At 50.1% G+C, this 72,089-nt stretch overlaps 1 protein-coding gene across 1 annotated transcript; it reads left to right on the top strand.

Moving 5' to 3' along the window:
- The first annotated feature begins 12,238 nt into the window (after positions 1-12,238).
- MRPS21 (mitochondrial ribosomal protein S21) lies at positions 12,239-53,707 on the top strand. The gene is made up of 3 exons (XM_063954267.1): positions 12,239-12,346; positions 20,891-20,981; positions 53,347-53,707. Exons 2-3 carry the CDS (start codon positions 20,899-20,901, stop codon positions 53,525-53,527), a joined length of 264 nt encoding a protein of 87 aa, XP_063810337.1. The 5' UTR covers positions 12,239-12,346; positions 20,891-20,898; the 3' UTR covers positions 53,528-53,707.
- The last annotated feature ends 18,382 nt before the right edge of the window (positions 53,708-72,089 follow it).

The raw sequence follows: 72,089 nt of genomic DNA, 5'->3' as shown, positions 1-72,089 counted from the left end.
CATTTTTCACTTTGAAAAGCTTCTCTCAGGAGCAGCCCCCCTGTTGTAGGCACCAACTTCAAAACTGAGCTCCTGTGCACGGAAGCGGGGTTATAGAGGAGGCGGTGCTAGGCATTCTGGGAACAGTCAAAGCTTTTAGTCTGTTGGTGCCTTGGATCAAGATCCTACTCTACACCCCAATGTCATTCCCTGTGGAATACCAGTGTACCCCATTGCAGAGAAAAAAAAATAAGATTTTACTCACCGGTAAACATATTTCTCGTAGTCCGTAGTGGATGCTGGGACTCCGTAAGGACCATGGGGAATAGCGGCTCCGCAGGAGACTGGGCACAAAAGTAAAGCTTTAGGACTACCTGGTGTGCACTGACTCCTCCCCCTATGACCCTCCTCCAAGCCTCAGTTAGGATACTGTGCCCGGACGAGCGTACACAATAAGGAAGGATTTTGAATCCCGGGTAAGACTCATACCAGCCACACCAATCACACCGTACAACTTGTGATACTATATCCAGTTAACAGCATGATAACAGAGGAGCCTCTGAACAGATGGCTCCCAATAATAACCCTTTTAGTTAAACAATAACTATATACAAGTAATGCAGACATTCTGCACTTGGGATGGGCGCCCAGCATCCACTACGGACTACGAGAAATAGATTTACCGGTGAGTAAGATCTTATTTTCTCTAACGTCATAAGTGAATGCTGGGACACCGTAAGGACCATGGGGATTATACCAAAGCTCCCAAACGGGCGGGAGAGTGCGGATGACTCTGCAGCACCGAATGAGCAAACTCTAGGTCCTCCTCAGCCAGGGTGTCAAACTTGTAGAACCGTGCAAAAGTGTTTGACCCCGACCAAGTAGCTGCTCGGCAAAGTTGCAAGGCCGAGACCCCTCGGGCAGCCGCCCAAGAAGAGCCCACCTTCCTCGTGGAATGGGCTTTCACTGATCTAGGAAGCGGCAGTCCAGCCGCAGAATCTGCAAGCTGAATCATGCTACAGATCCAGCGAGCAATAGTCTGCTTAGAAGCAGGAGCACCCAGCTTGTTGGGTGCATACAGGATAAATAGCGAGTCAGTTTTCCTGACTCTAGCCGTCCTGGAAACATAAATTTTCAGGGCCCTGACTACGTCCAGCAACTTGGAATCCTCCAAGTCCCTGGTAGCTGCAGGCACCACAATAGGTTGGTTCACATGAAAAGCTGATACCACCTTAGGCAGGAATTGGGAAAGAGTCCTCAATTCCGCCCTATCCATATGGAAAATCAGATAAGGGCTTTTACATGACAAAGCCGCCAATTCTGACACACGCCTGGCCGAGGCCAAGGCCAACAGCATGACCACCTTCCACGTGAGATATTTTAGCTCCACGGTTTTAAGTGGCTCAAACCAATGCGACTTTAGGAAATCCAACGTTGAGATCCCAAGGTGCCACTGGAGGCACAAAAGGTGGCTGAATATGCAGCATTCCTTTAACAAAAGTCTGAACTTCAGGCAGTGAAGCCAGTTCTTTCTGGAAGAAAATCGACAGAGCCGAAATTTGGACCTTAATGGAACCCAATTTGAGGCCCATAGTCACCCCTGACTGTAGGAAGTGCAGGAATCGACCCAGCTGAAATTCCTCCGTTGGGGCCTTCCTGGCCTCACACCACGCAACATACTTTCGCCATATGCGGTGATAATGTTTTGCGGTCACATCCTTCCTGGCTTTGATCAGCGTAGGAATGACTTCCTCCGGAATGCCCTTTTCCTTTAGGATCCGGTTTTCAACCGCCATGCCGTCAAACGCAGCCGCGGTAAGTCTTGGAACAGACAGGGCCCCTGCTGCAGCAGGTCTTGTCTGAGCGGTAGAGGCCATGGGTTCTCGGAGATCATTTCTTGAAGTTCTGGGTACCAAGCTCTTCTTGGCCAATCCGGAACAATGAGAATAGTTCTTACTCTTCTCCTTCGTATTATCCTCAGTACCTTGGGTATGAGAGGAAGAGGAGGGAACACATAAACCGACTGGTACACCCACGGTGTCACTAGAGCGTCCACCGCTATCGCCTGAGGGTCCCTTGACCTGGCGCAATAGTTTTCTAGCTTTTTGTTGAGGCGGGACGCCGTCATGTCCACCTGTGGCCTTTCCCACCGGTTTGTAATCAGCCGGAAGACTTCTGGATGAAGTCCCCACTCTCCTGGGTGGAGGTCGTGCCTGCTGAGGAAGTCTGCTTCCCAGTTGTCCACTCCCGGAATGAACACTGCTGACAGTGCCAACACGTGATTTTCCCCCCATCGGAGAATCCTTGTGGCTTCTGCCATTGCCACCCTGCTTCTCGTGCCGCCCTGTCGGTTTACATGGGCGACCGCCGTGATGTTGTCTGACTGGATCAGCACCGGCTGGCTTTGAAGCAGGGGTCTTGCCTGACTTAGGGCATTGTAAATGGCCCTTAGTTCCAGAATATTTATGTGTAGTGACATCTCCTGGCTTGAACATAGTCCTTGGAAATGTCTTCCCTGTGTGACTGCCACCCAGCCTCGAAGGCTGGCATCCGTGGTCACCAGGACCCAGTCCTGTATGCCGAATCTGCGGCCCTCCAGAAGATGAGCACTCTGCAGCCACCACAGTAGAGACACCCTGGTCCTTGCAGACAGGGTTATCATCCGATGCATCTGAAGATGCGATCCGGACCACTTGTCCAACAGATCCCACTGAAAGATCCTTGCATCGAACCTTCCGAACGGAATTGCTTCGTAAGAAGCTACCATTTTTCCCAGGACTCGCGTGCAGTGGTGCACCGACACCTGTTTTGGTTTCAGGAGGTCTCTGACTAGCGATGACAACTCCTTGGCCTTCTCCTCCGGGAGAAACACCTTTTTCTGTTCTGTGTCCAGAACCATCCCCAGGAACAATAGACGCGTTGCAGGAACCAGCTGCGACTTTGGGATATTCAGGATCCAGCCGTGCTGTTGTAGCACTTCCCGAGCTTTATAAGGAGATCGTCCAAGTACGGGATAATTATGGCTACCTTCTTGCGAAGGAGTATCATCATTTCGGCCATTACCTTGGTAAATACCCTCGGTGCGGTGGACAGACCAAACGGCAACGTCTGGAATTGGTAATGACATTCCTGTACCACAAATCTGAGGTACTCCTGGTGAGGAGGGTAAATGGGGACATGCAGGTAAGCATCCTTGATGTCCAGTGATACCATGTAATCCCCTTCCTCCAGGCTTGAAATAACCGCCCTGAGCGATTCCATCTTGAACTTGTATCTTTTTATATATGTGTTCAAGGTTTTCAAATTTAAAATGGGTCTCACCGAACCGTCCGGTTTCGGTACCGCAAACATTGTGGAATAGTAACCCCGTCCTTGTTGAAGGAGGGGCACCTTGACTATCACCTGCTGCGAATACAGCTTGTGAATTGCCTCTAGCACTGCCTCCCTGTCCAAGGGAGTCGTTGGCAAGGCAGATTTGAGGAAACGGCGAGGGGGAGACGTCTCGAATTCCAGCTTGTAACCCTGAGACACCACTTGTAGAATCCAGGGATCCACCTGTGAGCAAGCCCACTGATTGCTGAAGTACTTGAGACGGGCCCCCACCGTACCTGGCTCCGCCAGTGGAGCCCCAGCGTCATGCTGTGGACTTTGAGGAAGCGGGGGAGGACTTTTGTTCCTGGGAACTGGCTGTATTTTGCAGCTTTTTCCCTCTACCTCTGCCTCTGGGCAGAAAGGACGAGCCTCTAACCCGCTTGCCCTTCTGGGGCCGAAAGGACTGTACCTGATAATACGGTGCTTTCTTTGGCTGTGAGGGAACATGGGGTAAAAATGCTGATTTCCCAGCTGTCGCTGTGGAAACTAGGTCAGAGAGACCATCCCCGAACAACTCCTCTCCCTTGTAAGGCAAAACCTCCATGTGCCTTTTAGAATCTGCATCCCCTGTCCACTGCCGAGTCCATAAACTCCTCCTGGCAGAAATGGACATTGCATTTATTCTAGATGCCAGCCGGCAAATATCCCTCTGTGCATCTCTCATGTATAAGACCAAGTCTTTTATATGCTCTACGGTTAGCAATATAGAGTCCCTGTCTAAGGTATCAATATTTTCTGACAGAGAATCTGACCACGCAGCTGCAGCACTGCACATCCATGCTGAAGCAACAGCTGGTCTCAGTATAATGCCTGAGTGTGTATAAACAGACTTCAGGATAGCCTCCTGCTTTCTATCAGCAGGTTCCTTGAGGGCGGCCGTGTCCGGAGACGGCAGTGCCACCTTCTTTGATAGACGTGTGAGCGCTTTATCCACCCTAGGGGGCGTCTCCCAGCGTAACCTGTCCTCTGGCGGGAAAGGGTACGCCATTAGTAACTTTTTAGAAATTACCAGTTTCTTATCGGGGGAAGCCCATGCTGCTTCACACACTTCATTTAACTCATCTGATGGGGGAAAAACCACTGGTAGTTTTTTCTCCCCAAACATTATACCCTTTTTTGTGGTACCTGGGGTAACATCAGAAATGTGCAAGACATTTTTCATTGCCGCAATCATATAACAGGTGGCTCTATTGGAATGTACAGTAGTCTCCTAGTCATCGACACTGGAGTCAGTATCCGTGTCGACATCTGTGTCTGCCATCTGAGGTAGCGGCCGTTTTAAGGCCCCTGATGGCTTTTGAGACGCCTGGGCAGGCACGAGCTGAGAAGCCGGCTGTCCCACATCAGTTATGTCGTCAAACCTCTTATGTAAAGAGTCGACACTATCACGTAATTCCTTCCACACTACCATCCATTCAGGTGTCGACCCCGCAGGGGGTGACATCACATTTTTCGGCACCTGCTCCACCTCCACATAAGCCTCTTCATCAAACATGTCAACACAGCCGTACCGACACACCACACACACAGGGAATGCTCTGACTGAGGACAGGACCCCACAAAAACCCTTTGGGGAGACAGAGAGAGAGTATGCCAGCACACACCAGAGCGCTATATAACACAGGGATTAACACTATAACTGAGTGATTTTTCCCAATAGCTGCTTATATATGTAATACTGCGCCTAAATTTAGTGCCCACCCTCTCTTTTTTACCCTGTGTAGTCTGGAAACTGCAGGGGAGAGCCTGGGAGTGATCCTTCCAGCGGATCTGTGAGGGAAAATGGCGCCAGTGTGCTGAGGGAGATAGCCCCGCCCCTTTATCGGTGGACTTCTCCCACTTTTTTATGGATCTCTGGCAGGGGTATTTTGCACATATATAGTCTCTATGACTACATTATGTGATATTTATGCCAGCAAGGTATCTATATTGCTGCCCAGGGCGCCCCCCCATGCACCCATCAGTGACCGGAGTGTGAGGTGTGCATGAGGAGCAATGGCGCACAGCTGCAGTGCTGTGCGCTATCTTAATGAAGACCGGAGTCTTCTGCCACCGATTTCCAGGAACGTCTTCTTGCTTCTGGCTCTGCAAGGGGGTCGGCGGCGCGGCTCCGGGACCAGACGACCGAGGCTGGGCCTGCGGTCGATCCCTCTGGAGCTAATGGTGTCCAGTAGCCTAAGAAGCCCAAGCTAGCTGCAAGCAGGTAGGTTCGCTTCTTCTCCCCTTAGTCCCACGTAGCAGTGAGTCTGTTGCCAGCAGATCTCACTGAAAATAAAAAACCTAAAATATGACTTTCTTTCTAAGAGTTCAGGAGAGCCCCTAGTGTGCATCCAGCTCAGCCAGGCACAAAATTCTAACTGAGGTCTGGAGGAGGGTCATAGTGGGAGGAGCCAGTGCACACCAGGTAGTCCTAAAGCTTTCTTTAGTTGTGCCCAGTCTCCTGCGGAGCCGCTATTCCCCATGGTCCTTACGGAGTCCCAGCATCCACTTAGGACGTTAGAGAAAAAAAGGCTATTATTTGGATTGTATTTCAGTGGGAAGGAATAACATTCCAGGGCTGTCATTGTGTTTGGGGATGGTTATATACTCAAAGAATTGTCAAAGTTTTGCATTTTCATTCTTGTCTACTTTTTTTTTATTAGAGCACTTGAAATGGCTTATATATCCCACCTACCCCCGACCTGTAGAGCAGAGGTCCGTAGCCCTCCCCACCTACCCCCGACCTGTAGAGCAGAGGTCCGTAGCCCTCTCCCACCTACCCCCGACCTGTAGAGCAGAGGTCCGTAGCCCTCTCCCACCTACCCCCGACCAGTAGAGCAGAGGTCCGTAGCCCTCTCCCACCTACCCCCGACCTGTAGAGCAGAGGTCCGTAGCCCTCTCCCACCTACCCCCGACCTGTAGAGCAGTGGTCCGTAGCCCTATCCCACCTACCCCCGACCTGTAGAGCAGAGGTCCGTAGCCCTATCCCACCTACCACCGACCTGTAGAGCAGAGGTCCGTAGCCCTATCCCACCTACCCCAGACCTATTTTGCTACATACCTCTGCTATATCACACCTACACCTGACTTATACAAGAAAGATATGTAGAAATATCACACCTATACAGGAAAGATATGTAGAAATATCACACCTACACCTGACCTATACAGGAAAGATATGTAGAAATATTACACATATACAGGAAAGATGTAGAAATATCACACCTATACAGGAAAGATATGCAGAAATATTACACCTATACCTGACCTATATAGGAAAGATGTAGAAATATCACACCTATACAGGAAAGATATGTAGAAATATCACACCTAAACAGGAAAGATATGTAGAAATATCACACCTATACAGGAAAGATGTAGAAATATCACACCTACACCTGACCTATACAGGAAAGATATGTAGAAATATCACACCTATACAGGAAAGATATGTAGAAATATTACACGTATACAGGAAAGATATGTAGAAATATCACACCTACACCTGACCTATACAGGAAAGATATGTAGAAATATCACACCTATACAGGAAAGATGTAGAAATATCACACCTACACCTGACCTATACAGGAAAGATATGTAGAAATATCACACCTACACCTGACCTATACAGCAAGATATGTAGAAATATTACACCTATACAGGAAAGATATGTAGAAATATCACACCTACACCTGCCCTATACAGGAAAGATATGTAGAAATATCACACCTATACAGGAAAGATATGTAGAAATATCACACCTACACCTGTCCTATACAGGAAAGATATGTAGAAATATCACACCTACACCTGTCCTATACAGGAAAGATATGTAGAAATATAACACCTACACAGGAAAGATATGTAGAAATATCACACCTAAACAGGAAAGATATGTAGAAATATCACACCTAAACAGGAAAGATATGTAGAAATATCACACCTACACAGGAAAGATATGAAGAAATATTACACCTATACCTGACCTATACAGGACAGATATGTAGAAATATCACACCTATACAGGAAAGATATGTAGAAATATCACACCTATACAGGAAAGATATGAAGAAATATTACACCTATACCTGACCTATACAGCACAGATATGTAGAAATATCACACCTATACAGGACAGATATGTAGAAATATCACACCTATACAGGAAAGATATGTAGAAATATCACACCTATACAGAACAGATATGTATAAATATTACACCTACACCTGACCTATACAGGAAAGATATGTAGAAATATCACACCTACACCTGTCCTATACAGAACAGATATGTATAAATATCACACCTACACCTGTCCTATACAGGAAAGATATGTAGAAATATCACACCTACACCTGTCCTATACAGGAAAGATATGTAGAAATATCACACCTACACCTGTCCTACACAGGAAAGATATGTAGAAATATCACACCTACACAGGAAAGATATGTAGAAATATCACACCTGTACAGGAAAGATATGTAGAAATATTACACCTATACAGGAAAGATATGTAGAAATATTACACCTACACCTGTCCTATACAGGAAAGATATGTAGAAATATCACACCTACACCTGACCTATACAGGAAAGATATATAGAAATATCACACCTACACAGGAAAGATATGTAGAAATATCACACCTATACCTGACCTATACAGGAAAGATATGTAGAAATATCACACCTACACAGTAAAGATATGTAGAAATATCACACCTACACAGGAAAGATATGTAGAAATATCACACCTGTACAGGAAAGATATGTAGAAATATTACACCTGTACAGGAAAGATATGTAGAAATATTACACCTACACCTGACCTATACAGGAAAGATATGTAGAAATATCACACCTGTACAGGAAAGATATGTAGAAATATCACACCTGTACAGGAAAGATATGTAGAAATATCACACCTGTACAGGAAAGATATGTAGAAATATCACACCTGTACAGGAAAGATATGTAGAAATATCACACCTGTACAGGAAAGATATGTAGAAATATCACACCTGTACAGGAAAGATATGTAGAAATATCACACCTGTACAGGAAAGATATGTAGAAATATCACACCTGTACAGGAAAGATATGTAGAAATATCACACCTGTACAGGAAAGATATGTAGAAATATCACACCTACACAGGAAAGATATGTAGAAATATCACACCTACACAGGAAAGATATGTAGAAATATCACACCTACACAGGAAAGATATGTAGAAATATCACACCTGTACAGGAAAGATATGTAGAAATATCACACCTGTACAGGAAAGATATGTAGAAATATCACACCTGTACAGGAAAGATATGTAGAAATATCACACCTACACCTGACCTATACAGGAAAGATATATAGAAATATCACACCTATACAGGAACGATATGTAGAAATATTACACCTATACCTGACCTATACAGGAAAGATATGTAGAAATATCACACCTGTACAGGAAAGATATGTAGAAATATTACACCTGTACAGGAAAGATATGTAGAAATATTACACCTGTACAGGAAAGATATGTAGAAATATTACACCTACACCTGACCTATACAGGAAAGATATGTAGAAATATCACACCTGTACAGGAAAGATATGTAGAAATATCACACCTGTACAGGAAAGATATGTAGAAATATCACACCTGTACAGGAAAGATATGTAGAAATATCACACCTGTACAGGAAAGATATGTAGAAATATCACACCTGTACAGGAAAGATATGTAGAAATATCACACCTGTACAGGAAAGATATGTAGAAATATCACACCTGTACAGGAAAGATATGTAGAAATATCACACCTGTACAGGAAAGATATGTAGAAATATCACACCTGTACAGGAAAGATATGTAGAAATATCACACCTACACAGGAAAGATATGTAGAAATATCACACCTACACAGGAAAGATATGTAGAAATATCACACCTACACAGGAAAGATATGTAGAAATATCACACCTGTACAGGAAAGATATGTAGAAATATCACACCTGTACAGGAAAGATATGTAGAAATATCACACCTGTACAGGAAAGATATGTAGAAATATCACACCTACACCTGACCTATACAGGAAAGATATATAGAAATATCACACCTATACAGGAACGATATGTAGAAATATTACACCTATACCTGACCTATACAGGAAAGATATGTAGAAATATCACACCTGTACAGGAAAGATATGTAGAAATATTACACCTATACCTGACCTATACAGGAAAGATATGTAGAAATATCACACCTGTACAGGAAAGATATGTAGAAATATCACACCTACACAGGAAAGATATGTAGAGATATCACACCTACACAGGAAAGATATATAGAGATATCACACCTACACAGGAAAGATATATAGAGATATCACACCTACACAGGAAAGATATGTAGAGATATCACACCTACACAGGAAAGATATGTAGAAATATCACACCTACACAGGAAAGATATGTAGAAATATCACACCTACACAGGAAAGATATGTAGAAATATCACACCTACACAGGAAAGATATGAAGAAATATTACACCTATACAGGACAGATATGTAGAAATATCACACCTATACAGGACAGATATGTAGAAATATCACACCTATACAGGAAAGATATGAAGAAATATTACACCTATACCTGACCTATACAGGACAGATATGTAGAAATATCACACCTATACAGGACAGATATGTAGAAATATCACACCTATACAGGACAGATATGTAGAAATATCACACCTATACAGGAAAGATATGTAGAAATATCACACCTATACAGGACAGATATGTAGAAATATCACACCTATACAGGACAGATACGTAGAAATATCACACCTATACAGGAAAGATATGTAGAAATATCACACCTATACCTGACCTATACAGGAAAGATATGTAGAAATATTACACCTATACTTGAGCTGCTCCATCGGGTACCCACTAAAAAGTGTCAGCGTCCGGGGTCTTACCGGAACGCTGGGGCCGCGGGCGGGCTTCACGGGCGGCCAGGCAGCGGCGGCGGAGGGCTGTGGCGCTGTGTTCAAGGGTACAGGCAGCGGTAATGGCGTTGAGGGGGTCCGCTCGTGGCGGCGGGACGCCGCTGCAGCAGCTCGCTCTCGCCAAGTCGTTGCCTAGGAGACCAGGGGCAGTGAGCAGCATGTTGTCAGAAAAGGTCTGCATTACTGGGCGCCGCCATGTTGGAGACCAAGTTTCTGACAATTCCTGTTCCTAGTTTTCCAGCCAATCCAGGGAGACTTCTTCCTATAAAAGGGGGCTGGTTTAGGACAGGGATGCCAGTGCTTCAAGTTACAACCCTGTTGTAGGTGCTTTAACCTGTGCTCCCAGGATTCCTGCTATATTCTGGTACCTCTAACCCTGCTTTGCCAGTTCTCAGTTGCTGCTGCAGTTTTCCCGTTCCTAGCCTGCTGCTGCCCGTGGAGACGGTTCAGTAAGACCCTTTGGGCACGGACGACCCCGTGTCTCTTGCCTCGTCCTCCAAGCCACAGTCCGCAGATTCTTGCTTCAAGCCAAGTCCTCGAACCACCATTCACAGTCCTCAGCTCGTCATCTCCAGCTTCATCTTTCAATCCACAGTCTACAGTTCTCAGTCTCCAGTCACGACCCAAACTACCGTCCACAGTTCTCAGCTCCTCTACCGCAGTTTCATCTCATAAGTCACAGTCCACGGTTCTTTGTCTACGACCACGTTCTCAAGTCACCGTTCATCAACCTCAGTTTTCTACCTCTGCTCTGTACATAATAAATACTTTCCATTGACTCTCAAACTCCGCCTACATCCTTCATTGCTCCATATCCCATGCAAAGGAACTATATCCAACCCCCTCATTTTGTTCTTCCCCAGCCTGCTACCTCCTTGGGCAAGTCTCAGCTGTCGGATCCCCAAACTTTGCTAGATGTGACAAGAAGCGCCACATAGAAAACAATTCACCCCATATTGTTTGTTTAGCAACATTCATTTACTGGGAAGTGCGTAACGCTCAGTAATGACTGTACTGGACGGGCGTATAGCAGAATGACTGTAGCTGCAGTTATCACCACCGAGCCTATATACACAGCGGCTGTGATACATGTAACAGCCGCAGGAGGGGTCTTGTGTTAGGTCTCCCAATGCCACCTTCTATGCGGTACACAGGGAGGCGTATACATAGCATACTATAGGCAGTATAATATATATATATATATATATATATATATATATATATAATGTCACACAATGGATGGACAGACAGATCGAGCAACATAGTAGATATAGATATATACACAGTCGGTAGATAGGTAGGTGGATGGACAGGTAGATAGGTAAGTAGATATGAGATACACAGTGAGGTAGGTAGATAGATAGATATACAGGCAGGTATATATATATATATATATATATATATATATATAGGTAGGTGGATACACAGTGAGGTAGATAAGTAGGTGGTAGGTAGGTGGATGGACAGGTAGGTAGACACACACACAGTGAGGTAGGTAGGTAGATATACAGGCAGGTAGGTAGGCGGAGGGGACCGGTCACCAGCACACACCAGCGTCTCTCCCCTCTCTTCTGTCACACGCCAGTCACTAGGACGCCGCCATGTTGCTGCTGCTGACCTTGAAGCGGTGCAGGACGGGAGAGTGTAGTAAGCGCCGGGTAACTGGCCAATCAGGACGCTCTAAGTTGTCACGTGGTTGTGTTTCTCCGGACATATTGCTGGTTACCACGCCCCCGCACTCTCATTGGTTGTACGAATAACCAGTATCTGCTCCTGATTCTACAAGCACCGTCGCCGCATACCCTCCAATAACATGGCGGCCTCCTGTCACAGCGACACATAGTGGTGCCCTTTCCCAGTGACGTCAGAGTATGCAGCTCTGTGATTGGACCATTTACCCTGTGACCTATTCCCGTCGTGCACCGCTTAAGGTGAAGGCAGCGGCAGCTGGAGTAGCATGTTGTGTCCCTAGTGACACCTGAGAGGAGGTAAGTGATGGCTGTACTGCACTGTATACCCCCAGCCAGGACTGTACTGCGCTGTATACCCCCAGCCAGGGCTGTACTGCGCTGTATACCCCCAGCCAGGGCTGTACTGCGCTGTATACCCCCAGCCAGGGCTGTACTGCGCTGTATACCCCCAGCCAGGGCTGTACTGCTCTGTATACCCCCAGCCAGGGCTGTACTGCGCTGTATACCCCCAGCCAGGGCTGTACTGCGCTGTATACCCCCAGCCAGGGCTGTACTGCGCTGTATACCCCCAGCCAGGGCTGTACTGCGCTGTATACCCCCAGCCAGGGCTGTACTGCGCTGTATACCCCCAGCCAGGGCTGTACTGCGCTGTATACCCCCAGCCAGGGCTGTACTGCGCTGTATACCCCCAGCCAGGGCTGTACTGCGCTGTATACCCCCAGCCAGGGCTGTACTGCGCTGTATACCCCCAGCCAGGGCTGTACTGCGCTGTATACCCCCAGCCAGGGCTGTACTGCGCTGTATACCCCCAGCCAGGGCTGTACTGCGCTGTATACCCCCAGCCAGGGCTGTACTGCGCTGTATACCCCCAGCCAGGGCTGTACTGCGCTGTATACCCCCAGCCAGGGCTGTACTGCGCTGTATACCCCCAGCCAGGGCTGTACTGCGCTGTATACCCCCAGCCAGGGCTGTACTGCGCTGTATACCCCCAGCCAGGGCTGTACTGCGCTGTATACCCCCAGCCAGGGCTGTACTGCGCTGTATACCCCCAGCCAGGGCTGTACTGCGCTGTATACCCCCAGCCAGGGCTGTACTGCGCTGTATACCCCCAGCCAGGGCTGTACTGCGCTGTATACCCCCAGCCAGGGCTGTACTGCGCTGTATACCCCCAGCCAGGGCTGTACTGCGCTGTATACCCCCAGCCAGGGCTGTACTGCGCTGTATACCCCCAGCCAGGGCTGTACTGCGCTGTATACCCCCAGCCAGGGCTGTACTGCGCTGTATACCCCCAGCCAGGGCTGTACTGCGCTGTATACCCCCAGCCAGGGCTGTACTGCGCTGTATACCCCCAGCCAGGGCTGTACTGCGCTGTATACCCCCAGCCAGGGCTGTACTGCGCTGTATACCCCCAGCCAGGGCTGTACTGCGCTGTATACCCCCAGCCAGGGCTGTACTGCGCTGTATACCCCCAGCCAGGGCTGTACTGCGCTGTATACCCCCAGCCAGGGCTGTACTGCGCTGTATACCCCCAGCCAGGGCTGTACTGCGCTGTATACCCCCAGCCAGGGCTGTACTGCGCTGTATACCCCCAGCCAGGGCTGTACTGCGCTGTATACCCCCAGCCAGGGCTGTACTGCGCTGTATACCCCCAGCCAGGGCTGTACTGCGCTGTATACCCCCAGCCAGGGCTGTACTGCGCTGTATACCCCCAGCCAGGGCTGTACTGCGCTGTATACCCCCAGCCAGGGCTGTACTGCGCTGTATACCCCCAGCCAGGGCTGTACTGCGCTGTATACCCCCAGCCAGGGCTGTACTGCGCTGTATACCCCCAGCCAGGGCTGTACTGCGCTGTATACCCCCAGCCAGGGCTGTACTGCGCTGTATACCCCCAGCCAGGGCTGTACTGCGCTGTATACCCCCAGCCAGGGCTGTACTGCGCTGTATACCCCCAGCCAGGGCTGTACTGCGCTGTATACCCCCAGCCAGGGCTGTACTGCGCTGTATACCCCCAGCCAGGGCTGTACTGCGCTGTATACCCCCAGCCAGGGCTGTACTGCGCTGTATACCCCCAGCCAGGGCTGTACTGCGCTGTATACCCCCAGCCAGGGCTGTACTGCGCTGTATACCCCCAGCCAGGGCTGTACTGCGCTGTATACCCCCAGCCAGGGCTGTACTGCGCTGTATACCCCCAGCCAGGGCTGTACTGCGCTGTATACCCCCAGCCAGGGCTGTACTGCGCTGTATACCCCCAGCCAGGGCTGTATTGCGCTGTATACCCCCAGCCAGGGCTGTACTGCGCTGTATACCCCCAGCCAGGGCTGTACTGCGCTGTATACCCCCAGCCAGGGCTGTACTGCGCTGTATACCCCCAGCCAGGGCTGTATTGCGCTGTATACCCCCAGCCAGGGCTGTATTGCGCTGTATACCCCCAGCCAGGGCTGTATTGCGCTGTATACCCCCAGCCAGGGCTGTATTGCGCTGTATACCCCCAGCCAGGGCTGTATTGCGCTGTATACCCCCAGCCAGGGCTGTATTGCGCTGTATACCCCCAGCCAGGGCTGTATTGCGCTGTATACCCCCAGCCAGGGCTGTATTGCGCTGTATACCCCCAGCCAGGGCTGTATTGCGCTGTATACCCCCAGCCAGGGCTGTATTGCGCTGTATACCCCCAGCCAGGGCTGTATTGCGCTGTATACCCCCAGCCAGGGCTGTATTGCGCTGTATACCCCCAGCCAGGGCTGTATTGCGCTGTATACCCCCAGCCAGGGCTGTATTGCGCTGTATACCCCCAGCCAGGGCTGTATTGCGCTGTATACCCCCAGCCAGGGCTGTATTGCGCTGTATACCCCCAGCCAGGGCTGTATTGCGCTGTATACCCCCAGCCAGGGCTGTATTGCGCTGTATACCCCCAGCCAGGGCTGTATTGCGCTGTATACCCCCAGCCAGGGCTGTATTGCGCTGTATACCCCCAGCCAGGGCTGTATTGCGCTGTATACCCCCAGCCAGGGCTGTATTGCGCTGTATACCCCCAGCCAGGGCTGTATTGCGCTGTATACCCCCAGCCAGGGCTGTATTGCGCTGTATACCCCCAGCCAGGGCTGTATTGCGCTGTATACCCCAGCCAGGGCTGTATTGCGCTGTATACCCCCAGCCAGAGCTGTACTGTAGTGTTCTTCCCCAGCCTGGGCTGTACTGCGCTGTATACCCCCAGCCTGGGCTGTACTGCGCTGTATACCCCCAGCCAGGGCTGTACTGTAGTGTTCTTCCCCAGCCTGGGCTGTACTGCGCTGTATACCCCCAGCCTGGGCTGTACTGCGCTGTATACCCCCAGCCAGGGCTGTACTGCGCTGTATACCCCCAGCCAGAGCTGTACTGTAGTGTTCTTCCCCAGCCTGGGCTGTATTGCGCTGTATACCCCCAGCCAGGGCTGTACTGCGCTGTATACCCCCAGCCAGGGCTGTACTGCGCTGTATACCCCCAGCCAGGGCTGTACTGCGCTGTATACCCCCAGCCAGGGCTGTACTGCGCTGTATACCCCCAGCCAGGGCTGTACTGCGCTGTATACCCCCAGCCAGGGCTGTACTGCGCTGTATACCCCCAGCCAGGGCTGTACTGCGCTGTATACCCCCAGCCAGGGCTGTACTGCGCTGTATACCCCCAGCCAGGGCTGTACTGCGCTGTATACCCCCAGCCAGGGCTGTACTGCGCTGTATACCCCCAGCCAGGGCTGTACTGCGCTGTATACCCCCAGCCAGGGCTGTACTGCGCTGTATACCCCCAGCCAGGGCTGTATTGCGCTGTATACCCCCAGCCAGGGCTGTATTGCGCTGTATACCCCCAGCCAGGGCTGTATTGCGCTGTATACCCCCAGCCAGGGCTGTATTGCGCTGTATACCCCCAGCCAGGGCTGTATTGCGCTGTATACCCCCAGCCAGGGCTGTATTGCGCTGTATACCCCCAGCCAGGGCTGTATTGCGCTGTATACCCCCAGCCAGGGCTGTATTGCGCTGTATACCCCCAGCCAGGGCTGTATTGCGCTGTATACCCCCAGCCAGGGCTGTATTGCGCTGTATACCCCCAGCCAGGGCTGTATTGCGCTGTATACCCCCAGCCAGGGCTGTATTGCGCTGTATACCCCCAGCCAGGGCTGTATTGCGCTGTATACCCCCAGCCAGGGCTGTATTGCGCTGTATACCCCCAGCCAGGGCTGTATTGCGCTGTATACCCCCAGCCAGGGCTGTATTGCGCTGTATACCCCCAGCCAGGGCTGTATTGCGCTGTATACCCCCAGCCAGGGCTGTATTGCGCTGTATACCCCCAGCCAGGGCTGTATTGCGCTGTATACCCCCAGCCAGGGCTGTATTGCGCTGTATACCCCCAGCCAGGGCTGTATTGCGCTGTATACCCCCAGCCAGGGCTGTATTGCGCTGTATACCCCCAGCCAGGGCTGTATTGCGCTGTATACCCCCAGCCAGGGCTGTATTGCGCTGTATACCCCCAGCCAGGGCTGTATTGCGCTGTATACCCCCAGCCAGGGCTGTATTGCGCTGTATACCCCCAGCCAGGGCTGTATTGCGCTGTATACCCCCAGCCAGGGCTGTATTGCGCTGTATACCCCCAGCCAGGGCTGTATTGCGCTGTATACCCCCAGCCAGGGCTGTATTGCGCTGTATACCCCCAGCCAGGGCTGTATTGCGCTGTATACCCCCAGCCAGGGCTGTATTGCGCTGTATACCCCCAGCCAGGGCTGTATTGCGCTGTATACCCCCAGCCAGGGCTGTATTGCGCTGTATACCCCCAGCCAGGGCTGTATTGCGCTGTATACCCCCAGCCAGGGCTGTATTGCGCTGTATACCCCCAGCCAGGGCTGTATTGCGCTGTATACCCCCAGCCAGGGCTGTATTGCGCTGTATACCCCCAGCCAGGGCTGTATTGCGCTGTATACCCCCAGCCAGGGCTGTATTGCGCTGTATACCCCCAGCCAGGGCTGTATTGCGCTGTATACCCCCAGCCAGGGCTGTATTGCGCTGTATACCCCCAGCCAGGGCTGTATTGCGCTGTATACCCCCAGCCAGGGCTGTATTGCGCTGTATACCCCCAGCCAGGGCTGTATTGCGCTGTATACCCCCAGCCAGGGCTGTATTGCGCTGTATACCCCCAGCCAGGGCTGTATTGCGCTGTATACCCCCAGCCAGGGCTGTATTGCGCTGTATACCCCCAGCCAGGGCTGTATTGCGCTGTATACCCCCAGCCAGGGCTGTATTGCGCTGTATACCCCCAGCCAGGGCTGTATTGCGCTGTATACCCCCAGCCAGGGCTGTATTGCGCTGTATACCCCCAGCCAGGGCTGTATTGCGCTGTATACCCCCAGCCAGGGCTGTATTGCGCTGTATACCCCCAGCCAGGGCTGTATTGCGCTGTATACCCCCAGCCAGGGCTGTATTGCGCTGTATACCCCCAGCCAGGGCTGTATTGCGCTGTATACCCCCAGCCAGGGCTGTATTGCGCTGTATACCCCCAGCCAGGGCTGTATTGCGCTGTATACCCCCAGCCAGGGCTGTATTGCGCTGTATACCCCCAGCCAGGGCTGTATTGCGCTGTATACCCCCAGCCAGGGCTGTATTGCGCTGTATACCCCCAGCCAGGGCTGTATTGCGCTGTATACCCCCAGCCAGGGCTGTATTGCGCTGTATACCCCCAGCCAGGGCTGTATTGCGCTGTATACCCCCAGCCAGGGCTGTATTGCGCTGTATACCCCCAGCCAGGGCTGTATTGCGCTGTATACCCCCAGCCAGGGCTGTATTGCGCTGTATACCCCCAGCCAGGGCTGTATTGCGCTGTATACCCCCAGCCAGGGCTGTATTGCGCTGTATACCCCCAGCCAGGGCTGTATTGCGCTGTATACCCCCAGCCAGGGCTGTATTGCGCTGTATACCCCCAGCCAGGGCTGTATTGCGCTGTATACCCCAGCCAGGGCTGTATTGCGCTGTATACCCCCAGCCAGAGCTGTACTGTAGTGTTCTTCCCCAGCCTGGGCTGTACTGCGCTGTATACCCCCAGCCTGGGCTGTACTGCGCTGTATACCCCCAGCCAGGGCTGTACTGTAGTGTTCTTCCCCAGCCTGGGCTGTACTGCGCTGTATACCCCCAGCCTGGGCTGTACTGCGCTGTATACCCCCAGCCAGGGCTGTACTGCGCTGTATACCCCCAGCCAGGGCTGTATTGCGCTGTATACCCCCAGCCAGGGCTGTATTGCGCTGTATACCCCCAGCCAGGGCTGTATTGCGCTGTATACCCCCAGCCAGGGCTGTATTGCGCTGTATACCCCCAGCCAGGGCTGTATTGCGCTGTATACCCCCAGCCAGGGCTGTATTGCGCTGTATACCCCAGCCAGGGCTGTATTGCGCTGTATACCCCCAGCCAGAGCTGTACTGTAGTGTTCTTCCCCAGCCTGGGCTGTACTGCGCTGTATACCCCCAGCCTGGGCTGTACTGCGCTGTATACCCCCAGCCAGGGCTGTACTGTAGTGTTCTTCCCCAGCCTGGGCTGTACTGCGCTGTATACCCCCAGCCTGGGCTGTACTGCGCTGTATACCCCCAGCCAGGGCTGTACTGCGCTGTATACCCCCAGCCAGAGCTGTACTGTAGTGTTCTTCCCCAGCCTGGGCTGTATTGCGCTGTATGCCCCCAGCCAGGGCTGTATTGCGCTGTATACCCCCAGCCAGGGCTGTATTGCGCTGTATACCCCCAGCCAGGGCTGTATTGCGCTGTATACCCCAGCCAGGGCTGTATTGCGCTGTATACCCCCAGCCAGAGCTGTACTGTAGTGTTCTTCCCCAGCCTGGGCTGTACTGCGCTGTATACCCCCAGCCTGGGCTGTACTGCGCTGTATACCCCCAGCCAGGGCTGTACTGTAGTGTTCTTCCCCAGCCTGGGCTGTACTGCGCTGTATACCCCCAGCCTGGGCTGTATTGCGCTGTATACCCCCAGCCAGGGCTGTATTGCGCTGTATACCCCCAGCCAGGGCTGTATTGCGCTGTATACCCCAGCCAGGGCTGTATTGCGCTGTATACCCCCAGCCAGAGCTGTACTGTAGTGTTCTTCCCCAGCCTGGGCTGTACTGCGCTGTATACCCCCAGCCTGGGCTGTACTGCGCTGTATACCCCCAGCCAGGGCTGTACTGTAGTGTTCTTCCCCAGCCTGGGCTGTACTGCGCTGTATACCCCCAGCCTGGGCTGTACTGCGCTGTATACCCCCAGCCAGGGCTGTACTGCGCTGTATACCCCCAGCCAGAGCTGTACTGTAGTGTTCTTCCCCAGCCTGGGCTGTATTGCGCTGTATACCCCCAGCCAGGGCTGTATTGCGCTGTATACCCCCAGCCAGGGCTGTATTGCGCTGTATACCCCCAGCCAGGGCTGTATTGCGCTGTATACCCCAGCCAGGGCTGTATTGCGCTGTATACCCCCAGCCAGAGCTGTACTGTAGTGTTCTTCCCCAGCCTGGGCTGTACTGCGCTGTATACCCCCAGCCTGGGCTGTACTGCGCTGTATACCCCCAGCCAGGGCTGTACTGTAGTGTTCTTCCCCAGCCTGGGCTGTACTGCGCTGTATACCCCCAGCCTGGGCTGTACTGCGCTGTATACCCCCAGCCAGGGCTGTACTGCGCTGTATACCCCCAGCCAGAGCTGTACTGTAGTGTTCTTCCCCAGCCTGGGCTGTACTGCGCTGTATACCCCCAGCCAGGGCTGTATTGCGCTGTATACCCCCAGCCAGGGCTGTACTGTAGTGTTCTCCCCCAGGCGTGGCTGTACTGTAATGTTCTCCCCCAGGCGTGGCTGTACTGTAATGTTCTCCCCCAGGTGTGGCTGTACTGTAGTGTTCTCCCCCGGGCGTGGCTGTACTGTAGTGTTCTCCCCCGGGCGTGGCTGTACTGTAATGTTCTCCCCCGGGCGTGGCTGTACTGTAATGTTCTCCCCCAGGTGTGGCTGTACTGTAGTGTTGTGCTCTCCCCCGGGCGTGGCTGTACTGTAATGTTCTCCCCCAGGTGTGGCTGTACTGTAGTGTTGTGCTCTCCCCCGGGCGTGGCTGTACTGTAGTGTACTTCCCCGGGCGTGACTGTACTGTAGTTCTCCCCCGGGCGTGGCTGTACTGTAGTGTACTTCCCCGGGCGTGGCTGTACTGTAATGTTCTCCCCCAGGCGTGGCTGTACTGTAATGTTCTCCCCCAGGCGTGGCTGTACTGTAATGTTCTCCCCCAGGCGTGGCTGTACTGTAGTGTTGTGCTCTCCCCCGGGCGTGGCTGTACTGTAGTGTACTTCCCCGGGCGTGGCTGTACTGTAGTGTACTTCCCCGGGCGTGGCTGTACTGTAGTGTACTTCCCCGGGCGTGGCTGTACTGTAGTGTTCTCCCCCGGGCGTGGCTGTACTGTAGTGTTGTGCTCTCCCCCGGGCGTGGCTGTACTGTAGTGTACTTCCCTGGGCGTGGCTGTACTGTAGTGTACTTCCCCGGGCGTGGCTGTACTGTAGTGTTCTCCCCCAGGCGTGGCTGTACTGTAGTGTTGTGCTCTCCCCCGGGCGTGGCTGTACTGTAGTGTACTTCCCTGGGCGTGGCTGTATTGTAGTGTTCTCCCCCGGGCACGTGGCACGTGTCATAGTAACATTAGTTGTACTTGTGGTTAGTATGTGGGAAACACGGTATATATAATATATCAGGTTCGGGCATCCTGCTGCTCTTCAGTTCTTGTGGAAGTGCTTGCAGCGCATGCTGGAGCTTCTAGTTCCCCAAGAGCTACAGTAACGCAAGTGACTTCTCATGGGATTCCGCTTACTGTGCTTCCTTTTTCCAGTGTCAGCGATGGCGAACCATCTGAGATTCATCGCCCGTACAGTGCTGGTACAGAGTGGGAATGTGGACGCAGCGTACAAGGCTCTAAACAGGTGATTGTATGTTTCCTCTTCATATGTAACATGTTTCTGAGGATGATGAAGGACAATTTGTCCATGGAGGTCACCCTGTGTGCGGTCTTCTGCGCTGTATTATTATAGGACTCATTTTGTCTGTTGCCAATGTCGGCCGTTGTGTTTATTCCTCCTTTTTTCTCTGACGTCCTAGTGGATGCTGGGACTCCGTAAGGACCATGGGGAATAGCGGCTCCGCAGGAGACAGGGCACAAGAATAAAAGCTTTAGGATCAGGTGGTGTGCACTGGCTCCTCCCCCTATGACCCTCCTCCAAGCCTCAGTTAGATTTTTGTGCCCGAACGAGAAGGGTGCAGGCTAGGTGGCTCTCCTGAGCTGCTTAGAATAAAAGTTTAATTTAGGTTTTTTTATTTTCAGTGAGTCCTGCTGGCAACAGGCTCACTGCATCGTGGGACTAAGGGGAGAAGAAACGGACTCACCTGCGTGCAGAGTGGATTGGGCTTCTTAGGCTACTGGACATTAGCTCCAGAGGGACGATCACAGGTACAGCCTGGATGGGTCACCGGAGCCGCGCCGCCGTCCCCCTTACAGAGCCAGAAGAGACGAAGAGGTCCGGTGAAATCGGCGGCAGAAGACGATCCTGTCTTCAGACTAAGGTAGCGCACAGCACCGCAGCTGTGCGCCATTGCTCTCAGCACACTTCACACTCCGGTCACTGAGGGTGCAGGGCGCTGGGGGGGGAGCGCCCTGAGACGCAATATAAGAGATAATACCTTAGGTGGCAAAAGAATACATCACATATAGCTCCTGGGCTATATGGATGTATTTTAACCCCTGCCATTTTTACACAAAAGAGCGGGAGATAAGGACGTCGTGAAGGGGCGGAGCCTATCTCCTCAGCACACAAGCGCCATTTTCCCTCACAGCTCCGCTGGAAGGACGGCTCCCTGACTCTCCCCTGCAGTCCTGCTTCAGAATCGGGGTAAAACAGAGAGGGGTGGCACTATTGGCAGCAAATAACAATATAAACAGCAGCTATAAGGGAATAACACTTATATAAGGTTATCCCTGTGTATATATATATATATATATATATATATATATATATAGCGCTGGGTGTGTGCTGGCAGACTCTCCCTCTGTCTCTCCAAAGGGCTCGTGGGGTCCTGTCCTCTATCAGAGCATTCCCGGTGTGTGTGCTGTGTGTCGGTACGTGTGTGTCGACATGTATGAGGAGGAAAATGATGTGGAGGCGGAGCAATTGCCTGCGTTAGTGATGTCACCCCCTAGGGAGTCGACACCTGACTGGATGATCGTATTTAAACAATTAAGTGATAATGTCAGCACTTTGCAAAAAAACTGTTGACGACATGAGACAGCCGGCAAATCAATTAGTGCCTGTCCAGGCGTCTCAGACACCGTCAGGGGCCCTAAAACGCCCGTTACCTCAGTGGGTCGACACAGACCCAGACACAGATACTGAGTCTAGTGTCGACGGTGATGAGTCAAACGTAATGTCCAGTAGGGCCACACGTTACATGATCACGGCAATGAAGGAGGCATTGAACATTTCTGACACTACAAGTACCACAAAGAAGGGTATTATGTGGGGTGTGAAAAAACTACCAATAGTTTTTCCTGAGTCAGATGAATTGAATGAGGTGTGTGAAAAAGCGTGGGTTTCCCCCGATAAAAAACTGCTGATTTCTAATAAATTATTGGCACTATATCCTTTCCCATCAGAGGTTAGGACACGTTGGGAAACACCCCCTAGGGTAGATAAGGCGCTCACACGTTTATCTAAACAAGTAGCGTTACCGTCTCCTGATACGGCCACCCTCAAAGAACCAGCTGATAGAAGGCTGGAAAATATCCTAAAAAGTATATACACACATACTGGTGTTATACTGCGACCAGCAATCGCTTCAGCCTGGATGTGCAGCGCTGGAGTGGCGTGGTCGGATTCCCTGACTGAAAATATTGATACCCTAGATAGGGACAATATATTGTTAACTATAGAGCATTTGAAGGATGCATTACTATATATGCGTGATGCACAGAGGGATATTTGCACCCTGGCATCAAGAGTAAGTGCTATGTCCATTTCTGCCAGAAGAGCGTTATGGACGCGACAGTGGTCAGGGGATGCGGATTCCAAACGACATATGGAAGTATTGCCGTATAAAGGGGAGGAGTTATTTGGGGCTGGTCTATCGGACCTGGTGGCCACGGCAACGGCTGGAAAGTCCACCTTTTTACCCCAGGTCACTTCACATCAGCAGAAAAAGACACCGTCTTTTCAAACCCAGTCCTTTCGTTCCCATAAATACAAGCGAGCAAAAGGCCACTCTTTTCTGCCCCGGGGCAGAGGAAGGGGAAAAAGACTGCACCATGCAGCCGCTTCCCAGGAGCAGAAGCCCTCCCCCCGCTTCTGCCAAGTCTTCAGCATGACGCTGGGGCTTTACAAGCAGACTCAGACATGGTGGGGGCCCGTCTCAAGAATTTCAACGCGCAGTGGGCTCACTCGCAAGTGGACCCCTGGATTCTACAGGTAGTATCGCAGGGGTACAAACTGGAATTCGAGGCGTTTCCCCCTCGCCGGTTCCTGAAGTCTGCTCTACCAAAGTCTCCCTCCGACAGGGAGGCAGTTTTGGAAGCCATTCACAAGCTGTATTCCCAGCAGGTGATAATCAAGGTACCCCTCCTACAACAGGGAAAGGGGTATTATTCCACGCTGTTTGTGGTACCGAAGCCGGACGGCTCGGTGAGACCAATTTTAAATCTGAAATCCTTGAACACTTACATAAAAAGGTTCAAATTCAAGATGGAATCACTCAGAGCGGTGATAGCGAACCTGGAAGAAGGGGACTATATGGTGTCTCTGGACATCAAAGATGCTTATCTCCACGTCCCAATCTACCCTTCTCACCAAGGGTATCTCAGGTTTGTAGTACAAAACTGTCATTATCAGTTTCAGACGCTGCCGTTTGGGTTGTCCACGGCACCTCGGGTCTTTACCAAGGTAATGGCCGAAATGATGATTCTTCTTCGAAGAAAAGGCATCTTAATTATCCCTTACTTGGACGATCTCCTGATAAGGGCAAGGTCCAGGGAACAGTTAGAAGTCGGAGTAGCACTATCTCGGGTAGTGTTACGTCAGCACGGGTGGATCCTAAATATTCCAAAATCGCAGCTGATTCCAACGACACGTCTTCTGTTCCTAGGAATGATTCTGGACACAGTCCAGAAGAAGGTGTTTCTCCCGGAGGAGAAGGCCAGGGAGTTATCCGAGCTAGTCAGGAACCTCCTAAAACCAGGCCAGGTGTCAGTGCATCAGTGCACGAGGGTCCTGGGGAAAAATGGTGGCTTCTTACGAAGCGATTCCATTCGGAAGATTCCATGCAAGAACGTTTCAGTGGGATCTACTGGACAAATGGTCCGGATCGCATCTTCAGATGCATCAGCGGATAACCCTGTCGCCAAGGACAAGGGTGTCTCTTCTGTGGTGGCTGCAGAGTGCTCATCTACTAGAGGGCCGCAGATTTGGCATTCAGGATTGGATCCTGGTGACCACGGATGCAAGCCTGAGAGGCTGGGGAGCAGTCACACAGGGAAGAAATTTCCAGGGCTTGGGGTCAAGCATGGAAACATCTCTTCATATAAACATTCTGGAACTAAGGGCCATTTACAATGCCCTAAGTCAAGCGAAACCCCTGCTTCAGGGTCTTGCGGTATTGATCCAATCGGACAACATCACGTCAGTCGCCCACGTAAACAGACAGGGCGGCACGAGAAGCAGGAGGGCAATGGCAGAAGCTGCAAGGATTCTTCGCTGGGCGGAAAATCATGTGATAGCACTGTCAGCAGTGTTCATTCCGGGAGTGGACAACTGGGAAGCAGACTTCCTCAGCAGACACGACCTTCACCCGGGAGAGTGGGGACTTCACCCAGAAGTCTTCCACCTGATTGTAAACCGTTGGGAAAAACCAAAGGTGGACATGATGGCGTCCCGTCTAAACAAAAAACTAGACAGGTATTGCGCCAGGTCAAGGGACCCTCAGGCAATAGCGGTGGACGCTCTGGTAACACCGTGGGTGTACCAGTCAGTGTATGTGTTCCCTCCTCTGCCTCTCATACCAAAAGTACTGAGAATCATAAGAAGGAGAGGAGTAAGAACTATACTCGTGGTTCCGGATTGGCCAAGAAGGACTTGGTATCCGGAACTTCAGGAGATGCTCACGGACGAACCGTGGCCTCTACCTCTAAGAAAGGACCTGCTCCAGCAGGGACCTTGTCTGTTCCAAGACTTACCGCGGCTGCGTTTGACGGCAAGGCGGTTGAACGCCGGATCCTGAAGGAAAAAGGCATTCCAGATGAAGTCATCCCTACCCTGGTCAAGGCCAGGAAGGACGTAACCGCAAAACATTATCACCGCATTTGGCGAAAATATGTTGCGTGGTGTGAGGCCAGGAAGGCCCCTACAGAGGAATTTCAACTGGGTCGTTACCTCCATTTCCTGCAAACAGGACTGTCTATGGGCCTAAAATTAGGGTCCATTAAGGTTCAAATTTCGACCCTGTCGATTTTCTTCCAAAAAGAACTGGCTTCAGTACCTGAAGTTCAGACATTTGTAAAAGGGGTACTGCATATACAGCCTCCTTTTGTGCCTCCAGTGGCACCTTGGGATCTCAATGTTGTGTTGAGTTTCCTAAAGTCACATTGGTTTGAACCACTCACCACTGTGGACTTAAAATATCTCACATGGAAGGTGACGATGCTGTTAGCCCTGGCTTCAGCCAGGCGTGTGTCAGAATTGGCGGCTTTATCATATAAAAGCCCTTACTTAATATTTCATTCTGACAGAGCAGAATTGAGGACTCGTCCTCAATTTCTACCTAAGGTGGTTTCTGCATTTCACATGAATCAACCTATTGTGGTACCTGCGGCTACTAAGGACTTGGAGGACTCCAAGTTGCTTGACGTGGTCAGGGCCCTGAAAATATATGTTTCCAGGACGGCTGGAGTCAGAAAATCTGACTCGCTGTTTATCCTGTATGCACCCAACAAACTGGGTGCTCCTGCTTCTAAGCAGACGATTGCTCGTTGGATTTGTAGTACAATTCAGCTTGCACATTCTGTGGCAGGCCTGCCACAGCCAAAATCGGTAAAAGCCCATTCCACAAGGAAAGTGGGTTCATCTTGGGCGGCTGCCCGAGGGGTCTCGGCTTTACAACTTTGCCGAGCAGCTACTTGGTCAGGGGCAAACACGTTTGCTAAATTCTACAAATTTGATACCCTGGCTGAGGAGGACCTGGAGTTCTCTCATTCGGTGCTGCAGAGTCATCCGCACTCTCCCGCCCGTTTGGGAGCTTTGGTATAATCCCCATGGTCCTTACGGAGTCCCAGCATCCACTAGGACGTCAGAGAAAATAAGATTTTACTTACCGATAAATCTATTTCTCGTAGTCCGTAGTGGATGCTGGGCGCCCATCCCAAGTGCGGATTGTCTGCAATACTTGTATATAGTTATTGTTACAAAAATTCGGGTTATTATTGTTGTGAGCCATCTTTTCAGAGGCTCCTTTTCGTTTTATCATACTGTTAACTGGGTTCAGATCACGAGTTGTACGGTGTGATTGGTGTGGCTGGTATGAGTCTGACCCGGGATTCAATATCCTTCCTTATTGTGTACGCTCGTCCGGGCACAGTATCCTAACGGAGGCTTGGAGGAGGGTCATAGGGGGAGGAGCCAGTGCACACCACCTGATCCTAAAGCTTTTATTCTTGTGCCCTGTCTCCTGCGGAGCCGCTATTCCCCATGGTCCTTACGGAGTCCCAGCATCCACTACGGACTACGAGAAATAGATTTATCGGTAAGTAAAATCTTATTTTTTTTATAACTATATTGCGTGACCACCCCCCATATCCCTGTATATCCTTATCCGTTAGGATCTTATCTAGCCCATTCTTAAAAGTAATGACCTTTCTCTATCGTCCTAGTGGATGCTGGGGTTCCTGAAAGGACCATGGGAATAGCGGCTCCGCAGGAGACAGGGCACAAAAAGTAAAGCTTTAGGATCAGGTGGTGTGCACTGGCTCCTCCCCCTATGACCCTCCTCCAAGCCTCAGTTAGATTTTTGTGCCCGGCCGAGAAGGGTGCAATCTAGGTGGCTCTCCTAAAGAGCTGCTTAGAAAAGTTTAGCTTAGGTTTTTTATTTTACAGTGAGTCCTGCTGGCAACAGGATCACTGCAACGAGGGACTTAGGGGAGAAGAAGTGAACTCACCTGCGTGCAGGATGGATTGGCTTCTTGGCTACTGGACATTAGCTCCAGAGGGACGATCACAGGTACAGTCTGGATGGTCACCGGAGCCTCGCCGCCGGCCCCCTTGCAGATGCTGAAACGAGAAGAGGTCCAGAATCGGCGGCAGAAGACTCCTCAGTCTTCTTAAGGTAGCGCACAGCACTGCAGCTGTGCGCCATTTTCCTCTCAGCACACTTCACACGGCAGTCACTGAGGGTGCAGGGCGCTGGGAGGGGGGCGCCCTGGGAGGCAAATGAAAACCTTTTTTGGCTAAAAATACCTCACATATAGCCTCCGGGGGCTATATGGAGATATTTAACCCCTGCCAGAATCCGTTAAGAGCGGGAGACGAGGCCGCCGAAAAAGGGGCGGGGCCTATCTCCTCAGCACACAGCGCCATTTTCCCTCACAGAAAGGCTGGAGGGAAGGCTCCCAGGCTCTCCCCTGCACTGCACTACAGAAACAGGGTTAAAACAGAGAGGGGGGGCACTAATTTGGCGTTAGAAATATATAAAAAAGATGCTATAAGGGAAAACACTTATATAAGGTTGTCCCTATATAATTATAGCGTTTTTGGTGTGTGCTGGCAAACTCTCCCTCTGTCTCTCCAAAGGGCTAGTAGGTCCTGTCCTCTATCAGAGCATTCCCTGTGGGTGTGCTGTGTGTCGGTACGTGTGTGTCGACATGTATGAGGACGATGTTGGTGAGGAGGCGGAGCAATTGCCTGTAATGGTGATGTCACTCTCTAGGGAGTCGACACCGGAATGGATGGCTTATTTAGGGAATTACGTGATAATGTCAACACGCGCCAAGGTCGGTTGACGACATGAGACGGCCGACAAACAATTAGTACCGGTCCAGACGTCTCAAAAACACCGTCAGGGGTTTTAAAACGCCCGTTTACTTTAGTCGGTCGACACAGACACAGACAGGGACACTGAATCCAGTGTCGACGGTGAATAAACAAACGTATTCCTTATTAGGGCCACACGTTAAGGGCAATGAAGGAGGTGTTACATATTTCTGATACTACAAGTACCACAAAAGAGGGTATTATGTGGGATGTGAAAAAACTACCGTAGTTTTTCCTGAATCAGATAAATTAAATGAAGTGTGTGATGATGCGTGGGTTCCCCCCGATAGAAAATATGGGCGGTATACCCTTTCCCGCCAGAAGTTAGGGCGCGTTGGGAAACACCCCTTAGGGTGGATAAGGCGCTCACACGCTTATCAGAACAAGTGGCGTTACCGTCTATAGATAGGGCCGTCCTCAAGGAGCCAGCTGACAGGAGGCTGGAAAAATATCATAAAAAGTATATAAACACATACTGGTGTTATACTGCGACCAGCGATCGCCTCAGCCTGGATGTGCAGAGCTGGGGTGGCTTGGTCGGATTCCCTGACTAAAAATATTGATACCCTTGACAGGGACAGTATTTTATTGACTATAGAGCATTTAAAGGATGTATTTCTATATATGCGAGATGCACAGAGGATATTTGCACTCTGGCATCAAGAGTAAGTGCGATGTCCATATCTGCCAGAAGATGTTTATGGACACGACAGTGGTCAGGTGATGCAGATTCCAAACGGCACAAAGGTGTATTGCCGTATAAAGGAAGAGGAGTTATTTGGGGTCGGTCCATCGGACCTGGTGGCCACGGCAACTGCTGGAAAATCCGCCGTTTTTACCCTAAGTCACATCTCTGCAGAAAAAGACACCGTCTTTTCAGCCTCAGTCCTTTCGTCCCTATAAGAGTCATATCTGCCCAGGGATAGAGGAAAGGGAAGAAGACTGCAGCAGGCAGCCCATTCCCAGGAACAGAAGCGTTCCACCGCTTCTGACAAGCTCTCAGCATGACGCTGAGACCGTACAGGACCCCTGGATCCTACAAGTAGTATCCCAGGGGTACAGATTGGAATGTCGAGACGTTTCCCCTGCGCAGGCTCCTGAAGGCTGCTTTACCAAGGTCTCCCTCCGACAAGGAGGCAGTATGGGAAACAATTCACGAGCTGTATTCCCAGCAGGTGATAATTAAATTACCCCTCCTACAACAAGAAAAGGGGTATTATTCCACACTATATTGTGGTACTGAAGCCAGAAGGCTAGGTGAGACCTATTCTAAATCTAAAAAAATTTGAACACTTACAAAGGTTCAAATCAAGATGGAGTCACTCAGAGCAGTGATAACGAACCGGGAAGAAGGGGACTATATGGTGTCCCGAGGCATCAGGGATGCTTACCTCCATGTCCCAAATTTGCCCTTATCACTAAGGGTACCTCAGGTTCGTGGTACAGAACTGTCACTATCAGTTTCAGACGCTGCCGTTTGGATTGTCTACGGCACCCCGGGTCTTTACCAAGGTAATGGCCGAAATGATGGTTCTTCTTCGAAGAAAAGGCGTCTTAATTATCCCTTACTTGGACGATCTCCTGATAAGGGCAAAGTCCAGGGAACAGTTGGAGGTCGGAGTAGCACTATCTCGGATACTGTTACAACAGCAGGGGTGGATTCTAAATATTCCAAAATCGCAGCTGATCCCGACAACAAGTCTCCTGTGCTTAGGGATGATTCTGGACACAGTCCAGAAAAAGGTGTTTCTCCCGGAAGAGAAAGCCAGGGAGTTATCCGAGCTAGTCAGGAACCTCCTAAAAACAGTGCATCATTGCACAAGGGTCCTGGTAAAAATGGTGACTTCCTTCGAAGCAATTCCAGTCGGCAGATTTCATGCAAGAACTTTTCAGTGGGATCTGCTGGACAAATGGTCCGGATCGCATCTTCAGATGCATCAGCGGATAACCCTATATCCAAGGACAAGGGTGTCTCTCCTGTGGTGGTTACAGAGTGCTCATCTTCTAGAGGGCCGCAGATTCGGCATTCAGTTTTGGATGTTGGTGACCACGGAGGCCAGCCCGAGAGGCTGGGGAGCAGTCACACAAGGAAAAAATTTCCAGGGAGTGTGATCAAGTCTGGAGATTTTTCTCCACATAAATATAGCTAAGGGTAAATTTATAATGCTCTAAGCTTAGCAAGACCTCTGCTTCAAGGTCAGCCGGTATTGATCCAGTGGGATAAAACATCACGGCAGTCGCCCACGTAAATAGACAGGGCGGCACAAGAAGCAGGAGGACAATGGCAGAAACTGCAAGGACTTTTCGCTGGGCGGAAAATCATGTGATAGCACTGTCAGCAGTGTTTCATTCCGGGAATGGAAACTGGGAAGCAGACTTCCTCAGTAGGCACGACCTCCACCCGGCAGAGTGGGAACTTCATGGGGAAGTTTTCCACATAATTGTAAACCGTTGGGAATTACCAAAGGTGGACATGATGGCGTCCCGTCTGAACAAAAAACGGGACAGGTATTGCGCCAGGTTAAGAGACCCTCAGGCAATAGCTGTGGACGTTCTGGTAACACCGTGGGTGTACCAGTCGGTGTATGTGTTCCATCCTCTGCTTTTCATACCTAAGGTACTGAGAATTATAAGACGTAGAGGAGTAAGAACTATACTCATGGCTCCGGATTGGCCAAGAAGGACTTGGTACCCGGAACTTCAAGAGATGCTCACAGAGGACTTATGGCCTCTGCCGCTAAGAAGGGACTTGTTTCAGCAAGTACCATGTCTGTTCCAAGACTTACCGCAGCTGCGTTTGACGGCATGGCGGTGGAACGCCGGATCCTAAGGGAAAAGGCATTCAGGAAGAGGTCATTCCTACCCTGGTCAAAGCCAGAAAGGAGGTGACCGCACAACATTATCACCACATGTGGCGAAAATATGTTGCGTGGTGTGAGGCCAGGAAGGCCCCACGAAGAAATTTCAACTCGGTCGATTCCTGCATTTCTTGCAAACAGGAGTGTCTATGGGCCTCAAATTGGGGTCCATTAAGGTTCAAATTTCGGCCCTGTCGATTTTTCTTCCAGAAAGAATTGGCTTCAGTTCCTGAAGTCCAGAAGTTTGTCAAGGGAGTATTGCATATACAACCCCCTTTTGTGCCTCCAGTGGCACTGTGGGATCTCAACGTAGTTCTGGGATTCCTCAAAACACATTGGTTTAAAACCAGTCAAATCTGTGGATTTGAAGCATCTCACATGAAAAGTGAACATGCTCTTGGACCTGGCCTGGACCAGGCGAGTGTCAAATTGGTGGTTTTTTTCTCAAAAAAGCCCATATCTGTTTGTCCATTCGGACAGGGCAGAGCTGCGGACTCGTCCCCAGTTCTCTCCCTAAGGTGGTGTCAGTGTTTCACCTGAACCAGCTTATTGTGGTGTCTTGCGCCTACTAGGGACTTGGAGGACTCCAAGTTGCTAGATGTGGTCAGGGCCCTGAAAATATAGGTTCCAGGACGGCTGGAGTCAGGAAAACTGACTTGCTGTTATCCTGTATGCACCCAACAAACTGGGTGCTCTTGCTTTTAAGCAGACTTTTGCTAGTTGGATGTGTAATACAATTCAGCTTGCACATTCTGTGGCAGGCCTGCCACAGCCAAAATATGTAAATGCCCATTCCACAAGGAAGGTGGGCTCATCTTGGGCGGCTGCCCGAAGGGTCTCGGCTTTACAACTTTGCCGAGCGGCTATTTAGTCAGGGGCAAACACGTTTGTAAAATCCTACAAATTTGATACCCTGGCTAAGGAGGACCTGGAGTTCTCTCATTCGGTGCTGCAGAGTCATCCGCACTCTCCCGCCCGTTTGGGAGCTTTGGTATAATCCCCATGGTCCTTTCAGGAACCCCAGCATCCACTAGGACGATAGAGAAAATAAGAATTTACTTACCGATAATTCTATTTCTCGGAGTCCGTAGTGGATGCTGGGCGCCCATCCCAAGTGCGGATTATCTGCATTACTTGTACATAGTTACAAAAATCGGGTTATTATTGTTGTGAGCCATCTTTTCAGAGGCTCCTCTGTTATCATACTGTTAACTGGGTTCAGATCACAGGTTGTACAGTGTGATTGGTGTGGCTGGTATGAGTCTTACCCGGGATTCATAATCCTTCCTTATTGTGTACGCTCGTCCGGGCACAGTACCTAACTGAGGCTTGGAGGAGGGTCATGGGGGGAGGAGCCAGTGCACACCACCTGATCCTAAAGCTTTACTTTTTGTGCCCTGTCTCCTGCGGAGCCGCTATTCCCCATGGTCCTTTCAGGAACCCCAGCATCCACTACGGACTCCGAGAAATAGAATTATCGGTAAGTAAATTCTTATTTTCCGTCTCTGTGTGTGAAATCTCCTCTAACCTAAGCGGGTGTCCGCTTGTCCTCTGTGTTGATCAACCCAAAAACAGATCCCCCGCTATATCTGTGTATTGTCCCCTTATATACTGCTCAGAAAAATAAAGGGAACACTAAAATAACACATCCTAGATCTGAATGAATGAAATATTCTTATTAAATACTTTGTTCTTTACATAGTTGAATGTGCTGACCACAAAATCACACAAATTATCAATGGGAATCAAATTTATTAACCCATGGAGGTCTGGATTCAGAGTCGCACTCAAAATTAAAGTGGAAAAACACACTACAGGCTGATCCAACTTTGATGTAATGTCCTTAAAACAAGTAAAAATGAGGCTCAGTGGTGTGTGTGGCCTCCACGTGCCTGTATGACCTCCCTACAACGCCTGGGCATGCTCCTGATGAGGTGACGGATGGTCTCCTGAGGGATCTCCTCCCGGACCTGGACTAAAGCATCCGCCAACTCCTGGACAGTCTGTGGTGCAACGTGGCGTTGGTGGATGGAGCGAGACATGATGTCCCAGATGTGCTCAATTGGATTCAGGTCTGGGGAACGGGCGGGCCAGTCCATAGCATCAATGCCTTCATCTTGCAGGAACTGCTGACACACTCCAGCCACATGAGGTCTAGCATTGTCTTGCATTAGGAGGAACGCAGGGCCAATCGCACCAGCATATGGTCTCACAAGGGGTCTGCGGATCTCATCTCGGTACCTAATGGCAGTCAGGCTACCTCTGGCGAGCACATGGAGGGCTGTGCGGCCCCTCAAAGAAATGCCACCCCACACCATTACTGACCCACTGCCAAACCGGTCATGCTGGAGGATGTTGCAGGCAGTAGAATGTTCTCCTTGACATCTCCAGACTCTGTGAAGAGCACAGGGCGCCAGTGGCGACTTTGCCAATCTTGGTGTTCTCTGGCAAATGCCAAACGTCCTGCACGGTGTTGGGCTGTAAGCACAACCCCCACCTGTGGACGTCGGGCCCTCATACCACCCTCATGGAGTCTGTTTCTGATCATTTCAGTAGACACATGCACATTTGTGGCCTGCTGGAGGTCATTTTGCAGGGCTCTGGCAGTGCTCCTCCTGTTCCTCCTGTTCCTCCTTGCACAAAGGCGGAGGTAGCGGTCCTGCTGCTGGTTTGTTGCCCTCCTACGGCCTCCTTCACGTCTCCTGATGTCCTGGCCTGTCTCCTGGTAGCGCCTCCATGCTCTGGACACTACGCTGACAGACACAGCAAACCTTCTTGCCACAGCTCGCATTGATGTGCCATCCTGGATGAGCTGCACTACCTGAGCCACTTGTGTGGGTTGTAGGGAGGTCATACAGGCACGTGGAGGCCACACACACTACTGAGCCTCATTTTGACTTGTTTTAAGGACATTACATCAAAGTTGGATCAGCCTGTAGTGTGTTTTTCCACTTTAATTTTGGGGGTGACTCCAAAGACAGACCTCCATAGGTTAATAAATTTGATTTCTCTATCGTCCTAGTGGATGCTGGGGTTCCTGAAAGGACCATGGGGAATAGCGGCTCCGCAGGAGACAGGGCACAAAAAGTAAAGCTTTCCGATCAGGTGGTGTGCACTGGCTCCTCCCCCTATGACCCTCCTCCAAGCCTCAGTTAGATTTTTGTGCCCGGCCGAGAAGGGTGCAATCTAGGTGGCTCTCCTAAAGAGCTGCTTAGAGAAAGTTTAGCTTAGGTTTTTTATTTTACAGTGAGTCCTGCTGGCAACAGGATCACTGCAACGAGGGACTTAGGGGAGAAGAAGTGAACTCACCTGCGTGCAGGATGGATTGGCTTCTTGGCTACTGGACATCAGCTCCAGAGGGACGATCACAGGTACAGCCTGGATGGTCACCGGAGCCTCGCCGCCGGCCCCCTTGCAGATGCTGAAACATGAAGAGGTCCAGAATCGGCGGCAGAAGACTCCTCAGTCTTCTAAAGGTAGCGCACAGCACTGCAGCTGTGCGCCATTTTCCTCTCAGCACACTTCACACGGCAGTCACTGAGGGTGCAGGGCGCTGGGAGGGGAGCGCCCTGGGAGGCAAATGAAAACCTATTTGGCTAAAAAATACCTCACATATAGCCTCCGGGGGCTATATGGAGATATTTAACCCCTGCCAGAATACACTAAAGAGCGGGAGACGAGCCCGCCGAAAAAGGGGCGGGGCCTATCTCCTCAGCACACAGCGCCATTTTCCTTACACAGCTCCGCTGGTCAGGACGGCTCCCAGGTCTCTCCCCTGCACTGCACTACAGAAACAGGGTAAAACAGGAGAGGGGGGGCAAAATAGTGGCAAAAATTATATTATAAAAGCAGCTATAAGGGAGCACTTATTATAAGGCTATCCCTGTCATATATAGCGCTTTTGGTGTGTGCTGGCAAACTCTCCCTCTGTCTCCCCAAAGGGCTAGTGGGGTCCTGTCTTCGTTAAGAGCATTCCCTGTGTGTCTGCTGTGTGTCGGTACGTGTGTGTCGACATGTATGAGGACGATATTGGTGTGGAGGCGGAGCAATTGCCAAATATGGGGATGTCACCTCCTAGGGGGTCGACACCAGAATGGATGCCTTTATTTATGGAATTACGGGATAGTGTCAACACGCTAAAGCAGTCGTTTGACGACATGAGACGGCCGGACAATCAGTTAGTGCCTGTCCAGGCGCCTCAAACACCGTCAGGGGCTGTAAAACGCCCTTTGCCTCAGTCGGTCGACACAGACCCAGACACAGGCACTGATTCCAGTGGCGACGGTGACGAATCAACCGTATTTTCCAGTAGGGCCACACGTTATATGATTTTGGCAATGAAGGAGGCGTTACATTTAGCTGATACTACAGGTACCACTAAACAGGGTATTATGTGGGGTGTGAAAAAACTACCTATAGTTTTTCCTGAATCAGAAGAACTAAATGATGTATGTGATGAAGCGTGGGTTGCCCCCGATAAAAAGATGCTAATTTCAAAGAAGTTATTAGCTTTATACCCTTTCCCGTCAGAGGTTAGGGCGCGCTGGGAAACACCTCCTAGGGTGGACAAGGCGCTCACACGCTTATCTAAACAAGTGGCGTTACCCTCTCCTGAGACGGCCGCACTTAAAGATCCAGCAGATAGGAGGATGGAAAATATCCAAAAAAGTATATACACACATACAGGTGTTATACTACGACCAGCTATAGCGTCAGCCTGGATGTGCAGTGCTGGAGTAGCTTGGTCAGAGTCCCTGATTGAAAATATTGATACCCTGGACAGGGACAATGTTTTACTGTCTTTAGAGCAAATAAAGGATGCATTTCTTTATATGCGTGATGCACAGAGGGATATCTGCACACTGGCATCACGGGTAAGTGCTATGTCCATTTCGGCCAGAAGAGCTTTATGGACGCGACAGTGGTCAGGCGATGCGGATTCAAAACGGCATATGGAAGTTTTGCCGTATAAAGGGGAGGAGTTATTTGGAGTCGGTCTATCAGATTTGGTGGCCACGGCTACAGCCGGGAAATCCACCTTTTTACCTCAAGCTACTCCCCAACAGAAAAAGACACCGACTTTTCAACCGCAGCCCTTTCGTTCCTTTAAAAACAAGAGAGCAAAGGGATATTCATATCTGCCACGAGGCAGAGGAAGGGGGAAGAGACAGCAACAGGCAGCTCCTTCCCAGGAACAGAAGCCCTCCCCCGCTTCTATAAAAGCCTCAGCATGACGCTGGGGCTTCTCAAGCGGACTCGGGGGCGGTGGGCGGTCGTCTCAAGAATTTCAGCGCGCAGTGGGCTCACTCGCAGGTAGATCCCTGGATCCTGCAGATAATATCTCAGGGGTACAGGTTGGAACTAGAGACAGATCCGCCTCGCCGTTTCCTGAAGTCTGCTTTACCAACGTCCCCCTCCGAAAGGGAGACGGTTTTGGAAGCCATTCACAACCTGTACTCTCAGCAGGTGATAGTCAAGGTACCTCTTCTACAACAGGGAAAGGGGTATTATTCCACTCTATTTGTGGTACCGAAGCCGGACGGCTCGGTAAGACCTATTCTAAATCTGAAGTCCTTGAACCTGTACATAAAGAAGTTCAAGTTCAAAATGGAGTCACTCAGAGCAGTGATAGCGAACCTGGAAGAAGGGGACTTTATGGTGTCCTTGGACATCAAGGATGCGTACCTCCACGTTCCAATTTACCCCTCACACCAGGGGTACCTCAGGTTCGTTGTACAAAACTGTCACTATCAGTTTCAGACGCTGCCGTTCGGATTGTCCACGGCACCTCGGGTCTTTACAAAGGTAATGGCCGAGATGATGATTCTTCTTCGAAGAAAAGGCGTATTAATTATCCCATACTTGGACGATCTCCTAATAAGGGCAAGGTCCAGAGAACAGCTAGAGAGGGGATTAGCACTGTCTCAAGAAGTGCTAAAACAGCACGGCTGGATTCTGAATATTCCAAAATCCCAGTTAATGCCGACAACTCGTCTGCTGTTCCTAGGGATGATTCTGGACACGGTTCAGAAAAAGGTTTTTCTCCCGGAGGAAAAAGCCAAGGAGTTATCCGAGCTTGTCAGGAACCTCCTAAAACCAGGAAAGGTGTCTGTACATCAATGCACAAGAGTCCTGGGAAAAATGGTGGCTTCTTACGAAGCAATTCCATTCGGCAGATTCCATGCACGAATTTTCCAGAGGGATCTGTTGGACAAATGGTCAGGGTCGCATCTTCAGATGCACCAGCGGATAACCCTGTCTCCAAGGACAAGGGTATCTCTTCTGTGGTGGTTGCAGAGTGCTCATCTATTGGAGGGCCGCAGATTCGGCATACAGGATTGGATCCTGGTGACCACGGACGCCAGCCTGAGAGGCTGGGGAGCAGTCACACAAGGAAGAAACTTCCAGGGAGTGTGGACGAGCCTGGAAACGTCTCTTCACATAAACATTCTGGAACTAAGAGCAATCTACAATGCTCTAAGCCAGGCAGAACCTCTGCTTCAAGGAAAACCGGTGTTGATCCAGTCGGACAACATCACGGCAGTCGCCCATGTAAACAGACAGGGCGGCACAAGAAGCAGGAGTGCAATGGCAGAAGCTGCAAGGATTCTTCGCTGGGCAGAGAATCATGTGATAGCACTGTCAGCAGTGTTCATCCCGGGAGTGGACAACTGGGAAGCAGACTTCCTCAGCAGACACGACCTTCACCCGGGAGAGTGGGGACTTCATCCGGAAGTCTTCCACATGCTGGTAACCCGTTGGGAAAGACCAATGGTGGACATGATGGCGTCTCGCCTCAACAAAAAACTGGACAGGTATTGCGCCAGGTCAAGAGATCCGCAGGCAATAGCTGTGGACGCGCTGGTAACGCCTTGGGTGTACCAGTCGGTGTATGTGTTTCCTCCTCTGCCTCTCATACCAAAAGTATTGAGAATTATACGGCAAAGAGGCGTAAGAACGATACTAGTGGTTCCGGATTGGCCAAGAAGGACTTGGTACCCGGAACTTCAAGAGATGATCACGGAAGATCCGTGGCCTCTACCTCTAAGGAGGGACTTGCTTCAGCAGGTCCCTGTCTGTTTCAAGACTTACCGCGGCTGCGTTTGACGGCATGGCGGTTGAACGCCGGATCCTAAAGGAAAAAGGCATGCCGGAAGAAGTCATTCCTACTTTGATTAAAGCAAGGAAGGAAGTAACCGTGCAACACTATCACCGCATTTGGCGAAGATATGTTGCGTGGTGCGAGGATCGGAGTGCTCCAACGGAGGAATTTCAACTGGGTCGATTCCTACATTTCCTGCAATCAGGATTGTCTATGGGTCTCAAATTGGGATCTATTAAGGTTCAAATTTCGGCCCTGTCGATTTTTCTTTCAAAAAAGAATTGGCTTCAGTCCCTGAAGTCCAGACCTTTGTTAAGGGAGTGCTGCATATACAGCCTCCTGTGGTGCCTCCAGTGGCACCGTGGGATCTCAATGTGGTTTTGGAATTTCTAAAATCTCATTGTTTTGAACCACTAAAAAAGGTGGATTTAAAATATCTCACATGGAAAGTGACCATGTTACTAGCCCTGGCTTCGGCCAGGAGAGTGTCAGAACTGGCAGCTTTATCTTACAAAAGCCCATATCTGATTTTCCATTCGGACAGGGCAGAACTGCGGACTCGTCCGCATTTTCTCCCTAAGGTGGTGTCAGCATTTCATCTGAACCAGCCTATTGTAGTGCCTGCGGCTACAAGTGACTTGGAGGACTCCAAGTTACTGGACGTTGTCAGAGCATTAAAAATATATATTACAAGGACAGCTGGAGTCAGAAAATCTGACTCGTTGTTTATATTGTATGCACCCAACAAGATGGGTGCTCCTGCGTCTAAGCAGACGATTGCTCGTTGGATCTGTAGCACAATCCAACTTGCACATTCTGTGGCAGGCCTGCCACAGCCTAAATCTGTAAAGGCCCACTCCACAAGGAAGGTGGGCTCATCTTGGGCGGCTGCCCGAGGGGTCTCGGCATTACAACTTTGCCGAGCAGCTACGTGGTCAGGGGAGAACACGTTTGTAAAATTTTACAAATTTGATACTCTGGCTAAGGAGGACCTGGAGTTCTCTCATTCAGTGCTGCAGAGTCATCCGCACTCTCCCGCCCGTTTGGGAGCTTTGGTATAATCCCCATGGTCCTGACGGAGTCCCCAGCATCCACTAGGACGATAGAGAAAATAAGAATTTACTTACCGATAATTCTATTTCTCGGAGTCCGTAGTGGATGCTGGGCGCCCATCCCAAGTGCGGATTATCTGCAATAATTGTACATAGTTATTGTTAACTAATTCGGGTTATTGTTTAGGAAGCCATCTTTCAGAGGCTCCTCTGTTATCATACTGTTAACTGGGTTCAGATCACAAGTTGTACGGTGTGATTGGTGTGGCTGGTATGAGTCTTACCCGGGATTCAAGATCCTTCCTTATTGTGTACGCTCGTCCGGGCACAGTACCTAACTGAGGCTTGGAGGAGGGTCATAGGGGGAGGAGCCAGTGCACACCACCTGATCGGAAAGCTTTACTTTTTGTGCCCTGTCTCCTGCGGAGCCGCTATTCCCCATGGTCCTTTCAGGAACCCCAGCATCCACTACGGACTCCGAGAAATAGAATTATCGGTAAGTAAATTCTTATTTTCTATTGATAATTTTTGTGTGATTTTGTTGTCAGCACATTCAAATATGTAAAGAACAAAGTGTTTAATAAGAATATTTAATTCATTCAGATCTAGGATGTGTTATTTTAGTGTTCCCTTTATTTTTTTGAGCAGTGTATATTTGTAAATGTTAATCATGTCCCCTCTTAGTCTACTCTTTTCCAGTGTAAACATGCCTAGCCTTGCAAGCGTCTCCATCCCTTTAATTAGTGTTCTCTCTAGAAACTGTAGAGTTCGCCGGACTGTGGGGGCATGTGTGTGTGCGCACACGGCCAGAAAGGGGAAGTGGCCATGCAAATTGGGGCACATGGCCAGCGAACGTCATTTATGTGGGCGGTGCGGCCCACAAACATTACTACAGGGGTCGTGGGCGGCGTCACTGTTGGGGGCATGCCCAGCATCTACGGAGGTACTGGGCTTACCTCAAGCTCTCTCCCGTAGGCAGGAATTGGACAGCTGTTTTAGCAAGGCACCGCAGAAAGGGCAGGGCGGATTTTGCCCTTAAAAAATCAGGCAGCGCGCTGCTAAAACACCCTAGCGTGAACACTACTTAATTAGTTGGTCGTCCGCCTCTGAACCTTTTCTAGTTCCCAGATATCCTTTTCTGCAGTAGGGTACACTGATATTTCACAGGGAATAACATCGGGGTGTAGAGTTGGATCTTGATCCGGGGCACCAACAGGCTCAAGCTTGGACTGTTCCCAGGATGCATTGCACCGCCTCCTCTATATCCCCGCCTCCAGGCACTGGAGCTCAGTGTGTAAGTTGGTGTCTGCAGTGCAGGCAGGTAACAGGGGGCTGCGCTGGGCAGCGCTGAAAAGAGCTTTTCTGAGAACAAAGAAGACTTCAAGGGCCGCAGCACAGGCTCTAGATGCTATATGTCACACTGACATATCGTGCTGCGGCTCCCTCACCTCCCCCAGCGGCGATGTATACTCCCGCGCCCTGGTTGCCGGGTACTTACAGCTGAGGGCCCCGGTAACTTCAAGGCACACACACTTGCCGCTGCTCTCCTGGATCACGTGGCCACATCAAGGGAGGAGATAAGAGGGTCCCCCAGGCGGACCCACTGGAAATTGTGATCCGGCGTGGTCTCTAGGAGAAGGACTGCGCGTGCTGGCGTGGACACTGGCCGTACAGGGACCCCACTAGACCACCAGGGCAATGTCACAGGTCGGATTCCATAAAAACCCATATTACTAAGGCCCTGCAGTACCAGGTGGTGAAGTCCAGTAAAGGGATAGGGCTCTGATCTGTAGCTCCTCCCACAGCCCCAGGCACCATTTACTGCAAATGTTCCCGCCCTAGAGCTGCATCTCTCTCTCTCCCTCACTCCCTGTCAGCGTTTGGGCGCCATTACACAGAGCTGCGCTGATCCTGGGACTGCTGGGTAATGCCTCCTCTGTAAAGCCGCCTGTCTCCTCAGCGCTGTGTATTTACAGGCCACTCATGTAGAATACATGTCATTTAGACAGTGTTAAGAACAAGAACATTACTACAGGGATATTTAGTACAAGTACCCTGTGATATACATCCAGTCTATACTGTGCATTGTTATATCTGTATACATACATAGCTCTATGTAGTATTGCTAGTCCAGTGCAGTTTTATTGTTATGTGTAATTTCTGCATTGTACATGTGACTGTGTGTGTGTGTGTCTGTGTGTGCATATAGCTGCTGTGTGATCTCTATTCCGTGTATCTCACTCCTACTGCTATCCCTATATTCTGTAACCTGAGGGGGCTCCGTGCGTCAGGGTTTTCCTAATATAGTGTTTCACAGGATATACTCTTTTGGTATTTCTCTTACGTCCCAGAGGATGCTGGAGTCCATTTAGTACCATGGGGTATAGTTGGGTCCTTTGGGAGCCACTGGCACTTTAAGAGTTTAATAGTGTGGGCTGGCTCCTCACTCTATGCCCCTCCCACCAGACTCGGTTTAGAAAATGTGCCCGGTGGAGCCGGTCACAGCTAGGGGAGCTCCTAGGAGTTCTTCTAGTTTTGTTGTTATTCTAAGAGTGTTAGGTACAGGAAGGCTGCTGGCGACAGTCTCTCTGCTTTGTGGGACTTGGGGGGTGGGGGGGAGTAAGAACCAACTCTAGAAGTTAATAGTTCTCTATCTCCGCTGACAGGACACTGAGCTCCTGAGGGGGGTGATCGCAAGCCCACGAGGCGACTGCTCACTCCCGCAGCACGGCCGCCACCCCCTAACAGAGCCAGAAGAAATAAGAGTGGTGAGTTCAACGCCAGCAGCCCGGTTAACGGGTTGCTGGCGGGAATGGCGGCATAAGGGTGGGAGCGCAGCTCTGTAACAGGCTGCGCTCCATGAAGGCTCAGCAACAGGTTACTGTAGACGCGGCTGAGGGGCGTCCTGGGCCAGCGCGTTCATCCTAACACTGGTAATGTGGCTAACAGGGGCTAATACTGCTGTTAGCACTAAACACCTCAGACCAGTATAATCATTGTGTGCGGGAAGCCGTGCCATTACAGGGGGTGGGGCTTCTCCTCAGAGCGGATCCAGCACTCTGTGACTCTCTGCAGGTACTCTGGGGGAAACTGTCTGACATTTCTCTATCGTCCTAGTGGATGCTGGGGTTCCTGAAAGGACCATGGGGAATAGCGGCTCCGCAGGAGACAGGGCACAAAAAGTAAAGCTTTAGGATCAGGTGGTGTGCACTGGCTCCTCCCCCTATGACCCTCCTCCAAGCCTCAGTTAGATTTTTGTGCCCGGCCGAGAAGGGTGCAATCTAGGTGGCTCTCCTAAAGAGCTGCTTAGAAAAGTTTAGCTTAGGTTTTTTATTTTACAGTGAGTCCTGCTGGCAACAGGATCACTGCAACGAGGGACTTAGGGGAGAAGAAGTGAACTCACCTGCGTGCAGGATGGATTGGCTTCTTTGGCTACTGGACATTAGCTCCAGAGGGACGATCGCAGGTACAGCCTGGATGGTCACCGGAGCCTCGCCGCCGGCCCCCTTGCAGATGCTGAAACGAGAAGAGGTCCAGAATCGGCGGCAGAAGACTCCTCAGTCTTCTTAAGGTAGCGCACAGCACTGCAGCTGTGCGCCATTTTCCTCTCAGCACACTTCACACGGCAGTCACTGAGGGTGCAGGGCGCTGGAAGGGGGGCGCCCTGGGAGGCAAATGAAAACCTTTTTTGGCTAAAAATACCTCACATATAGCCTCCGGGGGCTATATGGAGATATTTAACCCCTGCCAGAATCCGTTAAGAGCGGGAGACGAGGCCGCCGAAAAAGGGGCGGGGCCTATCTCCTCAGCACACAGCGCCATTTTCCCTCACAGAAAGGCTGGAGGGAAGGCTCCCAGGCTCTCCCCTGCACTGCACTACAGAAACAGGGTTAAAACAGAGAGGGGGGGCACTAATTTGGCGTTAGAAATATATAAAAAAGATGCTATAAGGGAAAACACTTATATAAGGTTGTCCCTATATAATTATAGCGTTTTTGGTGTGTGCTGGCAAACTCTCCTTCTGTCTCTCCAAAGGGCTAGTAGGTCCTGTCCTCTATCAGAGCATTCCCTGTGTGTGTGCTGTGTGTCGGTACGTGTGTGTCGACATGTATGAGGACGATGTTGGTGAGGAGGCGGAGCAATTGCCTGTAATGGTGATGTCACTCTCTAGGGAGTCGACACCGGAATGGATGGCTTATTTAGGGAATTACGTGATAATGTCAACACGCGCCAAGGTCGGTTGACGACATGAGACGGCCGACAAACAATTAGTACCGGTCCAGACGTCTCAAAAACACCGTCAGGGGTTTTAAAACGCCCGTTTACTTTAGTCGGTCGACACAGACACAGACAGGGACACTGAATCCAGTGTCGACGGTGAATAAACAAACGTATTCCTTATTAGGGCCACACGTTAAGGGCAATGAAGGAGGTGTTACATATTTCTGATACTACAAGTACCACAAAAGAGGGTATTATGTGGGATGTGAAAAAACTACCGTAGTTTTTCCTGAATCAGATAAATTAAATGAAGTGTGTGATGATGCGTGGGTTCCCCCCGATAGAAAATATGGGCGGTATACCCTTTCCCGCCAGAAGTTAGGGCGCGTTGGGAAACACCCCTTAGGGTGGATAAGGCGCTCACACGCTTATCAGAACAAGTGGCGGTACCGTCTATAGATAGGGCCGTCCTCAAGGAGCCAGCTGACAGGAGGCTGGAAAATATCATAAAAAGTATATACACACATACTGGTGTTATACTGCGACCAGCGATCGCCTCAGCCTGGATGTGCAGAGCTGGGGTGGCTTGGTCGGATTCCCTGACTAAAAATATTGATACCCTTGACAGGGACAGTATTTTATTGACTATAGAGCATTTAAAGGATGCATTTCTATATATGCGAGATGCACAGAGGGATATTTGCACTCTGGCATCAAGAGTAAGTGCGATGTCCATATCTGCCACAAGATGTTTATGGACACGACAGTGGTCAGGTGATGCAGATTCCAAACGGCACAAAGGTGTATTGCCGTATAAAGGAAGAGGAGTTATTTGGGGTCGGTCCATCGGACCTGGTGGCCACGGCAACTGCTGGAAAATCCACCGTTTTTACCCTAAGTCACATCTCTGCAGAAAAAGACACCGTCTTTTCAGCCTCAGTCCTTTCGTCCCTATAAGAGTCATATCTGCCCAGGGATAGAGGAAAGGGAAGAAGACTGCAGCAGGCAGCCCATTCCCAGGAACAGAAGCGTTCCACCGCTTCTGACAAGCTCTCAGCATGACGCTGAGACCGTACAGGACCCCTGGATCCTACAAGTAGCATCCCAGGGGTACAGATTGGAATGTCGAGACGTTTCCCCTGCGCAGGCTCCTGAAGGCTGCTTTACCAAGGTCTCCCTCCGACAAGGAGGCAGTATGGGAAACAATTCACGAGCTGTATTCCCAGCAGGTGATAATTAAATTACCCCTCCTACAACAAGAAAAGGGGTATTATTCCACACTATATTGTGGTACTGAAGCCAGAAGGCTAGGTGAGACCTATTCTAAATCTAAAAAAATTTGAACACTTACAAAGGTTCAAATCAAGATGGAGTCACTCAGAGCAGTGATAACGAACCGGGAAGAAGGGGACTATATGGTGTCCCGAGACATCAGGGATGCTTACCTCCATGTCCCAAATTTGCCCTTATCACTAAGGGTACCTCAGGTTCGTGGTACAGAACTGTCACTATCAGTTTCAGACGCTGCCGTTTGAATTGTCCACGGCACCCCGGGTCTTTACCAAGGTAATGGCCGAAATGATGGTTCTTCTTCGAAGAAAAGGCGTCTTAATTATCCCTTACTTGGACGATCTCCTGATAAGGGCAAAGTCCAGGGAACAGTTGGAGGTCGGAGTAGCACTATCTCGGATACTGTTACAACAGCAGGGGTGGATTCTAAATATTCCAAAATCGCAGCTGATCCCGACAACAAGTCTCCTGTGCTTAGGGATGATTCTGGACACAGTCCAGAAAAAGGTGTTTCTCCCGGAAGAGAAAGCCAGGGAGTTATCCGAGCTAGTCAGGAACCTCCTAAAATCAGTGCATCATTGCACAAGGGCCATGGTAAAAAAAAATGGTGACTTCCTTCGAAGCAATTCCAGTCGGCAGATTTCATGCAAGAACTTTTCAGTGGGATCTGCTGGACAAATGGTCCGGATCGCATCTTCAGATGCATCAGCGGATAACCCTATATCCAAGGACAAGGGTGTCTCTCCTGTGGTGGTTACAGAGTGCTCATCTTCTAGAGGGCAGCAGATTCGGCATTCAGTTTTGGATGTTGGTGACCACGGAGGCCAGCCCGAGAGGCTGGGGAGCAGTCACACAAGGAAAAAATTTCCAGGGAGTGTGATCAAGTCTGGAGACTTTTCTCCACATAAATATAGCTAAGGGTAAATTTATAATGCTCTAAGCTTAGCAAGACCTCTGCTTCAAGGTCAGCCGGTATTGATCCAGTGGGATAAAACATCACGGCAGTCGCCCACGTAAATAGACAGGGCGGCACAAGAAGCAGGAGGGCAGTGGCAAAAACTGCAAGGACTTTTCGCTGGGCGGAAAATCATGTGATAGCACTGTCAGCAGTGTTTCATTCCGGGAATGGAAACTGGGAAGCAGACTTCCTCAGTAGGCACGACCTCCACCCGGCAGAGTGGGAGCTTCACGGGGAAGTTTTCCACATGATTGTAAACCGTTGGGAATTACCAAAGGTGGACATGATGGCGTCCCGTCTGAACAAAAAACGGGACAGGTATTGCGCCAGGTTAAGAGACCCTCAGGCAATAGCTGTGGACGTTCTGGTAACACCGTGGGTGTACCAGTCGGTGTATGTGTTCCATCCTCTGCTTTTCATACCTAAGGTACTGAGAATTATAAGACGTAGAGGAGTAAGAACTATACTCATGGCTCCGGATTGGCCAAGAAGGACTTGGTACCCGGAACTTTAAGAGATGCTCACAGAGGACTTATGGCCTCTGCCGCTAAGAAGGGACTTGTTTCAGCAAGTACCATGTCTGTTCCAAGACTTACCGCAGCTGCGTTTGACGGCATGGCGGTGGAACGCCGGATCCTAAGGGAAAAGGCATTCAGGAAGAGGTCATTCCTACCCTGGTCAAAGCCAGAAAGGAGGTGACCGCACAACATTATCACCACATGTGGCGAAAATATGTTGCGTGGTGTGAGGCCAGGAAGGCCCCACGAAGAAATTTCAACTCGGTCGATTCCTGCATTTCCTGCAAACAGGAGTGTCTATGGGCCTCAAATTGGGGTCCATTAAGGTTCAAATTTCGGCCCTGTCGATTTTTCTTCCAGAAAGAATTGGCTTCAGTTCCTGAAGTCCAGAAGTTTGTCAAGGGAGTATTGCATATACAACCCCCTTTTGTGCCTCCAGTGGCACTGTGGGATCTCAACGTAGTTCTGGGATTCCTCAAAACACATTGGTTTAAAACCAGTCAAATCTGTGGATTTGAAGCATCTCACATGAAAAGTGAACATGCTCTTGGACCTGGCCTGGACCAGGCGAGTGTCAAATTGGTGGTTTTTTTTCTCAAAAAAGCCCATATCTGTTTGTCCATTCGGACAGGGCAGAGCTGCGGACTCGTCCCCAGTTCTCTCCCTAAGGTGGTGTCAGTGTTTCACCTGAACCAGCTTATTGTGGTGTCTTGCGCCTACTAGGGACTTGGAGGACTCCAAGTTGCTAGATGTGGTCAGGGCCCTGAAAATATAGGTTCCAGGACGGCTGGAGTCAGGAAAACTGACTTGCTGTTATCCTGTATGCACCCAACAAACTGGGTGCTCTTGCTTCTAAGTAGACTTTTGCTAGTTGGATGGGTAATACAATTCAGCTTGCACATTCTGTGGCAGGCCTGCCACAGCCAAAATATGTAAATGCCCATTCCACAAGGAAGGTGGGCTCATCTTGGGCGGCTGCCCGAGGGGTCTCGGCTTTACAACTTTGCCGAGCGGCTATTTAGTCAGGGGCAAACACGTTTGTAAAATCCTACAAATTTGATAACCTGGCTAAGGAGGACCTGGAGTTCTCTCATTCGGTGCTGCAGAGTCATCCGCACTCTCCCGCCCGTTTGGGAGCTTTGGTATAATCCCCATGGTCCTTTCAGGAACCCCAGCATCCACTAGGACGATAGAGAAAATAAGAATTTACTTACCGATAATTCTATTTCTCGGAGTCCGTAGTGGATGCTGGGCGCCCATCCCAAGTGCGGATTATCTGCAATACTTGTACATAGTTACAAAAATCGGGTTATTATTGTTGTGAGCCATCTTTCAGAGGCTCCGCTGTTATCATACTGTTAACTGGGTTCAGATCACAGGTTCTACAGTGTGATTGGTGTGGCTGGTATGAGTCTTACCCGGGATTCATAAATCCTTCCTTATTGTGTACGCTCGTCCGGGCACAGTATCCTAACTGAGGCTTGGAGGAGGGTCATAGGGGGAGGAGCCAGTGCACACCACCTGATCCTAAAGCTTTACTTTTTGTGCCCTGTCTCCTGCGGAGCCGCTATTCCCCATGGTCCTTTCAGGAACCCCAGCATCCACTACGGACTCTGAGAAATAGAATTATCGGTAAGTAAATTCTTATTTTTCCTGTGTGTGTGTGTCAGTGACGTGCGGTGGGGTGAGGCAGGTGAGGCAGAGCCTTTCCTGTCATACTATCATTCGAGCCAGAGTTTTGACTGTATAAAGTATATGAAAAATACAAAGAATATGTTTGAAATATCTTCTTTGTATTATTCTAATCATTTTTAAAGCCAAAACTGTGTAGTAAAAAGTCTATGGCAGGTGAGGCAGTGCCTCGCCTGTCTTTCTTTTCCGCACATCTCTGATCAAAACTCAGCAAATTTCCAGGAGTTTATACTGCTGCACCTGTATATAATGCCCAGATGTACCCTTTGGCTCATACATTGCCTGTAAATCAGGCACTGGTGCTAGCCAGTGCCTCCTGAGCCATTTAGATCACCGCACGTCCCTGGTGTGTGTGTGTGTGTGTAAGTGTATATATCTCACATTACCATTTATAAGGGCTCTGTGTCCTGTGCTGCAGAGTGTGTATCTTCTCCTGAGGAGTCTATTCCATGTACTCAGGACTGCAATGTGCTTTCCCAACCTTCTGAATCGGAACCCTCATGAGTGGACTCTTTAAGGGGAATGATATCCCAGATTTCATCAAGGATGTCACATAATGAGAAAGAGACACCGTTTTTGAGAAAATCTGTGGAGGGTTTGCAGCATTCAGCTCCTACTTCCTCCCGTACCCCACCTACATACCCTAAAAAATGTACACTTGCCCAAATAATGCAGGTTGACACGGACTCCGACTCTGATACAGGGGACGGTGATGGGGATATGCAGGGAAGATGCCTACCTTGCTAAGGGGGCGCAGCTGATGATTGAAGCATATTACTGAGAAGGTACCTGAGCCAGAACAGGAATCTTATTTTACAGAAAATAAGAAATCCTCGCTGTTCTTCCCGGCTTCTAAAGAGCTAAACTCTTTATTTGAAAAATCCTGGGAAAACCCAGAGAAAAAATTCCAGATCCCTAAAAGAATTCTCATTGCTTTTCCTTTCCCTGAAGAGGATAGAAAGAGGGAAAACCCACCTACAGTAGACGCTTCTGTATCCAGGTTGTCAAAGAAGGTGGTTTTACCTGTCCCTGGTTCAACCGCCCTAAAGGAGCCGGCTGACTGCAAGATTGAGACTACGCTCAAATCTCTCTACACTGCTACAGGCGTGGCTTTACGGCCCACTGTTGCTTGTGCATGGATTTCTAAAGCCATAGTAAAGTGGTCAGGCACATTACTAGAGGACTTAGATACTATAGATAGGAGTGACATTGAATTGTTTTTGTGTCACATACAGGATTCTGCTGGGTTCATGGTTTAGGCCATGAAAGACCTTGAAATGCTGAATGCAAGGACTACTTTCATGGTGGTCTCAGCACGCAGAAGACTCTGGCTACGCCAATGGACTGCGGATGCAGAATCCAAGAAAAGTGTGGAGAACCTACCCTTCACAGGTCAGGCTCTGTTTGGGGATGCATTGGATGCGTGGATCTCCACGGCAACTGCGGGTAAGTCGACCTTCCTTCCCTCAACAGCACCACCGACTAGGAAATATTATCCTACGTCTACAATGCAGTCCTTTCGGACCGCAAAATTTAAAAAATCCAAATCCCCTTCCACCTTCTTCAAGGGTGGTTGGGGAAAATCCAAAAAACCTGCACCAACAGGTTCTCAGGAACAGAAACCAGGTTGCGCTTCCTCAAAATCTTCAGCATGACTGTGTATCTCCCAGCTTGGTGATCGGGCAGGTGGGAGCGAGAATAAAAGATTTCAGTCACGTCTGGGCATCATCATCCCTGGACCCCTGGGTGACATTCATTGTTACTCTGGGCTACAGACTGGAGTTTCAGGAATTCTCCTAATCAGGCTTACCAGTTTCGCTGACAGAAAGTGCTATCCTGCAGGAAGCCATTCAAAAATTGGTCCGAACAAATGTTATTGTTCCAGTTCCACCTCTCCTAATACACAAGGGTTTTTACTCAAACCTATTTGTGGTGCCGAAACCGGAAGGTTCGGTAAGTCCGATATTAAACCTAAAGTCCTTGAACTCCTACGTGAGGGAATTCAAATTCAAGATGGAGTCTCTGAGAGCGGTGATCTCAGGTCTGGAGGAGGGGGAATTCCTGGTATCCCTGGATATCAAGGATGCATATCTTCATATTCCGATCTGGCCGCCTCACCAGGCTTACCTCCGATTTGCGTTACTGGATTATCAATATCCGTTCCAGGCACTTCCTTTTGGCCTCTCCACAGCACCGGGGGTGTTCACCAAGGTCATGGCAGAGATGATGCTACTACTCCTCAGACAGGGAGTGAACATAATTCCATACCTGGACGATCTGCTGATAAAAGCATCTTCCATGGAGAGGTTGTTGCAGAGTATTGCTCACTCAACTACTCCCAGGATCATGGGTGGATCCTAAACCTTCCAAAGTCGTATTTGGAGCCGACAAGGAGACTGCCTTTTCTGGGGATGATACTCGACATGGAAGTGCAGACGGTGTTTCTACCAGTGAAGAAAGCGTTGGTGATTCAATCAATGGTACGGGATATCCTGAAGCAAGCCTGGATATCGGTTCATCAGTGCATTCGCCTTCTGGGGAAGATGGTTGCCTCCTACGAGGCTCTACAGTATGGAAGATTCCATGTGAGGTCCTTCCAACTGGATCTTCTCGACAGATAGTCGGGGTCGCATCTTCACATGCACCGGCGGATTTGTCTGTCACCAAATGCCAGAATTTCGCTCTTCTGGTGGCTGCAAACTTCTCCCCTACTCGAGGGCCGCAGGTTCGGGATTCAGAATTGGATCCTTCTAACCACGGATGCAAGTCTCAGAGGTTGGGGAGCAGTCACCCAAGGGGAAAACATCCAAGGAAGGTGGTCCAGTCAGGAATCTCTCCTTCCAATAAACGTTCTGGAACTAAGGGCCATTTACAACGAACTTCTACAAGTGGCACATCTTCTGCAAGATCAGGCCATTCAGGTTCAGTTGGACAATGTAACGACGGTGTCCTACATAAACCGACAGGGCGGAACGAAGAGCAGAGCCGCAATGTCAGAGGTAACAAGACTCCTCCCCTGGGCAGAAAAGTACGCGGTGGCGCTGTCAGCAATCATCATTCTGGGAGTGGACAACTGGGAAGCAGACTTCCTCAGCAGACACGATCTCCATCCAGGAGAATGGGGCCTCCACCCGGAGGTGTTCGCAGAGGTGACAAGCCGATGGGGAGTACGTCAGGTAGACATGATGGCCTCTCGCCTCAACAAGAAGCTTCGGAGGTACTGTTCCAGGTCGAGAGACCCACAGGCAGTGGCGGTGCACACACCGTTTACTCCATGGGTGTTCCAGTCAGTGTATGTGTTCCCTCCACTTTCACTCATCCCATGGTTTCTAAAACTAATAAAAAGAACACGAGTACAGGCGATCCTCATTGCTGCGGACTGGCCAAGGAGGGCTTAGTACGCGGATCTTCTGGAATTACTCCTGGATGATCCGAGTCCTCTTCGCGATGACCTTCTGCAACAGGGGCCGTTCGCCTGTCAAGACTTACCGCGGCTACGTTTGACGGCATGGAGGTTCAATGACAGATCTTAGCTCGGAAGGGCATTCCAGAAAAATTAATTCCTACCCTGATACGGGCTAGGAAGGGAGTTATGTGTAAACATTACCATCGGATTTGGAAAAAGTATGTGTCTTGGTGTGAATCCAAGAAGTTTCTAGCGGTGGAGTTTCAACTGGAACGGTTTCCCCTCTTTCTGCAAGCAGGTGTGGATGTAGGCTTATGCTTGGGCTCCATACAGGTCCAGATTTCTGCCTTGTCCATTTTCTTCCAGAAACAGTTGGCTACCCTCCCCGAGGTTCAGACATTCTTGAAAGGGATTCTGCACATCCAACCACTCTTTGTGCCTCCTACGGCACCTTGGGATCTTAATGTGGTGCTGCACTTCCTGCATTCGGATTGGTTCGAACCTTTGCAGGAGGTGGACGTCAAGTTTCTTACTTGGAAGGCTGTCACACTGTTGGCATTAGCATCTGCTAGACGTGTGTCAGAGTTAAGGGCATTGTCAGGCAAGAGCCCCTACTTGATTTTCCATGAAGATAGAGCTGAGCTCAGAACGCGTCGGCAATTTCTTCCAAAGGTTGTGTCAGCTTTTCATATCAACCAACCTATTGTGGTGCCAGTGGCTACTGACTCCTCAATTACCTCAAAGTCCTTGGATGTGGTGAGGGCTTTGAAAATTTACGTGAAGAGAACTTCTCATCACAGGAAGTCGGATGCTTTATTTGTCCTTTTATGATCTCAACAAGGTTGGGTGTCCTGCTTCTAAGCAGACGATTTCTCGCTGGATCAGGTTCACTATCCAGCATGCTTTTATTCTACGGCAGGATTGCTGTGTCCAAAATCTGTTAAGGCCCACTTTACTCGTAAGGTGGGTTCTTCCTGGGTGGCTTGGCTTTACAGCTTTGCCGAGCAGCTACTTGGTCTGAGTACCTAAAGTTTGGTCAATCCATTCTGCAGGAACCTCAGCGCTCTCCCTCCCGTTCTGGGAGCTTTGGTACATCCCCATGGTACTAAAATGGACCCCAGCATCCTCTAGGACGTAAGAGAAAATAGGATTTTAATTACCTACCGGTAAATCCTTTTCTCGTAGTCTGTAGAGGATGCTGGACGCCCACCCAGTGCTTCATTTGTTACTTGGTTCAGTATTGTTGTTTCAGTCATTGCTGAATTGTTCCAAGTTGGTTAGTTTGGCTTTCCTTTTTTATATGTGTGAGCTGGTGTGAATCACACCACTGTGTTTTCCTTCTCTCTAAGTATGTCCGTCTCCTCGGGCACAGTTTCTAGACTGAGTCTGGTAGGAGGGGCATAGGGGGAGGGGCCAGCCCACACTATTAAACTCTTAAAGTGCCAGTGGCTCCCAAAGGACCCATCTATACCCCATGGTACTAAAATAGACCCCAGCATCCTCTACGCACTACGAGAAAAGGATTTACGGGTAGGTAATTTAAAATCCTATTTTATGGTAAGAACTTACCATGGTTAAATCTCTTTCTGCGAGGTACACTGGGCTCCACAGGGCGCCAACCCTGACGCACTTAGCTTCTTTGGGTTTGTATGGCATTAGCCGCTGGTCCCTTCTCCTGTTGTGAGAACGTGGTTCTATGTGACTAACATCTGCCGTCTCTAGTACCTGCTACTGCATTGGACTGGTTAACAAAACTGAGCTCCAGTGCCTGGAGGCGGGGCTATAGAGGAGGTGGTGCAATGCATCCTGGGAACAGTCAAAGCTTTAGCCGGTTGGTGCCTCGGATCAAGATCCAACTCTACACCCCAATGTTATTCCCTGTGGAATCCAGTGTACCTCGCAGAAAGAGATTTAACCACTGTAAGTCTACAATAAATCTCCTTATATGGCGTATTACCTGCTACCTCAGTGACCGTGCCTGTGGTGTGCTGTAGGCAAGTACTATAGGTACCAGTCCTCGGACGGATTGCTAGCATGGAGCTCAGTGGTAACTCATATTGGCTGCAGATTGCGTTGTGGTCTCATATTTGGGGATCTGGCGTAGACTGATCACCTCTCTCTTTACACGCAGGATCCTTACTACTGACGGGATCATTGAGGAAGTGAAGCAGAGACGTTATTACGAGAAGCCGTGTATTAAGAAAAGGAGGATCAAATATGAGACCTGTAAGCGCATCTATAACTCTGAGATGGCACGGAAGATCTCATTCCTGAGCCGGAAGACGCGGCAGGACCCCTGGCCGGGGTGCTAGAGTAACGGTGATACAGCGGGACGTCTACGTGTTCTGTGGTTGGCTGCACCTGATGTCGCTGCCTTGCTGCCTCCCCTCCTGCGTCACTGACCACCATGGATTATATTGTCATACTGCATCATTGTGTGTCTGGGCTCCTGTGAGATGTGTAGATCACTGAATAAAACCATTTTCATATTAGTTATTGTGTAATTCTGCCTGGGCTTGGAGATTGTTGTTCCCCTTTGTGAAGGGTCCGCAGAGGAGCGTGCGTGTTACATACGCTGTGTTCTGCTTGTTACATGCCGGTCTCCTGTATGTGGTGCAGATAGCGCGTACGCGCCCTGTGAGACGGAGTAACGTGTAATTGGCTTTTTTATATCTGTGACCGGATGCAGCTCGCTGCCTGCGCCAAGAGATCGCAGACTTGTTTATTCCCATGAGCCAATAGGGTATTCCCTGTAACTGCCTATTACTGACTCCTTCCACTGCGCAGTGGGCGGGTACTTTGCTGCCATCACCAGGTTCCTCTGATTGGTACCTCGCGTAGACAAGCTGTGGCCACACCTCCTGGTTGGTGTTGTCTGGTCGCCTCTGGTCACTCACCATGGACCAGGCGCTGCACGGTAGCTGGCAGAGGGCGGAGCTTGGAGATGTTAAGTTCGCTCCAGGACAGCCGGTAAATGGAATAGCATTTTGCGCAATACTGCTGAACGCAGGATATGGATGCACTCGTTGTAAAGGCGAGATAGAATGTGCTGAGAACCACTCACATCACACAGGATGTTACAGCAGATTTCTCCTCTCAGTCAGTGGATATCTCTATTACTCAGGGCTCACAGGGCCCTTTATATACAGTCAAAGACAAAATCCTCCCCTGTATACCTTTTTAGTCCTCACCTACACCCCATGGTATCCCTGTGGACCCTACGGACTTCAAAGAGAAAGATTTAACAAAGGTAGGTCTACCATAACTCGTATTAGTTTAGACCCTTTTAATAAATGTGCCAGGGTGGCTTTTGCAACATATCTGTGTGATACAGTCACCTGGGGGGAAGGGGGATCTAAGTACATGTTGGTGTCTCCCTCTGGTGTTCCGGACCCAAACACTTCCCAGAAAAAGATCGTCATGTTGAGATTTGGGTGGAGGCACTGATACCAAGAGACCCACAAGGTGTGAAGAGGAAGAACTTGCACACCATTACCAAGAAGACCCATGTAACGGGTTGTTACAGCTGTAGCCTCACTTTTCACACCCCCAGCATTGAGGCCAGTGACACGGTTTCCATATTCTCCCTGCTTGGCCCCCTTCTCTTTCCTATTCTCTCGGGCATGCCCTGAATGGTATCCGTTCCCATGGTCGACCATGTTATGGTCGACAGTCATTAGGTCGACCACTACTGGTCGACATTGACATGGTCGGCGTGGACACATGGTCAACGCATGAAAATGGTCGACACATGAAAAGGTCGACATGAGTTTTAACTTTTTGTTCTTTTGGGGAACTTTTCCATACTTTACGATCCACGTGGACTATGATTGGAACGGTAATCTGTGCCGATCTAAGTGGTAGCGGAGTGAGGCACCATGCCCGAAGCATGGCGAGCGAAGCGGTGCACTAATTGGGGTTCCCAGTCACTTTACGCAAAAAACGGCACAAAAAAAAAGTTAAACTCATGTCGACCTTTTCATGTGTCGACCATGTGTCAATGTCGACCAATAGTGGTCGACCTAATGACTGTCGACCATTCATACCGGAACCCCCTGAATAAGCCTCTTCCCTAGACAATGCCTCCCTTACGTCTGCTCTTTAACCTGTTGCTCCAGCAACCACTATTCACCTTCACAGATCAACACCTCAACCCTGGCACACCTAATGCCCCAGATATCTAAATGTTCACTTCCTGCTGAGCGTCAGCGGAGGAAGTCACACTCTAAAGAAGATTTTCTCCATTTCGATCTATGCTCTCATCCTACAGTGCTGCCCTTTCCTTCTCTAAACACCCAGATTTCAAGAACCTCATCATCACCTATTCTTCAAACTCCCAGCGTCTGTTTGCCATCGTCGACTCTCTCCTCTGCATCAACTCCATTCTTCACTCTGTTCCCTTGACTTTGACACCTACTGTACTTCACATCCAAAATAGACTCCATACGTCAGGACATCACATCCCAACAGAAGCTTTAGCAACCCACTCCTTTCAAAATAGTAAAATAGTTGCCGCGCTAGTGTGTGTTATATTAGCAGCTCCATATAATGGATACAATGAAAAAATTATAAAAAAGGAGCGCTTGAGTAATTAAATAAAATATTGAACGCACATACCTGTAAAAATAAAAGAGTGATTAATAAAAATGTTACAGCTCTTTTTGTGAGTGATTGGTGAAACGGAGATATTTCTAGTATTTGCTTTCCAATATAGAACAGGTTGGACAGTCTTTATGAGCGGATATAAACTTCCCCTGCTATCCCTGCTTGTACCTTTAGCGGCTTGATGTTACTGCACAAGCGTCTGCCGCAGTTGTCATTGATGCCGTCTTCCCGTCGTTGCGGCCGCTCCGGCTTGATCTCTTCATGCGGTCACTTGTTTAAAGTGTGTCAGCGTTTGCGTGCACTGACTGAAGGTCCTCCGTTTTCCTCACCATGAAAGTCTCCAACGCGTTTCGGGTTCAAAAACACTTTAACATCCTAGTTAAAGGGTTTTTGAACCCGAAACGCGTTGGAGACTTTCACGGTGAGGAAAACGGAGGACCTTCAGTCAGTAACATCAAGCCGCTAAAGGTACAAGCAGGGATAGCAGGGGAAGTTTATATCCGCTCATAAAGACTGTCCAACCTGTTCTATATTGGAAAGCAAATACTAGAAATATCTCCGTTTCACCAATCACTCACAAAAAGAGCTGTAACATTTTTATTAATCACTCTTTTATTTTTACAGGTATGTGCGTTCAATATTTTATTTAACCCACTCCTTTCCCTGACCACCCCTCCTCATTCATCTTACCATCTCTGACTTCTTTTACCCCTGTATCTGGAGATGAAGTAAAGGCCATCATCCGCTCCCCATTAGACTCTATGTCCTCTCACCTCCTCTGCTACCTCTCTTCTCTGCCTGTTCCCATCTTCTCCACCTCCTCAGTATCTCCCCCTAGCACTGTCCCCTCTGCCTTCAAGCATACCCTTGTCTCCCCTATTCTTAAAATACCTAACAATTAATCCATATCACTTTCTCAACCTACACCCGTCTTATTACCTTTCATTCCTCCCACTCCCTGCTCGCCCCATTTCAGTTTTGGCTTCCATTCTCTTCACTCCACTGAAACTGCTCTCACGAACGTCTGCTATGACTTCCATGCTGCCAAATCCAAGGGCTGCTTTTGACAGTGTTGACCATCCTCTCCTGTCCTCTGACCAACTCCTCTTGTGACCCACCTTCTCACTTTTCCCAACTGTAGGTATCTGGTTCTGTTCTTGGACCTCTCTTTTCTTTCTATGTCCTCTTTAGGTGAGCTCATTTGTTCTTACAATACCATCTCTGCTGATGATACTCAGATCTACCTTTCCTCATGTGACCTCTCCCCCCTCTCATATCTCCAACTGTCTCTCTGCTACCTCTTCCTGGATGTCCCAGTGCTTTCTTAAACTTAACATGTCTAATACTGAGCTGATCATCTTCCCTCCCTCCCGCACAACCTCACCTCCTACAATCTCATCTATTGATGGCACTACTATCTCCTCTAGCCCCCAAGTGCGCTGTCCTTACCTTGACTCCTCTCTCTCCTTCACACCACACATTCAGTACCTCTTGCAGTCCTGCCGCTTCCAACTCAAACATATTTCCAGGATCAGACCCGTTCTCACCCAGGATGCCACTATGACCCTCATCCACTCACTGGTCAGCTCCAGATCAGACTACTGTAATCTTCTATCTGGCCTTCCCGACACACACCTCTCTCCACTCCAATATATCCTCAATACTCTTACTTGGCTCATCTTCCTCACCAAACACACTACAAGCCCCTCACTGGCCTCCCTTCCCTTACACAATTCAATTCAAGCTTCGTCCACTCTCATACAAAGCCCTCACCCACTCCTCTCTCATTTTACATCTCTGACCTTATATCCCTTTGCGTTCCCACCCATCATCTTTGTTCCACAAATACATGCCGCATCTCCTGGCAACTGATTACTTCCTCCTTTCCCTGCCTCCAAGATTTTGGCCGTAGTCCTCCCTACCTCTGGAATTCTCTACCTCTCCCTATCGGACTCTCTACATAACTTTAAATAGGCTCTTAAGACCCACTTTTTCATCAAAACCAGCCATCTCTCAGCCTAACCCTCTGTTCCGCGCTCACTTATACCCCATATGTATCACCCGTCTGTCTGCCCCTCCTCTTCAAAATGTAGCTCTCATGAGCATGGCCCTCTTTCCTCCTGTGCTTTTCCCTCTCTCGGGCTGTTTTCTTTTCAATACTCTCTACAGTGGCACCTAACCCTCGCTTTCTGCCATGTTGATTAACTGTGTCTTGTCCCCTGACGCAGCAATGTTTGTATGGGATCAGTATGAAATGCCTACAATCAAAACCCAGATGGTGAAAATACCGACAACAATTGATTGATGGTCAAAATACCGACATTTAAAAAGGCGACAGGTCAAAAAGTCGACACAGGTTTTTCATTGTTTTTTGTTGTGTATGTTGACATAGGTTGACATGGACACTATATAAGTGTCCACTGGAATGGTAAAGTAAGAACAAGTCGGTTTCAATGAAAAACTCATGTTGACTTTTTGACTTGTCGACATTTTAAATGTTGGTATTTTGACCTTATCGCTATTTTGACCGTCTGGATTTTGATTGTAGTAAATTGACTGTATCTCGTTTGAATACCATGTGCTTGTCCTACATTGGGGGTCATTCCGAGTTGATTTAGCACAGCTCCGATCAGGCACTCAGACATGCGGGGGTACACCCAGCACAGGGCTAGTCCGCCCCACATGTCAGTGACGCCGTCAGAAATGTGAGTGTGTACCCTTCAGCAACTTTACTAATGATCGTAATTTAGCGAACATGCACAAACAAACCATCATAATGCTCAGTAGGGCTAGCCTCTTGTGAAAGGGGATATGGCTTGGGAGAGGGGTGGAGGTGGAGATGGGGTGGGGATTGGGAGAGAGGTGGAGATGGAGTGGGAATTGGGAGAGGGGTGGAGATGGGGTGGGGATTGGGAGAGGGGTAGGGGGTTTGAGAGAGGGAGATGGGGTGGGAATTGGGAGAGGGGTAGGGGGTTTGAGAGAGGGGTATGGGAGAGGGATGGAGGTGGAGATGGGGTGTGAATTGGGAGAGGGGTAGGGGGTTTGAGAGAGGGGTATGGGAGAGGGATGGAGGTGGAGATGGGGTGTGAATTGGGAGAGGGGTAGGGGGTATGGAAGAGAGATGGAGGTGGAGATGGGGTGGGAATTGGGAGGGGGGTAGGGGGTATGGGAGATGGATGGAGGTGGAGATGGGGTGAGGATTGGGAGAGGGGTGGAGATGGGGTGGGAATTGGGAGGGGGGGTAGGGGGTATGGGAGATGGATGGAGGTGGAGATGGGGTGGGGATTGGGAGAGGGGTAGGGGGTTTGGAAGAGAGATGGAGGTGGAGATGGGGTGAGGATTGGGAGAGGGATGGAGATGGGGTGGGAATTGGGAGGGGGGTAGGGGGTATGGGAGATGGATGGAGGTGGAGATGGGGTGGGGATTGGGAGAGGGATGAGTTGGAGATGGGGTGGGAATTGGGAGAGGGATGGAGGTGGGGATTGGGAGAGGGATGGAGATAAGAACTGTGTCAGTGGAGGAATTGCCCCCCACACACACACACACACACCTTTCACTACTGTACAACATCAATCACAAGTGACACATGTAGGACCATCTTGCATCCTCATACCACAAAATAACCCTTATTGTGAGAGAAATAAATACCTGGACAATGGAAATGAGGAGCACACGCACCTCCAGAAGATATACTAACCAGCCAATCAAATGTGAATATAAAGAGAAATATGCCCAATTCGGGGTAAGAATGGAAAACATTAAGTCACCCTAGAATGGAAGGAACAGACACAGAGGCGGGATAAATAAGGGTTACAGGGCCACTGAGGAGCACATACCTCCAGAAGATATACTTACCGGCCAATCAAGTTCAAATAAAGAAAAACATTTGCAACTGGAGACACTGCTGCTCACAATCCCCCTTCTCCCACAATTCACACAAATGCGACCCACCTCCTTACACACCTGATGTGACACCAGGTGTGCCGTTTGCAATTTGTTGCATATGCAAATTTCAGCTGTCGCAAGTGTTTATCCAATCAACTCTTTATGTGTACGCTATGCTATAACTTGCCAATGCAATCACTACGTAAAACGCAAACTGCATTCCAGAAACATGGATCCCAGGTACCTCACAAAGTAACTGCTGACATCCATGAATGAGCAGAGAAGGAGAGAATGGTGGAGGAGGCAGCAGCTGGACAACCTTTGGCTGCTGAGGATGAGATTGCAGGACCCAGCAGAGAGAATGTCGGAGGAAGCAGCAGCTGGACAACCTGTGGCTGGAGGATGAGATTGCAGGACCCAGCAGAGAGAATGGCGGAGGAGGCAGCAGCTGGACAACCTTTGGCTGCTGAGGATGAGATTGCAGGACCCAGCAGAGAGAATGGCGGAGGAAGCAGCAGCTGGACAACCTGTGGCTGGAGGATGAGATTGCAGGACCCAGCAGAGAGAATGTCGGAGGAAGCAGCAGCTGGACAACCTGTGGCTGGAGGATGAGATTGCAGGACCCAGCAGAGAGAATGTTGGAGGAAGCAGCAGCTGGACAACCTGTGGCTGGAGGATGAGATTGCAGGACCCAGCAGAGAGAATGGCAGAGGAGGCAGCAGCTGGACAACCTGTGGCTGGAGGATGAGATTGCAGGACCCAGCAGAGAGAATGTCGGAGGAAGCAGCAGCTGGACAACCTGTGGCTGGAGGATGAGATTGCAGGACCCAGCAGAGAGAATGTCGGAGGAAGCAGCAGCTGGACAACCTGTGGCTGGAGGATGAGATTGCAGGACCCAGCAGAGAGAATGTTGGAGGAAGCAGCAGCTGGACAACCTGTGGCTGGAGGATGAGATTGCAGGACCCAGCAGAGAGAATGGCGGAGGAAGCAGCAGCTGGACAACCTGTGGCTGGAGGATAAGATTGCAGGACCCAGCAGAGAGAATGGCGGAGGAAGCAGCAGCTGGACAACCTGTGGCTGGAGGATGAGATTGCAGGACCCAGCAGAGAGAATAGCGGAGGAAGCAGCAGCTGGACAACCTGTGGCTGGAGGATGAGATTGCAGGACCCAGCAGAGAGAATGGCAGAGGAAGCAGCAGCTGGACAACCTGTGCTGGAGGATGAGATTGCAGGACCCAGCAGAGAGAATGGCGGAGGAAGCAGCAGCTGGACAACCTATGGCTGCTGAGGATGAGATTGCAGGACCCAGCAGAGAGAATGGCGGAGGAAGCTGCAGCTGGACAACCTGTGGCTGCTGAGGATGAGATTGCAGGACCCAGCAGAGAGAATGGCGGAGGAAGCAGCAGCTGGACAACCTGTGGCTGGAGGATGAGATTGCAGGACCCAGCAGAGAGAATGGCGGAGGAGGCAGCAGCTGGACAACCTTTGGCTGCTGAGGATGAGATTGCAGGACCCAGCAGAGAGAATGGCGGAGGAAGCAGCAGCTGGACAACCTGTGGCTGGAGGATGAGATTGCAGGACCCAGCAGAGAGAATGTCGGAGGAAGCAGCAGCTGGACAACCTGTGGCTGGAGGATGAGATTGCAGGACCCAGCAGAGAGAATGTTGGAGGAAGCAGCAGCTGGACAACCTGTGGCTGGAGGATGAGATTGCAGGACCCAGCAGAGAGAATGGCGGAGGAAGCAGCAGCTGGACAACCTGTGGCTGGAGGATAAGATTGCAGGACCCAGCAGAGAGAATGGCAGAGGAGGCAGCAGCTGGACAACCTGTGGCTGGAGGATGAGATTGCAGGACCCAGCAGAGAGAATGTCGGAGGAAGCAGCAGCTGGACAACCTGTGGCTGGAGGATGAGATTGCAGGACCCAGCAGAGAGAATGTCGGAGGAAGCAGCAGCTGGACAACCTGTGGCTGGAGGATGAGATTGCAGGACCCAGCAGAGAGAATGTTGGAGGAAGCAGCAGCTGGACAACCTGTGGCTGGAGGATGAGATTGCAGGACCCAGCAGAGAGAATGGCGGAGGAAGCAGCAGCTGGACAACCTGTGGCTGGAGGATAAGATTGCAGGACCCAGCAGAGAGAATGGCGGAGGAAGCAGCGCTGGACAACCTGTGGCTGGAGGATGAGATTGCAGGACCCAGCAGAGAGAATGTTGGAGGAAGCAGCAGCTGGACAACCTGTGGCTGGAGGATGAGATTGCAGGACCCAGCAGAGAGAATGGCGGAGGAAGCAGCAGCTGGACAACCTGTGGCTGGAGGATAAGATTGCAGGACCCAGCAGAGAGAATGGCGGAGGAAGCAGCGCTGGACAACCTGTGGCTGGAGGATGAGATTGCAGGACCCAGCAGAGAGAATAGCGGAGGAAGCAGCAGCTGGACAACCTGTGGCTGGAGGATGAGATTGCAGGACCCAGCAGAGAGAATGGCGGAGGAAGCAGCAGCTGGACAACCTGTGGCTGGAGGATGAGATTGCAGGACCCAGCAGAGAGAATGGCGGAGGAAGCAGCAGCTGGACAACCTATGGCTGCTGAGGATGAGATTGCAGGACCCAGCAGAGAGAATGGCGGAGGAAGCTGCAGCTGGACAACCTGTGGCTGCTGAGGATGAGATTGCAGGACCCAGCAGAGAGAATGTCGGAGGAAGCAGCAGCTGGACAACCTGTGGCTGGAGGATGAGATTGCAGGACCCAGCAGAGAGAATGGCGGAGGAAGCAGCAGCTGGACAACCTATGGCTGCTGAGGATGAGATTGCAGGACCCAGCAGAGAGAATGGCGGAGGAAGCTGCAGCTGGACAACCTGTGGCTGCTGAGGATGAGATTGCAGGACCCAGCAGAGAGAATGGCGGAGGAAGCAGCAGCTGGACAACCTGTGGCTGGAGGATGAGATTGCAGGACCCAGCAGAGAGAATGGCGGAGGAAGCAGCAGCTGGACAACCTGTGGCTGGAGGATGAGATTGCAGGACCCAGCAGAGAGAATGGCGGAGGAAGCAGCAGCTGGACAACCTGTGGCTGGAGGATGAGATTGCAGGACCCAGCAGAGAGAATGGCGGAGAAAGCAGCAGCTGGACAACCTGTGGCTGGAGGATGAGATTGCAGGACCCAGCAGAGAGAATGGCGGAGGAAGCTGCAGCTGGACAACCTGTGGCTGGAGGATGAGATTGCAGGACCCAGCAGAGAGAATGGCGGAGGAAGCAGAAGCTGGACAACCTGTGGCTGGAGGATGAGATTGCAGGACCCAGCAGAGAGAATGGCGGAGGAAGCAGCAGCTGGACAACCTGTGGCTGGAGGATGAGATTGCAGGACCCAGCAGAGAGAATGTCGGAGGAAGCAGCAGCTGGACAACCTGTGGCTGAGGATGAGATTGCAGGACCCAGCAGAGAGAATGGCGGAGGAAGCAGCAGCTGGACAACCTGTGGCTGGAGGATGAGATTGCAGGACCCAGCAGAGAGAATGGTGGACAGAAGACACTTTGTCAGGAAGTAACTGGAAATCCTGGTCCCCCAAGCTATGGTGTAGATTTACCATGGGCCAAAGAATATGGGGGATTCGGAAAAACCTGTATCTGTCAGGAAATGACTGATGCGGTCAATGTGGAAGAGCCCATCGTCCGCACATCACATGAAGGGAAAAGACGGTATGTGCAATCATTATGAACGTCTGTATTACGCATTGTGTTCCATGGTGTGTTATACAGGTATATTATACTTACACATTCATCTTACCATCTCTCCAGGAGAAGGGCAGCGTTATGAAGCTGCAGGGGTATTTGGTGGCTGTAAGGAAGCCATTTATTATGTGTACATGTCTTTACAAAATGAGTCATATGTTTCTTCTCTATGGGCATTTTGATAGATGGGCTGCAGGCTGAAGGCGAAGATGGCTGTCCGCTATAAGCATGTGGTGATGGGAGAACCTCTCAAACTTTGGGTACACCCCATTGGAGTGATTGACTCTGGGGTACATAGCAGAAGAGGAGGTGGAAGGCGTGTCAGATATTAACACCAACATGCCTGTGACCAGACAGTTCCGTACGAGAGCCCTTACTGCATTTCGCATCCCCGCCCCCAGTTACAGAATGAAGTTTTAGGTCACACTGGACCTGGTCAGTTAGGGGATTCCCACTCGCCATCAGTAACCACCTGTTACTGACTCCACCGACTGCATAGTGGGCGGGTACTACGCTGCCACCACCAGACTCCTTGTTGCCGTGGCATCTGGAACCACGGTTCTGCTCTGTAAGCGTCAACGCACTGTCTTACCACACCTGTGTGGTGTTGACGAATCCCCAATCGTCGCTCGTCTAAGCACAGCACGGTAGCAGGCGAAATGCGGAGCTTACAGACGCTGGGTGTACCCTGGACAGCAGGAAAACAGAGCTAGGTTTCGTCTAGCCCTGCAGGTCACAAGATGAAACGGTAATCCTGAGGCAGAAGATGTTTAGTTGCCAAAAATAGTTCTGAAAAGAACGTCAGCAATACAGCAAGATGTTACAGCAGAATGAAACTGGTATAATACACTCTGGATGCACGCAGGCCTCCTTTTTATGTTCATTTTTGACACAATACCACAGGGGTAAGTCCGCCCTGTGGTTTACAGCCAATCAATGTTTACCCATGTGCTGTGCATGCCTTGGTCACATGCACAGCTACCCTTGTCCTCTATGGACAGTGGGGAGTGGTCACTCTCCGTTGACCGTCTCATCCTGGAGGATCAGTATCCACCGTGGTGAAGTTCAGTCTGGGCTGGGGGGAAGTTTTACCGCCTAAACTTACTTCCAGAAATTTGCCCGGGACCCAGCTCAGCATCTGTGGCCTGAATTCGGGCTCCAGAGACGGGCAGTCAGGGTTTCCTGCTCACCAGAGGTGATCCCTATGGAGCTCCAGAAAACCACTCAGTTTGTTGGGAAGATGAGCTTCTCCTCTCTCTCCCCATGATACTTTTATGTGGAAGGCTGGAAGAGAAGGCATCGAGTTTTTTGGGAAAAAGGTCTGGAAGAATCATCCAGCCTGCACAGCCATGGATTCCCCCCTCCTGGGACACAACAACCAGTAAGTGCATTTTTATATTCAATTATTATTATACTATATGGCGCCACAAGGGTTCCATATGCACGTAATCAAAACAGGAAAACAGCGACTTACAGTTGAAGACCATATCGGACAAGTACAGAGTAACTAAGCATAACTACACCAGTAAACAACACTGGTGGACAAAAAAATGCAGGATTTGGGCAGTTGGGGATTATTAAAGTAAGAAAAGGATGATCACATGAGGGAAGAGGGACCTGCTCGACACCATTAGCTCCAGAGGGATCCTACACAGGATCGCACCCTTGGACGTCCGATCCCAGATCCGCGCCGCGGCCCCCCTCGCAGAGCCAGAAGACAGAAGCCGGCGTCAGAAGCAAGAAGACTTAGAAATCGGCGGCAGAAGACTCCAGTCTTCATATGAGGTAGCGCACAGCACTGCAGCTGTGCGCCATTGCTCCCACATTACACCCACATACTCCGGTCACTGTAGGCTGCAGGGTGGGGTGCCCTGGGCAGCAATTAGGACCTCTTGGCAAAAAGCGGCATATATAGAGTTGGGCACTGCATATATGCATGAGCCCCCGCCATTATTTTTACACATAAACGCGGGACAGAAGCTCGCCGCTGAGGGGGCGGGGCTTCTTCCTCAGCACTCACCAGCGCCATTTTCTCTCCACAGTTCCGCTGAGAGGAAGCTCCCCAGGCTCTCCCCTGCAGAATCACGGTAGAAAGAGGGTAAAAAGAGAGGGGGAACACATAATTTGGCGCAAAAACAGTATATACAGTTAGCTACTAGGTAAACACTAAGTTACTGTGTGACTCCTGGGTTATATAGCGCTGGGGTGTGTGCTGGCATACTCTCTCTCTGTCTCTCCAAAGGGCCTTGTGGGGGAACTGTCTTCAAATAGAGCATTCCCTGTGTGTGTGGTGTGTCGGGACGCTTGTGTCGGCATGGTTGACGAGGAAGGCTATGTGGAAGCAGAGCTGGTACAAATGAATGTGGGGTTGCCGCCGCCGCCGGCGCCGACACCCGATTGGATGGATATGTGGAAGGTTTTAAATGATAATGTTAATTCCTTGCATAAAAGGTTGGATAAAGCTGTAGCCTTGGGACAGTCAGGGTCTCAACCCATGCCTGATCCTATGTCGCAGAGGCCGTCAGGGTCTCAGAAGCGCCGACTATCCCAAATTGTTGACACAGATATCGACATGGATTCTGACTCCAGTGTTGATGGCAAGGAGGCAAAGTTACAGCCTAAAATGACTAAAGCCATCCGTTATATGATTATAGCAATGAAGGATGTGTTGCACATCTCAAAGGAAACCCCAGTCCCTGACAAGAGGGATTATATGTATGGGGAGAAAAGGCAAGAGGTGACCTTTCCCCCTTCACATGAGTTAAATGAGTTATGTGAAAAGGCGTGGGAATCTCTAGATAGAATACTGCAGATTTCCAAGCGGATGCTTATGGCGTATCCTTTCCCGCCAACGGACAGGTTGCGCTGGGAATCCTCCCCTAGGGTAGACAAAGCTTTAGCACGCTTATCCAAGAGGGTAGCCCTGCCGTCACAGGATACGGCCACCCTTAAAGATGCTGCAGATAGAAAGCAGGAGGGTACCCTGAAGTCCATTTATACACATTCAGGTACCTTACTAAGGCCGTCGGCCTGGATGTGTAGTGCTGAAGCAGCATGGACAGATACCTTATCTGAGGAACTTGATACCTTGGACAAGGATACTATATTACTAACCCAACCCTGGGGCATATAAAAGACGCTGTCCTATATATGAGAGATGCTCAAAGAGACATTAGTCTACTGGGCTCTAGAATTAATGCAATGTCAATTTCTGCCAGAAGGGTCCTGTGGACTCGGCAATGGACAGGCGATGCCGACTCGAAAAGGCACATGGAGGTTTTACCTTACAAGGGTGAGGAATTGTTTGGGGACGGTCTCACGTACCTGGTCTCCACAGCTACGGCTGGAAAGTCAAATTTTTGCCATGTGTTCCCTCACAACCTAAGAAAGCACTGTATTACCAAATGCAGTCCTTTCGATCACAAAAAGGCAAGAAAGTCCGAGGTGCGTCCTTTCTTGCCAGAGGCAGGGGCAGAGGAAAGAAGCTGCACAACACAGCTAGTTCCCAGGAACAGAAGTCCTCCCCGGCCTCCACTAAATCCACCGCATGACGCTGGGCTCCACAGGTGGAGCCAGGCCTGGTGGGGGCGCGTCTCCGAAATTTCAGCCTCAAGTGGGTTCACTCACAGGTGGATCCCTGGACTATAGAGATTGTGTCTCAGGGATACAAGCTGGAATTCGAAGAGATGCCCCCTCACCGATACCTCAAATCGGCCCTGCCAGCTTCCCCCTTAGAGAGGGAAATAGTGTTAGCTGCAATTCACAAATTGTATCTCCAGCAGGTGGTGGTAAAGGTGGGTGTGGTATTGAAAGTCGACAGTAACTAGGTCGACAATGTCTAGGTCTACCACTATTGGTCGACAGTAACTAGGTCTACAGGGTGTCTAGGTCGACAGGGTCTTTAGGTCGACATGTTCTAGGTCGACAGGTCAAAAGGTCGACATGAGTTTTTAATGTTATTTTGGTGTCGTTTTCTTCGTAGAGTGACCGGGAACCCCAATTAGTGCACCGCGTCCCTTCGCATGGCTCGCTTCGCTCGCCATGCTTCGGGCATGGTGCCTTCGCTTCGCTCGGCACAGATTACCGTTCCAATCGTACTCCACGTGGATCATTAAGTATGAAAAGGTTCAAAAAAAGGAAAAATTTGTGAAAAACTCATGTCGACCTTTTAACCTGTCGACCTAGAACATGTCGACCTAAAGACCCTGTTGACTTAGACACCCTGTCGACCTAGTTACTGTCGACCAATAGTGGTCGACCTAGACATTGTCGACCTAGTTACTGTCCCGGTAAAGGTTCCCCTCCTTCAACAGGGAAGGGGTTATTTACCGACCATGTTTGTGGTTCCGAAACCGGACGGTTCGGTCAGACCCATATTGAATTTAAAATCCATAAACATATACCTGAAAAAGTTCAAGTTCAAGATGGAATCGCTCAGAGTGGTCATCGCAAGCCTGGAGGAGGGGGATTTTATGGTGTCTCTGGACATAAAGGATGCTTACCTTCATGTCCCCATTTATCCACCTCATCAGGAGTACCTCAGATTTGTGGTACAGGATTGTCATTACCAATTCCAGACGTTGCCGTTTGGTCTCTCCATGGCACCGAGAATATTTACCAAGGTAATGGCAGAAATGATGGTGCTTCTGCGAAAGCTAGGAGTTACAATTATCCCATACTTGGACGATCTCCTCATAAAGGCGAGGTCCAGGGAGCAGTTGCTGATCAGCGTAGCACACTCTTGGGAGGTGTTACAACAGCACGGCTGGACTCTGAATATTCCAAAGTCGCAGCTGATTCCTACGACGAGTCTGCCCTTCCTGGGCATGATTCTGGACACAGACCAGAAGAAGGTTTTTTTCCTGGAGGAGAAGGCCAAGGAGCTCGTGACTCTTGTCAGAGACCTCTTAAAACCAAAACAGGTGTCGGTGCATCACTGCACGCGAGTCCTGGGAAAGATGGTGGCATCATACGAGGCCATTCCCTTCGGCAGGTTCCATGCGAGGACCTTTCAATGGGATCTATTGGACAAGTGGTCCGGATCACATCTACAGATGCATCGGCTGATCACCCTATCCCCCAGGGCCAGGGTGTCTCTTCTGTGGTGGCTGCAGAGTGCTCACCTTCTCGAGGGCCGCAGATTCGGCATTCAGGACTGGGTCCTGGTGACCACAGATGCAAGCCTCCGAGGGTGGGGGCAGTCACACAGGAAATAAATTTCCAGGGTCTGTGTTCAAGTCAGTAGACTTGCCTTCACATCAATATCCTGGAACTAAGTGTCATATACAACGCCCTAAGTCAAGCGGAGACCCTGCTTCGCGACCAATCGGTGCTGATTCAATCGGACAACATCACCGCAGTGGCTCATGTAAACCGCCAAGGCGGCACAAGGAGCAGGGTGGCGATGGCGGAAGCCACCAGAATTCTTCGCTGGGCGGAGAATCACGTACGAGCACTGTCAGCAGTGTTCATTCCGGGAGTGGACAACTGGGAAGCAGACTTCCTCAGCAGGCACAACCTCCACCCGGGAGAGTGGGGACTTCATCAAGAAGTCTTCGCGCAGATGACAGGTCGGTGGGAACTGCCACAGGTGGACATGATGGCACCCTGCTTCAACAAAAAGCTACAGAGGTATTGCGCTAGGTCAAGAGACCCTCAGGCGATAGCTGTAGACGCACTAGTGACACCGTGGGTGTTCCAGTCGGTTTATTGTTTCCTCCTCTTCCTCTCATACCCAAGGTGCTGAGAATCATAAGAAAAAGAGGAGTGAGAACAATACTCATTGTTCCGGATTGTCCAAGAAGGACTTGGTATCCAGAGCTGCAAGAAATGCTCACAGAGGACCCATGGCCTCTGCCTCTCAGACAGGACCTGTTGCAACAGGGGCCCTGTCTGTTCCAAGACTTACCGCGGCTGCGTTTGATGGCATGGCGGTTGAACGCCGGATCCTAGCAGAAAAAGGCATTCCAGATGAGGTTATTCCTACGCTGATAAAGGCTAGGAAGCCCGTGACAGCTAAACATTATCACCGTATATGGCAAAAATATGTTGCTTGGTGTGAGGCCAGGAATGCCCCTACGGAGGAATTCCAGCTGGGCCGTTTCCTTCACTTCCTACAGTCGGGAGTGACTTTGGGCCTAAAATTGGGTTCCATTAAGGTCCAGATTTCGGCCCTATCCATTTTCTTTCAAAAATAACTGGCTTCTCTTCCTGAAGTTCAGACGTTTGTAAAGGGAGTGTTGCATATTCAGCCCCCGTTTGTGCCTCCTGTGGCACCTTGGGATCTTAACGTGGTGTTGAGTTTCCTGAAATCACATTGGTTTGAGCCACTTAAAACCGTGGAGTTAAAATTTCTCACGTGGAAGGTGGTCATGCTGTTAGCCTTGGCTTCAGCTAGGCGTGTGTCAGAATTAGCGGCTTTGTCACATAAAAGCCCCTATCTGGTTTTCCATATGGACAGGGCGGAATTGCGGACCCGTCCGCAATTTCTGCCAAAAGTGGTGTCAGCTTTTCATATGAATCAACCTATTGTGGTGCCTGTGGCTACTCGTGACTTAGAGGATTCCGAGTTACTAGATGTGGTTAGGGCTTTGAAGGTTTATGTAGCCAGAACGGCTAGAGTCAGGAAAACTGAGTCACTGTTTATCCTGTATGCACCCAACAAGCTGGGTGCTCCTGCTTCAAAGCAGACTATTGCTCGCTGGATCTGTAACACGATTCAGCAGGCTCATTCTGCGGCTGGATTGCCGCTACCAAAATCAGTAAAAGCCCATTCCACAAGGAAGGTGGGCTCTTCTTGGGCGGCTGCCCGAGGGGTCTCGGCATTACAGCTTTGCCGAGCAGCTACTTGGTCGGGTTCAAACACTTTTGCAAAGTTCTACAAGTTTGATACCCTGGCTGAGGAGGACCTTGTGTTTTATCATTAGGTGCTGCAGAGTCATCCGCACTTTCCCGCCCGTTTGGGAGCTTTGGTATAATCCCCATGGTCCTTACGGAGTCCCCAGCATCCACTAGGACGTTAGAGAAAATAAGATTTTACTTACCGGTAAATCTATTTCTCGTAATCCGTAGTGGATGCTGGGCGCCCGTCCCAAGTGCGGACTTCTTCTGCAATACTTGTACATAGTTATTGCTTAAATAAGAGTTATATTATGGTTGCATCAGGGTTGATCTGATGCTCCATTGTTGTTCATACTGTTAACTGGGTAAGTTTATCACAAGTTATACGGTGTGATTGGTGTGGCTGATATGAGTCTTACCCTGGATTCCAAATCCTTTCCTTGTACTGTCAGCTCTTCCGGGCACAGTATCTCTAACTGAGGTCTGGAGGAGGGACAAAGAGGGAGGAGCCAGTGCACACCAGTATCCAAATTCTTTCTTAAAGTGCCCTGTCTCCTGCGGAGCCCGTCTATTCCCCATGGTCCTTACGGAGTGCCCAGCATCCACTACGGACTACGAGAAATAGATTTACCGGTAAGTAAAATCTTATTTTATTTTTGTTTGAGATTGTGCCATAATCTGTGTGTATTCTTATAATATTCTTAATAATCTTTGCAACACATTTTGTAAGCTCTGAAGTATTCTTGGAGTTAAAACAAAAATTCTAGTTCCTGATTCTGTGATTCTTAAAACGCAAGGCCTTGTGTGGCCAACGTTACCGATTTTTCTAAGTATTGCAGTGTGTTTGCAAGTAAAAGCAAAAGCGTACCTTGCGTGCAGCGCTAAATGAGACTTTTGCTGGTGGTGGCGAATGTGTTTGTATAACCTTGTGCATCCAAAGAAACCCCCACGTCACAGGCGACAAATTGGCGTATCTGGAGAAGTGACCAGCAGGTTCGTGACTAGTATATTCAAGCACTTGGATATTGTTCTGTAGCATTTTCCTATCTTGTACATGTCTATAACTTAATCTTTCTTTTTCTTAGAATGCACTTTTGTCTTCAGTGTCACATCCTTCCTTCAGACTTACAGTACGGTCAATGTTATTTGAATGATCCATAAAAGCTTACCTCTTTAATGTTTCACAGGCTTAGCGTTGAAAGCCAGTTTGTAGGGCAATATATCTATATACACACATCTCTGTAAACCTGGAGCTTCCACAGCACAGCGGTTGAACACTTATGCAAGCAGCATTTTTCATTTTGTTATGAAAAAATCTGCAAGTAATGAACTATGAGTTTGAAAATGTTCTGTTATGACAAATATACTGTATGAAACAATCCAAGTATGTGTCATTTGTAATACATACAAATTTGTTGACGTCTTAGGGGCTGAACCGTTTTGGAAGTCGCTGTAATGTATGGAAAATGTATCTTTGCAGGGATGGAGATGTGGGAAGTATCCATATTTTCCTAGGGCCATTGAGATTTCAGTTCGGCTCTTCAACTACTTGTGCACCAGAACCTTGAGCTCCTTGCCGTGTCCGGAAGCGCAGGTCTGCAGGATCGACAGCCAGTGGGGAGTCCCCGGCACATGGTGCTGTAGTCTCTCCTGGGCTGGCTGCCCTTCTGCAACTACAGGGTGTCTGTGTGCAGGCAGCCGCGGTCCCATAGGGATGTGCACACTGCTCTGCCTAAAATGTAAAAGAACACGCACTGCAAATATGACATCATGTTTGGCACAAGATTGGAATCTTCTTCCTATAAAGGGGGTCTCTTAACACACAG

This window comes from Pseudophryne corroboree, chromosome 1 (genome assembly GCF_028390025.1).
Source record: "Pseudophryne corroboree isolate aPseCor3 chromosome 1, aPseCor3.hap2, whole genome shotgun sequence".
In the NCBI taxonomy this organism is placed as follows: Eukaryota; Metazoa; Chordata; class Amphibia; order Anura; family Myobatrachidae; genus Pseudophryne; species Pseudophryne corroboree.
Note: the sequence above shows the minus strand (reverse complement) of the source record. Positions and strands in the feature narration are given on the sequence as shown.

Bases quoted from the DNA above. Each gene is read 5' to 3' on its own strand.
- MRPS21 (XM_063954267.1), top strand. From the start codon at position 20,899: ATGGCGAACCATCTGAGATTCATCGCCCGTACAGTGCTGGTACAGAGT. The intron at 20,982-53,346 runs GTGATTGTATGT...CTTTACACGCAG, and splicing joins GCGTACAAGGCTCTAAACAG to GATCCTTACTACTGACGGGA.